Source organism: Rhipicephalus sanguineus, unplaced genomic scaffold (genome assembly GCF_013339695.2).
Source record: "Rhipicephalus sanguineus isolate Rsan-2018 unplaced genomic scaffold, BIME_Rsan_1.4 Seq171, whole genome shotgun sequence".
In the NCBI taxonomy this organism is placed as follows: domain Eukaryota; kingdom Metazoa; phylum Arthropoda; class Arachnida; order Ixodida; family Ixodidae; genus Rhipicephalus; species Rhipicephalus sanguineus.
The window spans coordinates 19474-91562 of NW_023614679.1; the positions used below are offsets into that span (position 1 = coordinate 19474).

General features: G+C 47.9%; 1 protein-coding gene across 1 annotated transcript; it reads left to right on the top strand.

The window, feature by feature from the left end:
- Window positions 1-10858: 10858 nt before the first annotated feature.
- LOC119376617 (uncharacterized) lies at window positions 10859-24173 on the top strand. Its single transcript, XM_037646397.1, has 7 exons — window positions 10859-11538; window positions 11665-11755; window positions 12038-12820; window positions 13818-13944; window positions 21608-21681; window positions 21746-21883; window positions 24168-24173. Exons 1-7 carry the CDS (start codon window positions 10859-10861, stop codon window positions 24171-24173), a joined length of 1899 nt encoding a protein of 632 aa, XP_037502325.1.
- The last annotated feature ends 47916 nt before the right edge of the window (window positions 24174-72089 follow it).

Consider the following 72089-nt stretch of genomic DNA (forward strand, 5'->3'; position numbering starts at 1 on the left):
CAATGAACGCCAGAGCAGACGACATGGGCGTCTCCCCATGGTCTCCCCTCTCTCTCCTGCGTTCTGTAGCATACGGTTGTCAAATGCGCCGCCCGGTCTCCGCCGGGCCAGACGGCTAAGGATTCCGCTGCCCATATAGGCCAGCCATAATTACCTACGCGCAATGGAACTCAATACGTCAAAACTGCAAAATTCAAACATCGGCTTCCTCAGATCACCTTGTTTAGGGGTGTTAGAGTTTAAGTCCTCCCAAGTCGCTCTTGCCATCTCTCTAAACAGGCGTGGAAACAGGGACAGCTGCTCAGAGCGCCCCATCACAAACTACAGCAAGCACTCGTCGCCTTGGGCGAAAGGGTCACTCTTCGATAAAGCTGTCACCACCACCGACGCTACCAGCACCCATTTCAGCAAGCCGCAACAGGCGAAGTCGGCTCCGGCGGTGGGGGAGCCTGGTACCACAAAAGACCGTTTCACGCTTGTGATCAATTAGGAACGCACCCCGACACGCGGGAGAGGTGGCTGAAAGCGCGACAAAGATAGCCATCTTCTAGTCACTTCCGCCGCGACAACGAGAACTGCTTTTCGAAGTGCCGCCGCTTTGAGAACTGAACGCACGCGAAGCATTGCAAAGCCTCTGGTCCAAGGCGGTATAGACCCTTTTCGAAAAAGGGCGCCCCTAGCGCCGCGCACGCAAACTACAGTCTGCCGCCATTGTGAGGGCACCGCGGCAGACGACGCAGGCTTCGGCAATGTGCCAGTGCGTGACATTTCAGCACCGCCGAATCGTGAACTGCCATCAACGTTTTTCGTAGAGACGGCGTGCTGCAATGCTGCAGAAGTGCAGCGTTCCCATGTGCCACCATCGAGGATATCGCGACGAGAACAGCGATAAGGTACACGATATAACTTGAACAACAAACTCACGTGCTCTCTCTCCGTACGTGATGTCAAACGAACGTGCAGAAGGGCGCCGTTTTCTAAACGCGCTACAGAAACGGACGTGCTTATTTCACAGCGCCATGTGTAGCCTTGCTTTTTACGAATGAATAGTCTTCTCCCGAGTGTCTGCATGCGGTGCATTGCGATAGATTGTTTGTGCAGAAATACTGCGAGGGTTCGTAAGGCCAGCCATAAAAATAAAAAAATGAAGTTGCGTACCGTTCATTTAGTACATACAAGCAGGGCCGTAGGCAGAAATTTTTTTCGGGAGGGGGGGGGGGGCAACTTGATCTGAAGTGAGGGCCGGGCAGGCAGATGTGGTAGAGTGTCATTTTGTGCTCTGTGTGCCATGGCAAAAAAAAAAAAACTTTCGGAGGGGGGCACGGGCCCGGTGTGCCCCCCCCCCCCCTCCCTGGCTACGCCACTGCATACAAATATACCCAACGCGTGGCGTCCGGAAAATAGTTGCGTGGTGTGGCTTGCGGCGGACAGGATTTTCACCGGTAGCGGCGGTCGCATAGTTCCGCGACAGTGACGTCCTTCCTTTCCTTCGGTGAGAAGTTTGTAGTTTGTAGCTTTCGGCGAGAAGTTTGTAGCTTCGGCGAGCCTTTTTTTCCCGGTCCGGGCGCGCACGCGAGTTGGCTGTGGTCACGGTCCCGCAACCGCGGCAGTCGAGCCAAACTGCTCGTCCAACCCGTTGAAGGGTACAAAATGTCGCTCATTGTGCATCGGAAGCACCTCAGAAAGACCAACGGAGAGTACTAAGAGCTCGTTCAAGCACGCAAACGGTGAGATTTCAGCGGATGACACGGAGAACTAGCCGCCAACACAAACATCATAGCACTCACGCATTTGACGGCTCGCTTTCCATGCCCTCACGATGGCGCGGGCTATCCCACGCTCCTTTGCGAAGCGAAACTGACGAAAAGCCCACCGTCAGGTGGCGTATTTATGAAAAGGGTCTATTCGCACGGGGTGTCACGAAGTAATCGCTTGCCACCCGAAAAAATTACGCGTGCTGCACTGGCCTTGAGAGACAGCGACTTTCATCCGCAGAGGCCGACAACACTGCCTCCGCGATTCTGCTGTCTGTGGCGTCGCGTGCTTTACCACATGGGCCATTCTGTGCACGAGGAGAAACCATCGCCACCCTTTCTGTCGGCGACCGGCGGCGCACCTTTGCTTGTCTTGGCACAGAAACAAAAGAAAAACCCTCATTACCTCCTTGGAAACACGCCTCAACTCATTTCCGACAAAAAAAAATGTAACGAGATGCTCGTGTCCGGCATAGTATCGCGATACAAACGATACATCGTAAATGTATTTGACTACTGAGATACAAATACATTTTTCAAATGTATCTCGATACAGAAATACAGATACTCAAAAGTATCTCTGAAATACTATCGCGATACTCTTGTATCGCGATACTGCCCAGCCCTGGTATACACACTATCCTTTTATTGAACTTTTCAAATTTGAATTACTGCATTGTGCTGCACGGAACACACAGTATATGTTGCTTCGTGGTGAGTGCCTGGAATCAGTATCTAAAGTTCAAGCATGTGTTATGCATTCAGTTTTTTCGCAGCTTTGCACTTAAAAAAATACAGGGTTATGTGCAGGGGGAGATGGAAGCTTGAAGAGATGAGAAATTTGTGCGCTTGGGGTGTTGCTGGCGCCAGCGTTTGGACTAGCGGACTTGTCTTCTTTAAAGGGACACTAAAAGGAATAAAGATTGTTCTTGTATAAGTAAATTAATTTTTCACAACACCAAAATCTGAACGCTTGCCACAAGAACACGCTTCATAAGCTAGCGAACGCGAAAAGAAAATGTGAGTGGTGATGCCACCTTGAACTTCTAGCACCAATCACAGTGACATCATAAGAGTTCAATGGCGTCTTCTTGGGAATACATCTTTTCTAATAGTTAAAAATGAAGATAAGGGTCGTCTGAGGGAGTTAAGGCTGCAGTTGCACCACGGACACCCTGTGTTAATGAATTTTTCATGTGTTGCTAAAGGGACTGATAACTAACTTTTATGGTACCTGTTTTCTTTTGCGTAGCGAAAAGGAAAGCTTCAGTCAATGCGTCTAATCATGGAATGGTAGTGTGGAAAAAATATTTTGTCACAATTCTTCATTCAGCAGTGCCGACTAAGTTTTAGTTCATGCAACGCATGCTGGAAACACTGGTAGGTGAGCACAATGGCGATTGCGCTGGCTAAAGCGAGGCCCTATCAGTCAAGCCTGGGTTGCAGACAGTTTGTGTTTGCGCGCTGCGGCACACTGCATGCATGCGCCAAGGCTCGACACTGTTTTTTGGCTCCACCAGTTGTTGTGAAGGTAAAACAGCCATTTGGGCTAGTTAGTAACGATTAATCTAAAATGCAAAAAAAAGAAAAATGGGGTGCAGTAGAAAACAGGGACAAAAGAAGAGAATGATGACACAGGCGCATACTCGCAACTGGAAGTTTATTGAAGAGGAAACACATGCTCATATGGACGAAGGAAAGAATTGGAATTCTTAAGGGCTCATTTTTCCTTGTTATACACATTATTAATGAGCGATAACATACAATAATGCCAAGGAAAGTATAGGTGATGTTATTACTTGTAAATGTAAGGTAAATGTGAAGAAAGAAAAGTGGATGAAAAGCAGAAGAATTGAGTAAACCCCTTTTTCCTGTCAAGAGCCATGTTCCGCGAGCTTCGCAGCTGAACTAACTTATTTGCAATATACAAAGCACATGAGAGAGGAGGTGCCTGTACACTGAGACGCGAAGCGGTAACTCCAGGAGGGTGATCCTCGCTCTCATTGGCTAGTTCGATGCAGACGTCACCGCTCCGTATAACATCGCTTTCTGGGGAATCCTAGGGACGGTGCAGCGTCAACCACGAGAGAAATCAAGAGCTCGATTATTCCCTATGAGGCGATGCCAAGTTTTCCCAGTTTAACTACAGTTCCTGCCGATCCCGCAACAAATGAGCCTCGCGTTCCCGTCTCCCGAGTTAGCGGAGAGCGATTCTTTTCTCCTGTCGGACGCTCTCGATGGACGGCAGCGAAAGCGCCGGGGCGCGCGCTAGCACCTCCACGAGACTTGACAAGATCTGCACTTTCTGCGACAAGGCTTTTTCAAATGCGAGCAATTTAAAAAGGCACATAAAAAATGTCCATGGAGAAGAGGCCTTGGCAACAGCAAAAACAAAGGCGTAAACAACCGGAGTAAACAACCGGTTAAACTGTGTCGGGAGCAAGGCGTAACGTATGAAGTCCTTCAAAGTAAACTGGTCATGAAGCACTTGTTATGTCTGTGCATCATCAGATGCACTACCTTAGACATTTTCTATTGCACTGCGCTACTAGTACTCACGTCTGCAAAATACATATATTGCACATGTCCGCATCTGCCAATAACTTAGACCTAGCACGAGCAAGCGGAATAGCACATACTGAGACAGCGACGGAGCAAGAAGACAACACATGCTCTCGTGTCGACTTGCTTACACCGGCCCTGCCTCGGTGTGAGCTATTCCGCTTGCGTTATGTATGTACACGAACAAGCCCAAGCTACTCTTCTTGCGTACAAGCATTTCTACGAGACACTTAAAATGTGTGCAGCTTCATGCAATACATGAAGGAAAAAAAAACGCAAAACACTTCTCAAACCATTCACGGAAACTACGTAGAGTCAGCACACATGACACCAATGAAAATGCCTCAACCTAGCTGTAGCCAGTACATTTGGTTCATAGGCGCTTTCTCAACATTTAGCACTTCACATTGCGTTTTCACACCTCACTTGCCTGTATTTCTTTTCCCAAGAGTCGGTTTCAGTGCTAATGAAGACGTGCTTGAAACGGCCTGCCACGTTTTAAGTGGTAACGAATTAACGCAACTTTACTAGCTCGGAAGCTGTGGACACACGCCCACCCCGTTCATGCCTCTCACACACACCCATCACGCACCACGCGATTGTACTACGTGTTCCGCGTGTTCGGTGGTTGTACCTAAACCGTCCCTAGACACACTCTCTGCTCCTAGGTGAAGATGTACCTAGATGAGCTATCGCTTTGATCACGTGACTTTATGCCCACGTGACCTGAGGATCGTTCTCCTGCATTTACCGCCTCGCCACTGAGACGAATGGCGCTACTTTAGTTATTTTCAGGGACTTTAGCGAGCTGGGCTGGCTGGGCGGAGCCAACGCGCTGCGACGTTGCTACAAGCGCCTTATTATATCGACGGCACCTACCCCGGTTTACAAACATGGAGTAGGTGTATAGCTTGCACATTAAGCACGTGGTACGGTTTCTCTCACCTAGAAGCAGAATTACTTTCCACATCAGACAAAAAAAATTTGTGAAGGTACATGTCTAATCCAGGCGCGTGTCAGTTCTTCAGCATAGACGTAGAAGACCTGTACACTGCATTTTGATGACCGTTTTGAAAATTGTTCAGTTATGTATACTTGAAGAAAATGACGAGATAAGTTCTGCAACTCGTGTGGTTTGTCGGTTGGCACTTTTACAACTATCTACCTTTGTGGAATGGAAAGAAACGCTCTACCTACAAAAAACTGGAGCATGTATAGACTCTAAAGTTGCCCCCGTCCTTAGCAGCATATTTATAGCCACGAGTGACAGACAAATGCAAATTTAACAGCGGTGGCAACAAAGATAGTTTGGTATGTGGACGACTTCTTCATGTTCATCAGGCCTGGTTGTTTGGAGATGGAGCGCAAGGTTTCTGATGTTTAAGTAGAAAGGTTGCAGGCTAAACTTTACATTAGAGCTACTGAAAGAAAAAGAACTACAATTTTTAGTTTTAAGGCTAATTGTTGCATATAACCACGTGTGCTGGTCGTACTGTCTATACTCTAAGGAACCAATGCTAAAATTTAATTCAGAACATTCATGTATTGTGAAATTTGGTATTGCCATATCTTTACATGCAGCGCTAACCAAATTGTGCACGGTAAACTACCTTGCAGTTTCATCAATAAACTACAAAGAGTAAATGGTGTGAGTTTTTCTCCGACGGTCATGCGCAAGGTAGCCCAGAAGTTATTACAGTGCGTGAAATAGATGGGGGGGGGGGCACGAGAAAAGTAAATGGAAAGGTGCACACATCATAACCTGCTGTTATTCCCCACATACATAAAATGTCCTGCGGGTTTAGAAATGTGGCCAATCGTATCGATATAAAAGTGCTTTTTTTTCGGCTCCGATTAAATTTGACTATGTATGTGGCAAACTAAACAGAAAGATAGCAGCCAGAGCCAGGTGCCTAGAAAATTAGGTGTCATGTTAAACACAGTTCGCTTTTTGTCCAATGTGCTGCTGCGTCGTGTACCTGTTGCCACTATCAAGTGGCCGTGTATACGTGAGCCAAACTGGCCAATGCATAAATGCTTGTTTACAGGAGCACAGAAGAACGGTAGCGTCAAAGAAAGGTGCTTGGCGCAGCATTGCACCACGTACAGCTGCTCACCTTTTTTCATTAACACAACCTAGGCAGGGGTGTAACCAGGGGAAGGGTGGGTGTCCACCCCCAACCCCCTTGGAATTCAGTTTTGCATCTGTATATACACACGCACACATACAAACATGCACGAACATGCTCAAGGTAGGGTTGAAATCCCCCAAAAATTTCTGGCTACGCCTCTGTATCTAGGCATCGCGATAAAGCCACTCGAATTAATCGACACCTTCCATATTAAGAGATGCGGGGATCAATGTGTCAGCCACCCATCTATTGCACTATCAGAGAAAACACTGTGCTAACTTTTGTTGGTTATCACCCCTTCTTCTATTTCCCCCCCCCCCTTTTTTTTTGACACATGTGCCTCCACAATATTTTTGTCTGATGTGGGGAACTCATTCCGTTTGTAGGAGAGAAAGACTGTACCACGTGCTTAATGTGTAAGCTATATATGTGTTTCCTCTTCAGTGAACTTCCAGTTGCGAGTGTGCACCTGTGTCATCTTTTTTTTTCTTTTGTCCCTGCTTTTACAGTGCCCCATTTTTGCAAAGGCAGCACCACTCCTTTGTGTCAGCTCTCTTTGCCTTGTATTTGTGATGTATACTTGATAATCTACCAATACAATTTCAAGCATAATATAAGTGTATCTAAATAACAGAAGACTGCTTACAGCACTATGAATGAGTTTCGTATTGTACCAGGCGCAATACCAGGCAGCACGATGTGTTTGTTTTTGTAACTTTCAAGTTCAAGATAATAATACAAATCTTTTTTTCAAGTTGTGAACGTGCTGCCACAAGAACTTTACGAATAAGTGGTGTAATTAGGAAGTTATGGTGTTTAGAACGACCCGCTTTGGCTGGTTTTGTCTTTCGCACCATTTTCTTGCTGCGGAGAGGGGTAGGCATAGCCCTTTGTCGCGACGATGCCCACTTCGTCACCGTAAAGCGACGTCATAGACTACGTGATCGGCGTGCAGCCAACAATCGAGCAAGGCTTCCCCCACGTGTCATAGCGGCGCAGGGAGACAGCGTGGTGTGAGAGTGGTGAGGCATGCAGCCTTCCCCTCGCGGTAAAGTAGTGATTCACCTCGGAGGCTTTCGTTTTGGCAATACCGCTTGTCCCGGTAGTCTCAGGCTCTACAAAATGGCAGAGGGCAGCACAGGAAAGTGAAAATGTGGACTGCCCGCCAAAACTGCATCACCGCAAGGCCAAGACGCAGTTTTGTAGTGCAAAGGACCAGTCGACAAGCTCAGTGCTACGTCAACTTGCACATGAGCAGGTTGACGTCACTGCGCGTACGAGGAGTGGACAGGCGAAGGAAAGAAGCGCGGGTATTGTTTCTCGAAATGGAGGCTCTGCGCGGCGCTGTAATATTCGGAAAATGGGATCGCCGCGGTCTACTGTACGAATTAGCGAGCTTGTTTGGATGGTGCAAAAAAAAGTCTGAACCTGTTTACTGGCCCTTTAAAGGCAATCCTTGTCAATCTGTTTAACTGTAGCCTTAATATATGGTGCACAGCCCTTGCATGTGCAATTACGAGGCTATATGTGAATACTAATCCTAAGTCAACTGTTGCGAGCGATGTGGGCCTTCTGGCTCTTCTTTTGGTATTATCGTTTGAGATTTTAACATTAATGAAGAAAGCTTCACCATCCAAGTCAAGTGGAATCTGCATATATCCTTACTACTGTTGCCACTACCCTATGCAGCGCTTTGATGTAGGCTTCCTATGATGGTTTGCTAATGCGTGCTGAATCGCAACTTACACTGCTATTTTCTCATTAGGTCTTTGCAGGCCCAAATGCCAAGGAGTATACAGTTAAACAAAAAGTATCGGAACATTATTATTTTTTTATTTATTATGTACCTGCTTCGCCACAAGGCATTACAGCAGGGAGGGTACAGTACATATAATCAAGCACAAACATACAGTCATAAAGTGGAAAAAATCGTCATTTGAACAAATGCAGACAATTTCCGGTGGCAGAGTGTTCCACTCTCTTATAGTGCGAAGAAAGAAAGAGTAGCGAAAAGCGTCACCCCTAAAAGGAATCTCGCATATTTTTAAGTGGTGATCTCGTTTTTGAGAAACATAGTTGGGCGGTTGAAAATACAATTGCCTGATGACGTGTTAACACTGATAAGTGTTAACATGGGCAATGTGGCGGCATCTTCAGGGGTTAAGTTACGGCTGCAGATGCAGGAATCCTGGCGTTGATTGCATAGTGTTTTCATAATAAATTATTGGATGGTATTTTCATCTTTAATGATATTTTCGTTAGCACACCGACTAATTGCACTTTAACATTCAGTTCTTGCAAAATTCTGGGATAGTTTTGAATATCGGGAGAGTTAGCCTTGCATATCCGCTCTTAAGAGGCATTTGTAGTCACTTAGCGGAATTTGTATTCACAGCTGTTTTCATCACACATATATTCAGGTCCTCTGTTTGCTCCCCTGAATTGCCTTTGACATATTGGCACTCATGCCAGGACAGCAGATTAGAGGCTGTTTTTCTAAGCAATCTTGCCATGTCCCCAGTGTGTGCTCCTCATGTTTCCTCAAGGCACATACACTTATGCCTTGTATTAAACATGGACAGTGAGGTTCTCTTATTACCATAATATGCAAGAGATGTTTGTTGGTGACTATCCCGAATAATGGTTTACATGCTCGTTTCAATTCTTCAAAGGTGTACAACAGTCGTTTTGATACGTATGTGGATATTGAGGATGACCACATTTTCTCCGATGGAGATAAAATCCAACTTGTGACTCAAGGCCACACAGTGTAAGTAGCTCAACTGCAGTATTTTAGTGTGCTTTATTTTATTTGGAGCACGTATTATATGGAGCTTATTTTGGTTCTTTATTTGTGTTTTAAGGGAAAAGGACTACGCCTCTCCTGAAGGACTCTCTAATGAAGCAGGCAGTGCAGAAGAAAATGCACTGGCTTCACGCTCAGCAGGCAGATACGTCAACCCTACTGGCCAGGCAGGCTGTATGTACAAACTGCCAAGCATGCCGTATGACATAAAGGTGGATATAGAACATTTGAAGCAGGGAGAGCTCTCTGCCACGACAAAAACTCGGATTGTCACGTGGCTGACAACTCATCTCCGCACAATAAGCTTGTGAGTAAGATTATTATTGTAAAGTTTTGATTGATTTTCTGTGTACAGAGTGTCCATTGTTAAAGAGGACACTTATGTGCAGTGAATGTCGATTTTTTTTCAGACAAAAGTACAATCATATTTTTTTATTCTAACTTGTTTTTCGTAGCGATGCATCCTTGTAAGTAACCTGTGCAGCACACTGTATCGCACACTATATTGCTTAAGTGTGCAGCACACTTATTGCTTTATAGTGCTATACGCTGCTACTAATGCCACATTTTGGTGAAATTGCTCTATAACTGCACAAGACGAATTCTTGGTGAGTAGGTAGGGGTGGAAGTTCTGTTGAGTAAGCAATGTGAAAACGAAACTGCAACTCCTGCTTTGCAAACATGCTCTCTATTCAAAAGTGCTCAATGCTGGTAGATTTGTCGCTTCTGAAGCAGCCTCAAAAGGTCCTTGGCAGCGCCCACCTCTGGGCCTCTTTGGGCTAGTTCGATTCGCCTGCACCAGTTTGAACCTGTTCACAGCGGTGCACAAGAAGTTTAGAATTGTGCAGGTCAAGTTTTGTGATGGCAGTACAGCATGACAATGGAAATGAATGGCGTGGTGTTGACACAGTGCAGGTCTTACTTTTGTCCACTTAATGTCTATAACATAGATAGGGGGGCATAATTCACATGCTTATTGTAGCATGTTGCGTAGAAAAGTTAGGCCTGTTTAAATTAGGTTGCAATGAAGCTTGCACCTAAATGTTTGACTGTGTGATCTGCTGCTCTGCTAGTACGCTTGCACATGTTTGCGACCCGCTGGCACCGTCAAGAGTGTGCACAAAAATTTTGGAATGCGGCACCTCCCCGGCATCTTTTGAAAGGAAGAGTGCGATTCAGGGGACGCCATTGCTGTACCACTGAACAAATGGCATGGTGCAATACCTTATAGACAGGTTCAAGTGTGCATGTGAGTCAAACAGACCCTTAATACATCTGACAGCTCTAGTTGTCCCACGTAGCAGTACATTCAGCCAATGAGTGCATATGCAGCATGAATTGTTCTTTCTTGAAGATTTGTACCACCTATACTGTATTTGTACCACCCTCGTTCGGGCGCCAATTGCGGAACTGCGGCTGAGCGCATCTGCACGGCGCGTGCACATATGTCTGAGTAGACTGAGGAAGACGACGACCGCAGGTCTTTGGAATAAACCTTGTTTTACTGGTGGTTCTGTCCTGTGTGAGCTACGTTACTTCAGTGGCGACGAAGATGGAACATTACTCCGGTATATTCTTCGGCTGAAGGCGGACGACCAGAAGACATGGGATCTCGCCCACCAGCTTTCGATGGAGCAGTGGGAAGCTGGGGTACGTACCGCATACGTCTTGAAGCCTTCTTCGAGGGACATGAAGTAACGGATCCCGGGAAGCGCCGCGCCTTGCTGATTTCTTCGCTGAGCGACAGCGTGGTACGGATATTACAAGGACGTAATCCAAGCACCCCGGTCAACACCTTAAGCTACGACCAGCTTGTGGAATGTTTGGAAGATCAGTACAACCCGCAAGCTAATGAAATTGCAGCCAGTTATGCGTTTTTCATGCGGAGGCAAAAGGAAGGCGAGAGTGTGCGAGATTTCATCGCGGAACTCAGGAGGCTAGCCGAAAGCTGCAACTTCGGTAGTATGATGGACCGTATGTTACGAGATCGCATCGTTTGCGGTATCCGGGACGAGGACACACGGCGTTCTTTGTTGACGCGAGCTACGCTGACCTTGAAAGAGGCCGAGGACTTCGCCAGGGCTTCCGAGAAGGCACAGGAAGACGTCCGTGACATGCAGGAGACTGGCGTGGGCAACGGAAGTGGTACCATGAACGCCCTGCTGCGACGACGTGAGTCCCGGGCGCCGAGCAGCAACCTGGAAAGCAGTCGCCCACTGTGCGAACGTTGCGACGGGCCGCATGATTCCAACGTGTGCCGCCATCGAAACGCCAAATGCCGTCTGTGAGGAAGGAAAGGTCACCTGGCCAGGGTATGCCGCAGGAGTCGTTCCCGGACGTCAGGTGCATATGTCGTGGAAGAAGATGAAAGTGAGAGCGAAGAATTTATGCTTGCCTTGGTGGCACACAGTGCGACCGACAGGGACGTCTCGCGGCCTCTCGAGAAGGTTTCGACGTGGGGAGGGCAGGAACTGAGCATGATAATCGACACGGGCTCGCCGGTGAGTGTGATTCCAGTGAGTGTATACGAGAGACACAGAAGGCGGTGGCCAGCTCTCGCAAAAACTGCCCTGCGGCTATCATGCTTTCTTGGACCCCTGCCCGTCATTGGCAAGTTAACCATGGACGTGAAGTCTGGGACTGTAACCGTGACCAGTACGTTAGTGGTGGTGGGCTGTCAAGGACCACTCCTCTGCGGGCGGCGTACAATCGAGGAATTTTGCAAGGCCGGCGTGTCTCTTTTGGACGCCAACAGCGCTGCGTGTGTAAACTTTGTTCAACAGAATGCGCAGTTGAAAGCCCTACTTGACGAGTTGTCGCAGCTCTTTGACAACAAACTGGGTTGCTGTGAAGGGCCTCCCGTTAAGCTACACATCAAGGAAGGCGCTCGGCCTCGTTTTTGCAAAGCACGGACCGTGCCTTATGCAATGCGTGCCCAAGTCTCAGCAGAGATTGATCGCCTGGTGGAAGAAGGAGTGCTTTCCCAGATCAGCGTCTCTGAACGGGCAACGCCGGTAGTCCCCGTGGCGAAAAAGAACGGTGACATAAGACTCTGCGGAGACTTCAAGTTAACGGTGAATCCGGCTACTTACTTGGAACAGTATCCTCTGCCGAAAGTTGACGATATCTTCGCAGCGCTTGCGGGAGGTGAAGTCTTTAGTACGTTGGACCTACGTAACGCATACAACCAGCTTCCTTTAGACGCCGAAGCTAAAAAGATCGCAGTGCTGAACACGCATAAGGGACTCTACTGTTACAATCGCCTCGCTTTTGGAATCGCTTCAGCCCCAGCTCTGTTCCAAAGGCGCATGGAATCAGTCCTCCGAGGTCTGCCAGGAGTGAAAGTCTACCTAGATGACATTATTGTCGCGGAAAAGAAGCACGATATGTCGGTATTGCGACAAGTGTTCCAACGACTGCAGGACAGCGGCCTGAAGCTGAATAAAACCAAATGTAGATTCCGAGAAAAGCAAGTGACATTTCTGGGCCACCGCATCGATGAAAAAGGCCTGCATCCTTTGCAAGACAATCTCGGCGCCATACTAGGTGCACCGTCGCCAACTTCGGTGAGCCAGTTGAAATCTTTTCTGGGCTTAATCACGTATTACTCCAAATTCTTGCCTAACCTCTCAACCATGCTAGCACCACTCTATGCACTGCTGACGAAGGGAGTTGCCTGGAAATGGGGACAGGCGCAAGAAAGCGCATTTCAAGAAGCGAAGAAGGCCATGAAAAAGGCAAACTTTCTAATTTATTATGATCCTTTTAAGCCACTTCGGCTTGAATGTGACGCTTCCATGTATGGTTTGGGTGCTGTGCTGTCTCATCGCATCAACGGCAAAGATTATCCGATAGGTTTTCGATCGAGAACATTGACTGCTGCAGAGAAAAACTACTCGCAGTTGGAAAAGGAAGGGCTTGCCTTAGTTTTCGGTGTGACCAAGTTTCGAGATTATCTTTTTGGCAACCGGTTTACGCTGGTCACTGATCACAAGCCATTGACCGGGCTTTTTCATCAGGACAAGCCCATTCCACAAATGGCAGCAGCAAGGATCCAACGCTGGGCATTACTTTTGTCAGCGTATCAGTATGAGCTCGAATATCGGAAAGGACAGCTGAATGGTAACGCCGATGCTTTGAGCCGCTTACCTCTGACTAATCAAGAAAGCGCAACAGAAAGCTCTTCGGTAGAATACGTGCTGCACGCGCAAGCTTTAAACGAGTTTGCTCTGTGTCCCCAGAAGCTAGCAGAGAACACCGCTGAAGATAAAGTGCTTCGTCAAGTAATGACATGGATTCTGCGGGGTTGGCCAGGAGAACCGAGTGCGGGACAACAGTGTTTCCGTCCTTTCTTCACTCGTAGGGATGAGCTGACAGTGAGCAACGGATGAGTTTATTGGGGCCATTTTGCCGGAGAGAGCGCGTTCTTTCATGTTGGAAGAATTGCACGAAAGCCATCCGGGCATCACGGCAATGAAGAGCCTCGCACGCGCGTTGTTTTGGTATCCGGCTCTGGACCACGATATAGAGACTCTGGTAAAAAGTTGTCCGCACTGTGTGCAGTGTATGCCACTACCTGCGGCTCAGGTTCCTTCAAGTTGGCCTCAAACTGACAAGCGCTGGTCTCGGCTGCATGTCGACTTTGCTGGTCCTGTGGAAGGTCACATGATCCTTGTGCTGGTGGATGCAGGTACGAAATGGATAGAGGCAGTCCCACTCAACACAGCGACGGCTGACACCACAGTGGAAAATCTTCGGAGTATTTTCGCTCGTTTCGGCCTGCCTCACACAGTGGTGTCCGATAATGGGCCCCAATTCACTAGTGTGGTGACAAAGACCTTCTTTCGGGATAACCATGTCCGTCACGTGACAACTGCCCCTTATTATCCGCAGTCGAACGGGGCAGCAGAGCGGGCAGTGCGCACTGTCAAGGAAGCACTAAAGAAGAACAAAGTAGGGTCACTGAACTGTCGACTTGCTAAATTCTTGCTTCGGTACAGGGTAACGCCGGTAAAGGACGGCAAATCGCCCGCAGAGATGTTGCTAGGTGCCCAACCAAGAACCAGACTAAGTGCTCATTTCCCGATGCGAGAGGACACAAAAGAGACGGTCAAGGCTGCAGCACCACCTTCCCGGTTGATTCTTCCTGGAACACGATTTTGGTCACGGCAGTATAACCGCAGTGGACAGAGATGGCTGCCTGGTACGGTGACGGCGGCCAGCGGGGGTCGGCTGCTTACTGTTGATACGGAAGAAGGAGAACAGCGACGACATGTCGACCAAGTGCGACTTCGGGAAGCTCAGCAAGCGCAGCAAGAAGCCTCCGTGACCCATTCAAGGAAGAGCGAAACGAACATCGGCGATGAAGGTTCGCTGCCACAACAACTACCCGCAAAAGAACTCGGCGCACAAACAGACGATGGGGCGGGTACAGACCAGCCTGCAAGCGCTGGGGAAGACCCTGTCCTACCCAGACGTTCAACTCGCAAAAGAAGAGTTCCGGACAGGTTTTAGAAAGAAGTGCAATTTCTCACCAGACACTCTAGGGGAAGGAAGTGCTGTATCGCGCCAATTGCGGAACTGCGGCTGAGCGCATCTGCACGGCGCGTGCACATAGGTCTGAGTAGACTGAGGAAGACGACGATCGCAGGTCTTTGGAATAAACCTTGTTTTACTGGTGGTTCTGTCCTGTGTGAGCTACGTTACTTCACTTTTAGGTGCATGCAGTTAGCAATAGTAAGGCCGGCAAGATCTGTCTGTTACCTAGAACTGTTGGGTTGGTGTGTGCTTCTTATAGAGGTGCTTCCATGCCATGCCTCTTGCAGTCTGATTTTCTTGCCGTTGAGTTTCTTGTGTTTGGGAGTTGTAATGCCCCATGCTATGAAAGAGAGCCAGAAGACTTCTGAGGATGTCCGTGTGCATTCCATCTCTTCCGTGCAAAAAGCTTTACTGCTGCCATCTTGAATTTTGGAGCAGTTCCAAGGAAGAAATTCTCTCTCCACAGTGCCGGTAGTTTTATGGCACCTATGTAGTGATGGAGATAAACTGTGTAGCTGTAATTGTGAATGGAAGCTGTCTATCGTTTGTCTGGCATTGAGATTTTCAGTATAAAAAAATCTTTCTTTACAGGACTCGTGGAAGGTGGCAATTCAATATAGGATGGGAAACCTACGCAAGTCTATGGGCAATGTACCATCCGTCCAGGATGCTACGAAAAAATACGGGCATAAAGGACCTGCCCAAGACTCGCCACGTTTTGCCAAGCAGTGCCGCATGGTTAGTCTGACACTCCTATATCCAATGCACTGAAGTGTCCCCTTGCAAGTCTTTAGTTCACAAAGGCACACTTCACCACACTTCTGTGTGTTGTGCAGAAGCAATCTGGGAAATAAATTTTCAGCATGCCATTTTATTTTTCTTCTGCAAGTATTGATGTGTCATGAATTTCATCTGGCATGATTGACGACTAATCAGCGGTAATTATTGATGATTACAGACTATTCCTGTCCCTTATGAGGTCGACAAAGTTTCAGTGGCTGGTCACGTGGCCTTTATGAAAGCGGAAATGAAAGAACGGATTCCAGATGTGTTAAAATTAAAAGACTCCATGCAAGAAACTCTGGGAGAGCGTCTAAACTGGATAAGGGATGAGAATCCTACAACTGCGCAGGTGCTGGAGCAGTACCCAGCGTTGGCAGTCGACAGCATTGTGAGCATAGTTTATTTGGTTTGTGTTTGAGCTAAAAAGTGTTTTAGCATTGAAGTGATGCTATTAATAACACATTGTGTTTAATTTACTTGTTCAGCTACACGTAGAGTTTGAAGCCCTGACAGGAGTCAACCTGGAGAAGGAACTGTTGGGCTTCGTTAACAGCCACGGCCAAAGATGCGTCCATTTGGCTAAATCCTGCAGGAAATCACGGGATGTCCTCCATAAAATGGAGGATGAAATGGATGTCCTTGAAGGAAACTCAAAGAAGCGCATGTTGCAAGTTATGTTTTATAGAGCTCGTGGCATAGCTGGTTTTACACAGCTTGTGGCAAATAGCATGTAACGAGAGTCATAAAAATGTGAGGTGTATATGTATATTCATTCTAGACTGGTGCAGAAAAATTTTAACAGCAATCAATTCGTGGGGAAATAAACACTGATACAAGGTCAATCGAGGATTACATGAAAAAGTGGTTCAGGACTCTTTTAAAGCGACTGACAACCAATTTTTCTTGAACCAGTTTTTCTACGGCATAGTGAAAAGCTCCCCTAAGTAGTGGTTGTTGATTTTAAAAGCACATGGATATTTTGTAAGCAGAATTTTTTGGTATGAAAAGCCCCTGAAAAAGTAAGTCTCTCCACCAGCAACGCTGGGAAGTGATAATATTCTGATATTCATCCTCGCAAACCGTTTTTTTTTTAATATAAATAGCTGGTAAGATAAGTTTTCCATACACTCGTCCTCATGGGAAATTTCTTTCCTTGCAAGCCAAGTGTTCGTGGTACTTCTCCAACTTGTCTACAGGTACCGCTAGTCCCTCAACTAACTTTCATGCTGCCTGTGGCCTCTGCGATTAGCTCCGGCAACGGTGCATTGCCGTAGCTAATCGTAAAGGCGATGTGCGACTGCTCGTGAGCATAAGATCACACGTCGAGCGAAGGTGACGCCACTGTACTGCTTACTACAATTTGCTACTACATTTCAAGTTTCAAAAAATTGTAATAGAAAAGGTAATGTATTCCAACACTGATATAAGGACTGTTAACTGTGTCCAGTAGTAGGGTCACGTGATTGGGTTCACATGCATCTTTACTTGTTACATGAGGTGCCAGCAGCGAGTTCAGTCAAGAAATAAGACTATAAATTCGCTTCTAATGAGAAAAATGGGGGTTGTGTTTTAGCCAGTACAATTACAATCTTTCCATTAGTGGGGTTGTCTAAATTCGAGTTCTGTCATTTAAATACAACACAATTTTCTGAAAATGCAACTAAATGTACCTTGTTGGTGGTACATATTATGATGTTTTTAAAGGCTGTTAGGTGTTATGGTTCTCTCTTAAACCTTTCATTGCTGGCCTTTCTTGGCACTGCTCCACACTCCCTGCTGGATTTCTTTTTTGCGTGTTATGTGGACATTTTTTTATAGCAATGCAGTAGTATGCTCTTCAGGACATGCAAACATTTTTATTAGAGATGATATCATCCAACAAAAAGTAGCACTAACAAATTAACGATTACGAGAGAATTCTAAGCAGTGAACTAATTAACGAAGCTATATCATTAGCCAATATTTCAGAGTGGCTGACTAATTCAAAGTCCGAATTGATCCAGCGCTCTCGAATTTCTTTAGTGAAATAGCGCTGACCCATGGCAAACTGCAGTTCTGTAGCTAAGGGGGTGGAGCCAAGGCCCCCCTCCTCCCTGAAATTCTGATGGAGCAAGGTGTTTTACAGAAAAATAAATTAAAATTGGTGTTTTCCAAGGCTTTCAGCAAGTGCCCCCCCACCTCCCTAAAAAAAGATTGCTTGCTACGTGCCTGGCACGCTGACTCACCATAGCTACGCTGCTGAGACGCAGGCACAGATGCTTGAGCAGACGCTGATGTGGAAGCATGTACTCCATTTGTTGTCAAAGATTTCACTACAAGTTATATTTGTTTATTGCTTCTCTCCATAGACTGCGGGACGTGCCCGCATTATTTTTTTTTACAAAAGTTGTCCCACAAGTGGCAGGGAGGCAAAACAGTGCACTGGCACGGCTTGTGCATGTGTTGTCACCTGAGTTATCTCGGGATTGGCAGCGAAAATGTTAAACGTAATTATTGTGCTTCATTAAGAAAAGTAATGTGAGTTATGTAATTATTGGTGTTCGAAACCCAGAATTCTTGAGTAGTGAGTCCTTAGGAGAACTTCAGGACAAATGAGTTCCCTGCAGCACCATTCACAAGGAACATATTTTTTATGGATTTTTGGTGTGGGCACATCACGCATTTTGTTCATTGCTGGCACTGACATATCCTTTGCGTGCTCACAGCTCTGTTTCTGCTGCCTTGCAGAAAATGAGCGTACTGTTGTCAATGATACCGTATATTGCTGTACTCTTTGCTTAGAAGATCTAGTTCCAAGTCCTCAGAAGTGTTGATGTGAAGGGTAGCAACATATTTTTTAATTTGAAGTGCCTTTGTCTGATTGCAGAAATTCTGTGGACGTGATATGCTGAAACTCTTTCCTTCAAACTGCTTGTGCTTCAGTGCAACAATTCTTTTGCAACCTTCCCTGCAGTTCCGTTCGCATAATAGATAGCACTTGGCTCATAATATGCATTAGGGCTAGCTGTTGGGCCAGTTGGTGCATTATGAACTTCAAAACGGGGTACCAGTGAAAACACAGAAACACGTACACAAGAAGGCTGCGGGTTTCCCTTTATCGGTCGTTAGGTATGTGGTGGAATTTGGGTTGAAAAAAGTGAAGGGGCTTAAAGTTAGGAAGCCTACAGGGAATATGAAGGATTTTGAAGTCATACCTTACATACATAAGGTTTCTCACAACATAAAGAAAGTGGCTGAAAAGCAAGGTGTCAGCGTGATTTTTTCCGCACCATGCAAATTGGCAGGCTTGTGTGCGAGGATAGATATCGAGGGGAAAAGGAAAGAGGCCTGTCAAGTCAAGCACATGAAAGCCTTTGTTGAGTGCAAGGCTGGTGTTATTTACTGCGTTCCACTAGCATGTGGCAAAGTTTATATTGGGCAAACGGGAAGGTGTATAAATAAGCGGTTGCAAGAACATAATACATCCTTGAGCGGGGACTTGGGAAGCAATCTGGCTGTTCATTGCTGCAGTTGCATGAAATGCAAATCTAGCGAGCCGATGCTCGATCTCACGACCAATTTGGGTAGGGGAAAGACAAGATATTCACGCGAGATTTCAGAAGCATTTCATATTGTGAATCATAAAGACAATTGTGTCAGCAATACGTCTTTGTCTCTGATGTCGAAAGAGCGTGCCTACTTAGCAGAAAAATAAGCTTGAAGTGTCACGTGTCGTGGGAAGTGACGGCAATGCGCATGCGTGAGAAGCCTTGTGCGCCAATGCGCAGTTGAAAGTCCAGTGTTCATCCGTGTGTAACGCCTTCTTCTTGTGTATGTGTTTCTGTGTTTTCGCTGGTACCCCGTTTTCAAGTTGGCTGATAAATTAGCTGTTAGTGTGCAAACTAGTGGCCGTTATGTCAGTGGTTCTAATATAATAGAAGCAACGTGGGGGAGTTCGCTAGTTGATATTCCGTACTTAAAGCTGCTCAATGTGAAAGTAGACACAGAGATGCAGCAGTGCTGCTTCTCCTAGTCTCGCCTGTACTGCTGTCTGCTTTTGCACTGAGCAGTTTTACATTCTAAGAGCTGGTTTCATATACAGTAATGGACATATTGTTTAAGTGAGAACAATGACCTAAAGTAGATTCACGGATTGTACCACTGCTCTCTTAGCATTCGTGCATGATGAAAAAGTGTATGTGTCTATGACGCTGCATTGTATGCCAAAGGGTAGGCTTTCGATACTTAAGTAAAAAAACGTGTTTGCTAAGTTTTCATAGCATTTGCAAATAAGTCAAGACATCCTTGCTTTTGCGCAGTTTTATGGAGCAGTACCTGCAGAGCCAAAAGCACCAGAAAAGAAAAAGGCCTAACAACTGCGAAACAATACCTAAAGAGACACTAAGCAGAGAAACTATTTTTCTCATTTTAGTAAATTACCTTTTCACGATACCCAACACATCAAGCTTGCAGCAAGAACACACTTAGTAGGCAAAAAAAAAATGCACAAACTCTGCTGCTGCAGTATAGCTCTATCTCATGTACTCTGTCGTGCATTGGGATTGTATACCAAAACTTGAATGAGAGTGCCATCATCATTGTATCTTCAGATCAATAACATTTTGTGGGAGATGTCTCCACACAATGAAGTTTCCTGGATGTTCTCAACAGACTCATTTATCGTCCAGGAGTTCAAGCACCTCATACTTGTAATGGTGCACAAGCATGCAATGCCTACTCTTTCTCCTTGCTGTCTTTTATGCACAAGATAGAACAACAGGGAAGATTGCTAAATATGTTCCACTGGTGCACAAACAGTTTATAGGAAAGTGATGCAGCACTTCATCTGCATGTTCTTGCATTTGTGAATCATGTATGTGTTGCCGAGGCTGCTTGCTAATGGTTGTATTGTATTGAGCACGATTGTCATGCTTTCATAGAATTCATGTGCTGCATTTTAACAGGGTGGTGTAAAGAGCTTGTTTCGCAGAAATTCCGATGTTGGCATCGTTGGTTCTTAGCGAAAAATCGGCATTGTTCGTGAGCTAAAATTAGATATATGCAAATAAATAATTCATAAAAATTTTCAGTGTGAGTGGGTGTCGGACCCATGACTTAGATGTGGCCACAGAGCCACGCCTGTGCTTGAAACTCTGGAAAAGCCCTATATAAATGTCCTGTAGTGCGAGGAGATTTCCTTCACACCTGCAATCTTTCATGCGAGAAACATGTAATCGCACCAGGTGTCGAAACGTGAATTAAGCAAATAGTGGTTGGTTTAAGGGCCCACCACTTACAAGTGCAGAGGCATTATTAACATTTTGACGGTTGAAGATGCACATGTACGTCATTGCATATATGCTCAAAAAGCGCACTTTTCGATCATTTCTCTTGCTTGGCATATGCTGCCACACTTTGGGAATACGTGGAAGTCTTTTTCATGTGCCGATGTCTCTCCGTGGTTCTTTTTATTTTCTTTCCACAGTGGCGCACCACCTTTCGCTTGCGTATCCGAGCATGCGCGGTGGTACAACTGGTTTTGGTTTCTCGCGCCCTTAAAACTGATGACTGTCTGGTTTCTAATCTATCTAAGGGTGTTTTCTTAAATAGATTCATCTGAAGAATTTAATTCAGCAGTAAAAAAATACAATTTTTGGGACGCATTTCACGAAAAAATACTGTCAAAGGGTTAATTATTATTATCGGCAAGAACATCAACAAAGCATGCAGCTGGCTCGTGTGCATGTTGTCTTACAGACTCGTATTGGGTACTTCACCAATTCGTAAGAGGAATAATTATGGCATAATGGGCAGCAGTAGGCATTCTAGGATAGTTTGAAATGGCCAATTTTATGAGCGCAGGCCAAGAAGCGAAGCAAGGCTAGCAGTTATGAAGGTGATGTGAACAGGGCCTTTTATGCTATTGCCACTGGCAAAGCTCAAACATCTTCCAAGTTTCTTGCTTTTCATGAGCCTTCTGTCATTTGTCTGGTTGCTCTGCCATGACTTTTTCTCGGAGCATCAGATTCCATTGTGCATTTCTTTCTTTGCAGACCGCTTTGCCATGGGTGTTGTGCACCTTCTGGCATTTCTTGTGAAAGAAAAGCCATACTTTTTAGAAGGGCCGGTAAGAAATAACTAATTGTTTATATTTTGCTCTTTGTGCTAACGTTTTGTGATCATTATTACAGGGCATCTACCCATCGCTCATCACAAAGGATGTTGATGACGCAACAATCCTTTGTGCTGTCTTTGAAAGGCTTCAGCTGGAAGTCTTGGACTTGATCGCTGGTTTTGTGTTAGTTATAGAGCTCTATTGGGTGTTCAATGTAAAATACGATCCTCGAAACAAGAACACTTTTGGTCTAGTCGAACATTTTTGCAACCTGCCAACATCCAAAGCCGCCCCCCGTCTTGGTCATCATGCGTGCAATTTCTGCAATCAAGAAGGGTGTCGCGTTACCTGAGGAACTATGAATAAAATTTCTGGATTCTTTGAATTCTCTCTTCTGTTCATGTACTGCATTGCATAAAACCACTTCGGGACTTTTCACTGAAGCATCACATTTTTTGTGCCTCTGTCAGAAGGTCTGATAGTTTTTTGGTGATGTTTACGAGCCTGAGGAGGTAAAATTGCATATTTAATAGGTAGCTTGTGAAATTCGTAGAGCTCACATGTCAGCATTTGGATTTTTCTCAAAGCTGGTTGGCATTTATTTTGGCAACCCAGAAATGCAGTGTTCTTGGAAGTACTTTTAACTGCTAAAAGAGGTAGTGCTTTTAACTACAAAGGTAGCTATTTTCACTATCCAAGGAGGTAGTACCTGTAACTAGCTATGTCATTCATACATTATACCACCCGACGAAGTAGTACATTAAACTACTGAGGTAGTAATTTAAACTAGACGTCGAGGTAGTGCTTTTAACTACAAAGGTTGTATTTTTACTACCCAAGGAAGTAGTACATTTAACTAGCGAGGTCGTACTTTCCACTACTCGACAAAGTAGTGCCTTTAACTAACTAGGTAGTACTTTTACTACCCAAGGAGGTAGTACATTTAAGTAGCGAGCTCGTACTATTCACTACCCGACGTAGTAGTGCCTTTAAGTAACTAGGTAGTACTTTTAACTGCCCAAGTATGTAGTACATTTAACTAGCGAGGTCGTACTTTCCACTACCCGACGAAATAGTGCCTTAACTAACTAGGTAGTACTTTTTACTACCCAAGGAGGTAGTACATTTAAGTAGCGAGGTCGTACTATTCACTACCCGACGTAGTAGTTCCTTTAACCAACTAGGTAGTACTTTTAACTGCCCAAGAATGTAGTACATTTAACTAGCGAGGTCGTACTTTCCACTACCCGACGAAATAGTGCCTTTAACTAACTAGGTAGTACTTTTTACTACCCAAGGAGGTAGTACATTTAAGTAGCGAGGTCGTACTTTTCACTACCAGACTAAGTAGTGCCTTTAACTAACTAGGTAGTACTTTTAACTACCCAAGGAGGTAGTACATCTAACTAGTGAGGTCGTACTTTCCACTACCCGACGAAGAAAAGCCTTTGACTAAATAGGTAGTACTTTTAACTAGCAAGGTCGTACTTTCCACTACCCGACGACGTAGTGCCTTTAACCAACTAGGTAGTATTCTTAACTACCCAACGACGTAGTGCTTTTACCCAGCCTGTTAGTATTTGGGCTAGTGTTTGTTACGAGCCCAACGAGCTAGTGCTTTTCACTAAGGTTACTTTTACTAGCTGCAGTTACTAGCTGGGTAGTGAATTCTGGGACAAGTAACGTGCTAGTGCTTAGTTAGTGAATATGCCAACCATTTTTTCTAAGAGTGTACCATTCTATGGTCACTGCATTGGATCTTGTTAACTACTTCTACATCTTGTACAATGCCCGGGTGGACACACATTATGAAGTCTATTTCATTTTAGCTTCTCCATTAGGACTCCTCCACGTCCACTTACGAGTAGCTCGTTTTCTGTAGAAGTTATTCAGGATCCGTGAATTGTTGCGTTCTGCGAACTCTACTAGTAACTCCCCTCTGGCGTTTCTAGAGCCGATGCCATATTCCCCAACTGCATAATCTCCAACCTGCTTCTTGCCTACCTTTGCATTAAAGTCACCCATCAGTACAGTATACTGTGTCTTTACTTTACTCATTGTTGATTCAACGTCTTTCGTAGAAGCGTTCAACCAGTTGATCATCATGGCTGGATGTAGGCGCGTAGGCCTGTACCACCTTCATCTTGTATCGTAATTAAATTTAATAACAGGTACATGTCACGCTCTCATTAATGCTATAGTATTCCTCTGTATTGTCAGCTATATTTTATGAATAATAACCCTACTCCTAGTTCTCTTCTGTCAGCTAAGCCACGATAGCATAGGACGTGTCCGTTCTTCAGCACTGTATAAGCGTCCTGTGGCCTCCTAACCTCACTGAGCCCTATTACATCCCCTTTAACACCCTCTAATTCCTCGAATAGTACAGCTGGACTCGCCTCACTAGATAAAGTTCTAGCATTATACGTTGCCAAGTTCAGATTCCAATGGCGGCTGTCCGGAGCCAGAGATTCTTAACACTCTCTGCTGCGTCGCAGGTCTGACCGCCGCCTTGGTCAGTTGCTTCGCAGCCGCTGGAGACTGAAGGCCGATGGTTAATTGGTGTATTCATGTGGGAGGTAATGGCCAAGTACTACACCAGGGTGGCCAATCCTGCTCTGGCGAGGGAGTGCATTGCTGGCTGTGGTCGCCAGTCAGGCTGCACCCCAGGCCTTGCCAGCTTTACATTGAGCCGCAGGCTCCACTTCTGGTGGTGCCCTTCCGTCAATTGCTTAGGAGCGCGCCAAAACCGTGACCGTCCCTCGCGGCGGCGGTAGCGAACGAATGTGACCCCTCCCTCGCTTGGGCTTGGTGTTGAGTCATTTAGCCCGCACCGAATTCCTTGCGGGCGATGAACTTGTCCCAGCCATAGAGTTTCCTACAATACTTACTAGAGGGAACTCGTCAGACCGGCGCGGCTGCCGCGTCGGTCTGACGGCCGCAGCCAATGGTAGCGCGGGAGACGCTGACGTCACTCCTCTGGTGGCGCGTTTGTTGCTTGTTTGTTTGTTTGCGCGTTTGTTGCACTACGTTCGGACGGCTCCGATCATAAAAAACGTTGGTTAAACTTTCTTTCTGACATCAAATAACCCATGACGTTGAAGTGTGTCATTTGTGCCAAGGCGGCGCCCGTTTCCGAACCACAAGCGAGATATCGAGCCGTGATGGAAGGCCACCTTAGCAGGGTAACAGCCGTACCGGCCGTCTCGGCGAACCGGCCCGCTTCGCTTGCACCATCATCATCATCATCATCATCATCACCAGCCTGTCCTACGCCCACTGCAGGGCAAAGGCCTCTCCCACACTGTTAGCAAAAATAAGCCGAGATGGGAGTAAATGGCTTGTCCTGTAGCGCACGCCCTGATGGGGGTTTTAAAAACGCCGTCCGGACGGAGTAAAAAGTTTACTCCCCAACAGGACGGGGTTTTTGGATGGACAGAGGGGAATTTTTGTTTACATCCATAGGGGAGCTTTTCCAGGTAAATATGGGAGTAAATTTTTATAACCATCAAAAAGAAAAAAAATGCTTTTCGCTCTTTAATTAAATTAGCATCGAAACACGCAAACTGGATCACACGTACACAAACATGCACACAACGTTCGCAAAGTAATACAACACTCACACTGACAACACCTCACCGCCAGCGCTTCACAACCAAACTTTGGTCACCGAGTATATATAGGCACCACATCTTGACCTCCAATGTGGCTTAGATGGGACACTTCTTTCCCCGAAATTAAGCAACAAACATTCATGGCGTACGTGTAAATTTGTGATGAGCTTATAGATACCACTGAGGCACACCTATCTTTTACTATAAACCCGCCTAACATTCAACGCCTTCTTAATTAGCGAATTTTGATTATCAGCTGGCACTCTGTCGCATGGGATGTATCCGCCTTAGCAGTACTGTGCGTGAGTCTGTAAAATGCACATAATCGTACACGAACCACGAGCGGCCGTGCACGAACGCTTCAGCGGCACACATTCACGAGCAACACCGGCGAAGAAATGCGTCGCCCCGCCGGTATTACCGCGTTGTGGCCGACGGCGTCGCTAGGCCTCTCCCAGGAGTACGGCCGCTATACGATGAACGACAGCTCGCGATCACAAAATACTTGCTGCTGTACAGTTTTCGTCGCCGTTTTTTTTACACACACACTGCCGCTATCCGAGTCCGCTGTCCGCGTTAAGCTACGGAGCGATGCACTTACAACGAACGAGACGGCTCGTAGTCCGCGGTTCCTGTTGCTCGCAGTACATCGGCGGTCGCACGTTGTTTCAATCTGTCTCGTATCGGCGCTCGCCTTCTCGCTAGACGTTTGACAGCGGTGGTTGCATGGCGCAAAAGAGACAATTTAGACTTATTCATTCCAGCAGCTTTTATTTTCTGTGAAACATATTCTTTGCTTCACCGGTGGCCGGTGCGAGCTCGTAGAACTCACCACGGCGACCGGTGTGGCGGTGCGAGTTCGCTAGTCGCCGGCTTGGTACCGACGACGTAGCGAAGCCTTCTTACCGCATTAGAAGTTGCAGCCGGTGAAACATCGGTTCGGTGACACTCCGAGAAGCAAGCGTTGCCGGTGGTCGGGGCGAGCGCGTCGCCGGCGCAGCTCTCACACCGGCCGCCGGCCGGCTTGATGCCGACGACGTAGCGAAGCCTACTTCTTACTGCTTCGAAGTTTTAGCCGGTGAAACTCCAGAAACAACCCGCTGACGATCGCAACAGCTTACTTTTGTTACCGATGAAATTATTCTTCGCACTTCTTCGTAACTCGGCACGTTGAAGCGAGGTATCCATGGCGTGTCGGAGGCTTGCACTCGTGTGCATGGGCATTGCCGCTTGACGGGAGAATAAACACGCGACAGCCAGCTCGATGTGTTCGCGGTCGGACGCTGGCGTTAGTTGAACTTGTCGCGGCCGGCCGTTGCAAATCCTCGCTGCACTGATAATTTTGTGTCTGTCGACAATGCTCAAACGGCGACTCACACAGGCACTGGAGCTTCACACCGGCGTGCTAAACAGATGCCCGTACACACACGCACATTCACACACGCACGCACGTCACGACCAAAAATGGTTTTTAAAACTCCCATAGGGAGTTTCTAACCAGGTGACACGCACGTCCACGACCCAAAATGCTTTTTAAACCTCCCATAGGGAGTTTCTAACCCGTGATCTAAAACTCCGTGGGGAGTTTAACAAGGTCATGTCGTTCATAAACTCCCTCATTAAGCAAGGGGCGTTTTTTTCGACGACATGTGCCGACTTCACTCCGCTACCACGGAGTTAATGATTGGGGCATGGGGGTTTTGGGGGGCTCATGTGCTGGAAAAGCTCCCATCTCGGCTAATTTTTGTTTACAGTGAGGGGTTCTACTTTTTCCACAAGCATGAACACAAGCCGCGCGTGCGAACCTGTCCCTCGTTTGGATCACACCGCGCACTAGAGGAGTCTAGTTACTCGCTACTAGTGCTACGCAGCAGCCCTAACAGTCAGAGCTGTGACCCCCTACTATCCCGCGGTTCGCGTGAGTTGCGACCGCGGCGGGTTTCAGACCAGTGGGGACGAGACAATTCTTTCACTGAAGGTGTTTATTCACCTCGAGCCATTGCAACAATAGATAGCAAGCACATCAAGTTAACACCTCAGAGGCGGAGTGTTCCGCACTACACTGTTAGCAAAAATAAGCCGAGATGGGAGTAATGGCTTGTCCTCTAGCGCACGCCCTGATGGGGGTTTTAAAAACACCGTCCGGACGGAGTAAAAAATTTACTCCCCTTAAGGACGGAGGTTTTGGATGGACATGAGGGAGTTTTTGTTTTACATCCATAGAGGAGCTTTGCCAGGTAAGTATGGAGTGAAATTTTTATAACCATCGAAAAAAAAAAAATGCTTTTCGCTGTCCTACGATCAGAGAATCTTTATTAATAGCATCGAAACACGCAAACTGGATCACACGTACACAAACATGCACACAACGTTCGCAAAGTAATACAACACTCACACTGACAACAACTCACCACCAGCGCTTCACAACCAAACTTTGGTCACCGAGTATATATAGGCACCACATCTTGACCTCCAATGTGGCTCAGATGGGACACTTCTTTCTCCGAAATTAAGCAACAAACATTCATGGCGTACGTGTAAATTTGTGATGAGCTTATAGATACCACTGAGGCACACCTATCTTTTACTATAAACCCGCCTAACATTAACGCCTTCTTAATTAGCGAATTTTGATTATCAGCGGGCACTCTGTCGCATGGGATGTATCCGCCTTAGCAGTACTGTGCGTGAGTCTGTAAAATGCACATAATCGTACACGAACCACGAGCGGCCGTGCACGAACGCTTCAGCGGCACACATTCACGAGCAACACCGGCGAAGAAATGTGCGTTGTGGCCGACGGCGTCGCTAGGCCTCTCCCAGGAGTACGGCACGGCTATACGATGAACGACAGCTGCTATCACAAAATGCTTGCTGCTGTACAGTTTTCATCGCCGTTATTTTACACACACACTGCCGCTATCCGAGTCCGCTATCCACGTTAAGCTACGGAGCGATGCACTTACAACGAACGAGACGGCTCGTAGCCGCGGTTCCTGTTGCTCGCAGTGCATCGGCGGTCGCATGTTGGTTCAATCTGTCTCGTATCGGCGCTCGCCTTCTCGCTAGACGTTTGACAGCGGTGGTTGCATGGCGCAAAAGAGACATTTAGACTTATTCATTCCAGCAGCTTTTATTTCTGTGAAACATATTCTTTGCTTCACCGGTGGCCGATGCGAGCTCGTAGAACTCACCACGGCGACCGGTGTGGCGGTGCGAGTTCGCTACGCCGCCGGCTTGGTACCGATGAAGTAGCGAAGCCTTCTTACCGTTTAGAAGTTGCAGCCGGTGAAACATCGGTTCGGTGACACTCCGAGAAGCAAGCGTTGCCGGTGGTCGGGGCGAGCGCGTCGCCGGCGCAGCTTTCACACCGGCCGCCGGCCGGCTTGATGCCGACGACGTAGCGAAGCCTACTTCTTTCTGCTTCGAAGTTTTAGCCGGTGAAACTCCAGAAACAACCCGCTGACGATCGCAACAGCTTACTTTTGTTACCGATGAAATTATTTTTCGCACTTCTTCGTAACTCGGCACGTTGAAGCGAGGTATCCATGGCGTGTCGGAGGCTTGCACTCGTGTGCATGGGCATTGCCGCTTGACGGGAGAATAAACACGCGACAGCCAGCTCGATGTGTTCGCGGTCGGACGCTGGCGTTAGTTGAACTTGTCGCGGCCGGCCGTTGCAAATCCTCGCTGCACTGATAATTTTGTTGTCTGTCGACAATGCTCAAACGGCGACTCACACAAGGCACTGGAGCTTCACACCGGCGTGCTAAACAGATGCCCGTACACACACGCACATTCACACACGCACGCACGTCACGACCAAAAATGGTTTTTAAAACTCCCATAGGGAGTTTCTAACCAGGTGACACGCACGTCACGACCAAAAATGCTTTTTAAACCTCCCATAGGGAGTTTCTAACCACGTGATCTAAAACTCCGTGGGGAGTTTAACTAGGTCATGTCGTTCATAAACTCCCTCATTAAGCAATGGGCGTTTTACGACGACATGTGCCGACATCACTCCGCTACCAGGGAGTAAATGATTGGGGCATGGGAGTTTTAGGAGCTCATATGCTGGAAAAGCTCCCATCTCGGCTAATTTTTGTTTACAGTGTAATGGGGGACACAACAACAACATAGCAAGCGCACGTCGAGGGAATGATAAAGGCTCATCTCACCTCGCGTGGCTGCTTTTGCACTCCGGTCCGGGGCGGTGGTTCGCACTCCATGGCCGGAGCGCTGCAGGGGTTGATGGCGGCGGTGGTGCTCACGGCTTGGGTCCGATGTGGTCAATCACACCCTTCAGCGACAAGACCGTGGGCCGCGCTTTTGCCTATCTGATTTTCCCTGCGGTCATTATGTGTGGAGGAGCGAAGGTGGTATGGGCCGAACAGGAAGAAAACGAACATTTCAAGCGACAACTTCAATGGCGAAGGCAGAAGGAGGTTTAAAGGAATTCAACCTGCCCCCCCCCCTCCCCGCCCCCACAACCACCGCCCCAAAATTATTGCATTTCGTATGTGTATTGTACGCGCGCGCATACAAACACGCGAAAGAACAGCGATAAAGGGAGGTAAGAGCCCCCAGAAAAAGGTTTCGGGATAGGTTCATGGTCAAAATCGTGCTCACGTGGGTTTACACCGGCCTCTTATCATTGATTGCTTTTAATAGGCTTGGCTAGGAGCAAGGAAAAACGGAGAGAACGAGACGCATATTCCTAGAGTCGTGGCGCTTAGACGTGCTCCTGCAAGAGCTGCAGAATAGAGTACCGGTCTTTACCTCCTCGAGAACCACTTCAGGACAGAAGATACGTTGAACCAGACGAAAACAGGCAGTGCTTTTTACGTAGAAAAATCACCGACAAATAGAGTGTCAGGTTCACAGGCTTCCAGAAGATTTTGTTTCGTTTGTTGAAGGAAGAGAGCACACTATAGCTAGTCAAAAGGGGTCTCTAGCCACACGGTTGGTACCAGGAGAAAAAACATGGCTGATCCCTCCGTCATAGGAATCGGTATAACACGAAAGTTAAACGTGTCTTCACAGAAGTAGTGCTTATTGTGTAGTGATGTATGAGAGCTTGTACAATGTCTATTCGTGTTTGGCAGCTATAGCACAGTTTGACGTGGATGCACCCATGTTGACAGCATGTCTCTATCGCGACGACTAACGCCCATGATCATTATTAAACCGTTCTGGTAGCTGACGATGTGATATTTGGACGCAGCGAATCGTGAATCCCGCGTAAGGATGATATCAACAAGCTCATGATCAACACTGGTACCCGGTATGCGCTTCTTCAAAGCGTTGTCAATTAAGGAGAGAAACGGCACGGTGTGCGCTTTCTAGTAATGGGTAGCCAACGCCTGTGCTCATGCATACATAACACACACTGCGCTTCAGCAACACGGGAGGTAGAGGTTCGTAGCCTGAGCCGCAAACGCGTGCGTCCCGCTGGCCTCTGTCTCGCAGGCGCGGCTCTCGCTCCACCAAGGCACGACATTCGCCCGTCGAAATCGCGTCCTTTCTGCAACGCATATTGCAGCCGTTTTGTTAGTCGGTGCTCTCGCAATTGAAGCAGTCGGCCGCGGAGAAATCCCGTTGGTGCACGTGGAAGCTGCACTACTCCGATGAGCCGACGCACGCTAACACGAATACAAAGGCAAAGAACGTAACTGCGTCAAGGGTGCCTCGGCGACGCAAGCGCGGCCAGTCTACCTCTCTGGTATCGAGACGCTTTAACCATTACCTCCGATATCGCGTGCAATCTCGGAGGAAGCGCTAGTAAGTGTCGATCGTTAAGCATTACTTCTTTTCACACCTCACAGACGGCGGCACCGCCCCGCTCCGCCCGCCGTGAAAGAGAATGTGTGAAAGATATAAGGCGCGTTCGCGCCGTGTCTAGCATCTCCCGAGTTAGCTTACTCGGTAGCGCGTCGGGCGCTTGCCGTCGCGGCCGCAACGTCGTGGGTTCGATTCCCAGCGGGGTATATTTTTCTTGGTTTTTTTTCTTTCTCACCCGTTGGCGTCCATTTTATCAACGTCATATCCGTGACGGATGTACTTGGTGGACCCCGGCATAAAACACTTTCGTGTTAAAAAAGGCGAGAGGGGGGAGGAGCAGGTTTGAGTGTGGGGGCATGCCCCCACTGGTTTTGAACCTGTGGGGGCGATGGCCCCCACTGCCCCCCCCCGGTTCCGGAGTCCCTGTGTGCTTGTTGCTGTCGTTTCCTGCGTCTTCTTCTCATCATCACCACGTATGGAATGTGAAAGCGTCTTTTGCATTCGTGGGGTGATCGCCATTGCACAGCTTGCATTTCGGCTCGCAATGATGCTCGGCGTCTTCCCGCAGCGTTTCTCCGCAGTTGTGGCATTTCTGGCTCGTTGCATTTGCGTTTCGACAAACATCGGCGCGATGACCGACGCCTCCGCATGTTCTGGAAACGTCGACTTGTCTCTTGTATAGCGAGCAGGGAACGATGGCGGTTCCGCACATCACTGTGCTCGGAACGCGCAACCCGTCGAATTGCAACGACTTAGGTGTTTTTATGCGTCTTGCCTCGATGGCTGTGGGATTTCGGTCGTGTACTATCAGGCGTTTGAGCGTTGCGTCGTCGAAGGAAATGTCAACGTTCTTGATTACGCCCTTGCACGTATTATTGGGCGCTGCTACGTAAGTGGCGACTTCGAACGCGCCTTAGTTCGTGTGAAATTTCTGCACCTTTACGTACTCTGCGGCGTTGCTTTGGTGCGGCGTAGAAATAACGATGATGTTTTGCATCCTGTTGGGGCAAATTGTGTCCTCCCGTGCTTGTTCGTCGGTGATCTTGGCGGTCATGATGACGGCTCTCGCCAGCAGAACGAGGTCGACCCTGGCTACGTCTAAACCTCCTCTCGGTCTGATGATCACACTGATCTGGTCTTTAGGAAGTCGGGGTAGCCTGGAAGCGGTTACCACCCGGTGCATTGTCGATTGACGTTTTGGGGCTCCTGGGGCCCTTCGGTTGGTTGTTGTGCTCGACCGGCCCGGCGGCCAGCTCCTCGCTCGGCGGAGTCTACTGTCTTCGGCTTCCCATGCGGTGGCCCATCCTGGTCCGTCGAAAATCTCCGCGCTTATTTCCATTCCCTCCACGGTGACGGTGGAAGGCATTTCCAGTGCTTAGTTGTCGGCTGCGGGGTACAGAAGATCCACCAGGTGCCGCTCCTGGTCGTGCTCGTCGCTAGGCCTAGTGGCCGTACTCCTCGCTAACCCTAGGCCTGGTTAGAGTTAGCGGGGCCGCTCGCCGCCTTGCAACTTTAAAGTCAACTAGGGTGTCGAAGAGTCACTCATCGCCAAAATTGGCGTCTTCACTGAAAGTGCAGAGCTTGCTTGTTCGAAGAAGCACAAAGTCAGGTGATCTTAGAGCAGAAAAACGAACGAAAACATTTAGGAAACCGGGAGCCGGAAACCGGGAGCCGACGTTTATACGTCCGCGCTCCTCGACGCCACCTAGCGGTCCCAACAAGCCCAAAACGCCACGTTACGGAGTCCCTGCGCGCGGAGTATTGCGTCGTACGCACATAGATGCTCGCAACGCTGGTATCCGTACCTCTAATGCGCACCGTGAGGACCACCGCCCGTCACACAGGATGCCCTCGATGTCGACCGCAGCATGAGGAAGGTCAGCGCGCACGTAAACAGACGCACGGGACTGACCGGGAGGATGAGAGGCGACGCTGCATCGAACTGCACAAGACGCAGCGAGTTCACATTTGGTGGTGCTGTGGTATGCCACGAAGCCAGGCAAGTCGAGAGTTCCGGCATGGGTATAAATCTCCTGAAGTAGCAGAACATCATACTCGCGCGTGAGCAGAAGTAGAGCAAGTTCGGCTCGACGGCAGCGTATTCAGCGGACATTCCACTGTAGAATCCGCGGCCGAAAAAGCTTTTTACTCGGCATGGTTGGTTAGTGCTTGTTGAGCGGCCAGCACTGCGACACAGAGCGGGTGGACGGGACAATCAAGCGGCAGAAAGTCCAATGCGGCTCTGACGGCTGCCGCGAGAACGGTGATGGCAGAGCCGTTCTCGTGAGCAGAGTAGGGGCCAGCTTGACGCTCTTTGCTGCTGGTGGGACGTGTGTTTACATCACAGGAACCGCCGGCGGCCGCACCGTATACGACTGTCCCTCACGGGCAGCGGAGTGCTGGGTTGCTCGTGTTGCGGACGATCGTGGGGGCCTCACGACGCGAAATCGTGGTAGTCGGTTCGGCGCGCTCCTCCAAGAGGCGTCGTTCTTCTTGCCAGCGAGGGCAGCGGGCTTCTGTGTCCGGGTGTGCGGCACCGCAGAAGAGGTTCGCGTCACACTCGGAGTGCGGGTGCGCCCTGCCACAGCGTACACAATGATGATGATGAATCAACTTTTATTAGGCCCAACTGTGTTGGTAGTGCACGCAAGCACCAGACGGGGTGGTTCCCCAGTTTCGGGACCCGTATGTATCCAGCAGCTCCTGGCCCCTGTCCGTCAGTGCAAGCTGAGTCGGTAGGGCGGGGCTGGATAAAAGATGGTTGATCCCTCCGTCATAAGAATCGAAATAACACGAAAGGAAATCGTGCCCTTACAGAAGTAACTGCGTGTTTATTGTACATTGATATAAGAGAGTTTGCACAATGTATATTGATGTGTGGCAGCTATAGCACCGTTTAACGCGGATGCACCCACTTTGATGATTGGTGGTACATCTCCATCACGACGACTAACGTCCATGTTAAATGATTACACAAAACCTTGTGGTAGCTGTAGTAGTTAACGTGGAAAGCGTAATCAGACAACGAGGTGTGATAGCCGGAACAGCGTCGCATATTGGACGCAGAACTTGGTCGCCAACCCGCGGCATGTGAAAATGTGATTGAACACCACGGCCGAACTAGAGGGAAACGCAAAGCGCGTCGTGCCGCCCCCCGGCCGCGATTTTTCTCGGGGCGAGTGCGTGAGCGGGCAACGCGGTGTAGCAGCCAGGTGAGGCAAGCGCGTCGCAGAGCTTTGTATTAGCGTGATGATATGAGCGAGGCCGACGCTTTTACGACGCTTGGGTTAAGATCGCCACCTCGCGGTGTGTTCAGGCATTGACAAAATTGAACTTCTATTGAAAACGCGCCGAATTGGACGGACGTGTAACGCGTTGCAGGTGCTAGTCGCGTTGGCCCCAGTAGTGACGAATTACTTTACCGCTCCCAGAGGGCAACACCACCCCGCCGACCGGGAGAGTGGCACATATAAAAGGCGCGTTTGTAAACCCTCTAGAGTCTGTGACCGTGGCGCAGTGGATAGTGTGCCCGGCATCTGTTGTTGCGGACTGAGCGGTCGTGGGTTCGATGCCCGTTAACGGAACATTTTTTCTTTGCCTTCTGATCGTGTAAACTTTTTAGACGTCATTTCCGTGACGGAAATACGTCACTGAAGAAGTTGCAAAGAAATTGCAAACCTATTCAATGAACATTTCAAATCTGTATTTACTCGAGATAATGGCATTTTACCAGTTTACGACGTCGTCCTGCCTCCTATACCTGACGTTCAGATCACTGAAGAGGGCATTTTTAATATATTACTAAATCTAGACATCAGAAAATCCTCTGGCCCAGATGACATTCCGAATTGTTTTCTTAAACGCTATGCGGAATGGGTATCCAAATATTTAAAGGTCTTGTTTGAGAAATCCTTAAAATTTGGCCAGGTGCCGGGCGACTGGAGCATCGCCAGAGTTAAGCCACTCCACGAAACCGGGAATAAGCAGCACATCAAAAATTACCGTCCTGTTTCATTAACTTCAACTGCATGCAAAATCTTGGAACACATCATTCACAAACACGTTTTGGAATTCCTTGAGAAACATAAATTTCTAACAGTCAATCAGCATGGATTCCGTAAAGGCTATTCGACAATAACCCAATTGGTACAAACCGTGCATGACTTTGCAAACAACATAAACAATGGAAAACAGACAGACGCTATATTCATAGATTTTTCGAAAGCTTTCGATAAAGTCTCTCATCAGAAACTACTGTATAAATTAGACATAATTCTTAGAAATCTTAGGCTAATTAATTGGATTTCAAATTACCTTATTGGACGTAGACAATTCGTTACCTTTCAGAATCACGACTCTGATAACCTTTCCGTTGACTGGCGTTCCCCAAGGTTCGGTTCTTGGGCCTCTCTTGTGTTTGCTGTATATAAATAATCTTGCAAGAGATCTACCTGTTAAGATTAAATTTTATGCCGACGACTGTGTTTTATACTCCCAAATAGGTAGTCCTTGCGATCAAATATTACTAATAATGCATTTCAGAAGGTTGTTGCCTGGTGCGAAGATTGGCAGATGTCGGTGAATTTCGAGAAAACTGTTTTCATGTGCATTACTCACAAAAAAAAAAAGCACAGATTTGCTTACTCGGCTAACAATGTTTTTCTATCTGAGCTAACAGAATATAAGTACCTGGGCCTGTGGATTACTAACAACCTAAAATGGAACCTACACATCGATAAAGTAACCGCCAACGCCTGCCGCAAATTGTTTTTTCTTAGGAGGGCATTAAAACAGTCTACATTTTCCGTACGCTCATTAGCATATAAAACAATTATACTTCCAGTCCTTGACTATGCCGCCATCATTTGGGACCCCTATACGCAAACTAACATTAAAAAACTCGAGCGGGTGCAGCGGAAGGCAGTTCGCTTAATTTACAATAACTACACCCGTACCTCTGCAACTTAACTCCTAAAACAAGCCAACTTGCCTGCACTTACAGAACGCAATCGTGTTTCCCGACTAAAATTCTTATTTCAACTTATCAATAAACATTAGAACATTAACATATATGATATAATTACTTTTTCTTCTGGCTATGCCACAAGACAGAGGCATCACCTAACAATTACCCCATTGAGCGTAAAAAGCAATTGTTTCAAATATTCCTTTTTTCCAAGGACTGTGACTGAATGGAATAACCTGACTAATACCCAAGTTACTCAACCTTCACTGTCTTTATTTGCTGCAAACATCTGTTAATTACCTTCCAATATGACCTCCTTCATAATATGTATTTCTTTTTGCCGAGTTTTGTTTATTTAGTTGTTGTTTTGTATAAGGGCTGTATTTGTATGCGCTATAGCCTAAAACAATGTATTCGTTCGCATACGATGTACTTGTTGTATTTGTATTTTTGAAGCAATGTATTGTACCCTGTTTTGTTTTCTTGCCTACATTGTTCCATAATATGTTGTATTTACACCCTGCTAAAATCCCCTATGGGGGTTGCAGTATCTGTAAATGAAAAATAAAAATAAATAAATAAAGTCTTGGTGGACCCCGGCATAAAACACTTTCGTGTTAACAAGGTCTCCCATCGCTCAAGGGGTTGGGGATTGGGGGTGTTGGGGGGAAAGGAAGGAGGGGGGTTCTTGAGTTCTCTGCACTCGGTCAAGATGTGCGGCAGGGTGCCATTCTCTCTCAAAACGGACAGAGCGTGTCGTGTACCGCAGGGTACATGCGGTTCATCAGTACGGAATGCGCAGGCGATCCCGCCTGCGCTCGACGCAGTATCGTCTGTTGTTGCCTGGTCACTTCGGGGTGCGGTCCTGGCAGTCTGCACCTTTTCTCTCGATACATCCGGGTAATGTCCCGAAAACCGGGTGCGGTAGCTCTTCCGGCTCATGCTCGGCCCAGATTGACATTTCTCGGGCATGATTAGTCGGCAATGGTGTTGCCTGCTACCTGCGAGTGAGCCGGGACCCACACGAGCTCTACGGCTGTTCCCGGAGGCTTGAATAGAATGGCTCGGGCCGCGGATGAGATTACCCCCCTGCGGAAGCTTCCGTAGGCTGTCTTCGAGTCGGTGACCACAGTGTCCACGCTCGGCTGTGCGAGTGCGAGGGCCACGGCCGCTCCCTCGGTAACTGCGGGGTTTGTTGTCCTCAGGGACGCGCTGACAATCAGCCTGTCTTTGGTCGTAACCACCACTGCCGCACTGTCACTGTGTTTTCGGAGCGAGGCGTCCGTGTACAGGACCCTCGGGTTCTCTTACAGCTTCCGGGCCATGGCTCTGGCCCGCGCAGTGCGCCTTTCGTCGTCCTTGCCCGGCGTCGTGTTCCGGCGAAGGGGTTTGGTTTGAATGGTCGTCTTCCAGTCTTTCGGAAGGGCCGCCTTGATGGGTACTGGCTCGATCTGCCATCCTATCTTGCGTAGGACGGCTCGTCCGTGCTCCGTGTGACTGAGCCGGATTCTCTGATTAAGAGAGGTGGGCTTCGATTATCTCCTCCACCGAGTTGTGGGCGCCCATGTCTAGCAGTCTTTGCGTGGACGAGTATATTGGCACGCCCAGTGCTTGCTTCGTTCCCTTGCGAAGCATCGTGTTTAGGCTGTCCCTATTCGCCTTCTTCAGCTGGAGATACGGGGCGGAGTAGGTAACCCGCGACACGACGAACGCGCGTACCAAGCGCATGGCATCGTCCACTTTCAGGTCTCGGTTTCTGTTAGATACCCTCCAAATCATACGAAGTATCTGTTCGGTTGTAGCCTTGATCTTTGTGACGGAGGCTTGTGCCTTCCCGTCGCTCTGAAGCAGTAGCCCGAGAATCCTAATCTGCTGTGTTGGCTTGATGGCCATTCCGTCGATGGTGATAGTCACGTTAGGCGGCGGCTCCTTCTTGGGTTTTCCCGTACTATACAAGACAGCACAATACGATTAGAGAGCTTCTAAAGTGAGCCATTTGATGCAACTTCAGCATATACGCTTGTGTAACGTGTTTATTTTCCTTGCATCTCCTCAAGGTTCAGACCCGTAATATGCTTGATGTGCTAGTAAAATAAAAAGTAAGCACTTTTTTTTCATGATGCACGTACTGGTTCTGAGAAGCATATAAAGCATTCCATGGCATAACGTCACAACATAGAAACTTGCAGATTCGAACCCTGCTGCAGCAAGTTGCTTTTTCGTGCACTGAAATGACATGTGTATCACAATTATTACGGTACACTTAAAACAGTACAATTAACGTTCCCTACTACTGGTTTTCACTGAGCTTGTGGCAAACAAAGAAGCGAACCCGCAAAAATGTTTTGCTTCACTATGGCACCAAGGAAAAGGGGCAGTCATCGAAAACAACTTCAGCATAATAAATGGCCTGAGAAGTTCAATTCCGCAACACTCGCGATTTTGCAGTACAAAAAATAAAATGCTTTTTCATGACAAATGCACTTGTGTACAAAAGCATGTTATGCGCTTGGTCGAGTGCATAGAGAATCGGGCGCGTTATTCAAAGGTTGCCATTTGAGCCCCTGCCGGCGGCAAGTTGTTTTCGTGCACTTTAATTTCAGCACATTGATGTCATAATTACTCAAAAAAAAAAGATCTATTTTTTTCCTTTTCTTCATTGTCTGCGAGTTCTCATTAACGCTAAAGAACGAGCCATCAAATACCCCCCTCTGTCGTTCATCTTGCAACACAGTAGCACAAGAACAAGGCAAAGAAACAGTCATGGGAAAAAACTGCCGTACTCACTGGCCTCTGAAGTGCGTTAGCTTGGTGTTTCTTTGGCGCACTCTTTGAAGCGTAAACGTTGTGTTGTGTTTTTGGAAATGTAGTGCATTCTGGCATTGAGATACTTTTCTAGAATGGCGTTCATGAGATGATTTGAGTGACATTCCAATTGTCATCCAAACAGCTAAAAAATTTCCTCCCCATAAAACCTGTCATCATACTCAGAGCAACCTTATCTACAAAACCCTTAGATTGGAACACAGTGCCTACAGATTTCCAGCACATCTTTTGATGGAAAACTGAGTCCTCCTAATGTCTTTCTATGTATTAAAGAATAAGAAGGTTGTCTTGGTGGGGAAGTTACAGTTAATGCTGAAGCACATTCAGAACATTTCAGGCAAAGCCTCAGTCTGTGGACCACAAACCCTGCTATATATGCAATTATTGTATCTTGGAAGTCTGACAGCTTGCCAGGGTCTGCACAATAGATGTGATCGTGGCAGGTGGCACTGTCATCTCTAGACTCTGTGTCGACAAGCATCTTACGCTGGCTGGTGAGGTTAATTATTTCGACTGAAGATGGCCTGACAGATGAACTTGCAAAAAGAATAGAATAGTGACGTGTTCCAGTTGGAGGAAGTTGCTATTCGTTACATCTGCAACTGAATTTTTAATCATCAGTCGCTTAAAGGCTGCGGCAAATTATCTTGCTGTTGGGTTGTCATTACAACTTTCAAACGATCTGATTGCACCAAAAAATAATAACTCGAGGTGATCTTGACTAAGCTTAGATGTACGAAGGTACACCACTAAGTTGTTTGCAGTCAGGTAATTGAAAAGTTTGGTGATGTTATCTGAGCAAACTATGAAGCCAAGAAATCCAGTTTTTCTGTTTGTGTCTGTGACCAACTTACCATCTGTATAATCCTTTAATGAACAGAAGTATGCCTTGAGCATACTTCTCATACAACATAGCAATGTAACAGCAACATAAGCAATGACCGCAGCCGCATTTTGAGGCACAGTGGCTTCTTTCATTCTCGTTGGCCCAAATGACGAGAATTTAAAATGTTGAATGCATTGTTAACATGCCTAATGAACTGTTCAGTGCGCAAAGAATTTAAAAATTCTGGTATTTTTCGGCTTCTGCATTCAGCTAGCGCATCTGCGACTGAGCTGCTCAATGTCTGAGCTGCTAATGAAACCTTCATCGGTTGGCTCTTCCAATTGATGTGGGATTGCCTAAGCTTCTTCGCACAATGCAAGCCCTCTCTGTACTGAAGCTCATGCCGGTTGTCTGTAAACTTCCATTGTATCATTTGGCCTTTGGCATCGAGCAAGGCCTTCTTATCGTACAGAGTACTGCGTATAAGCTTCAGCCTGTGACAGGCATCCAATACCTCACATAACCATCGCTCACACTCGCTGTAATGTCATCATGAACATCTAGCTCAAGATCACTGTTAAGAGTCATCTCTCAAAACCTTGTGGCTGGCGCATCATAGCCTGAGTTGCTTTTGCGCCAAAAAACCCGACTTAACAACAATAGAGCAAATACAGGTTCTTAAGTCACTGGATGTTGAAAAATTGCATTAAGGTTTGCTAAGTCAAGTTCACAAGCGTAACAGACAAATTTGACGCAGCGCCATCGCAAGGCAAACTGACAATATGTGCTCTTTTGTCATGACAGAAAGTGCCTGTCGGACCAAATTCGCCCTTTGCTCACCTGAAAGGCAATCAACTAAAAAGTAACCCAAAGGGAACTTCCATCTGCTGTTGATGCCAACTGCCATTAGTACAAAGGCATCCTTTGCAACATCTTGACTGTCATCCACAATGTTTGTTCCCACATCTACATAGCCAAGCATTTTTTACTATCCCATTCCACATGCCTTCGAATGGCAATTTCATCAAGGAGCAGACTGCACAAGTAGAGTAACCTTTTAGTGAATTTTCTTCAACTTTTAATTCCAGTGCCAGTAACGCCTCTTTTGATAAACCTGCACTTCCGTCAACAGACGGGTACCACTTGTCTAGCGTCTTGGAGTGAGGTAGACGTTTCAGATACTGATCGTACATACTTGTACGCCTTTGGCGAGTAAAAATGCAAAGTGAGCGCAAAGGCTCTCAGTTCTGGAGAATAAACAGGAGGAAGTGGTGCACCTGACTTGCGCGAAAGCTGACGCTTCAGCAGCTCCTTCTGTGATAGGCCAAGGCTTTCTAATACCGCTGCATTTTCTTCGGTGATGATGCGGTGCTTCAACAGATGGTTCATGACTTCTTTCATGGTAGCGAGTTTCCGTACGAGGCGACGTTTTGATTGCTGCAGAACGTTGATCCTTTTCTTGGCGGCGGTGAGCAACGTTGCGTAACGTGTCACTTCGTTTCGTAGATAGGCTCTCCGTGGGGAATCTTCAGCAGCAGTCTGCTGTTGTTAAAGGCACAGCAAGCGAAAGTGATGCAGCCGAACACCATTATCTTTGAAGACAGCAAAACATACAATCTAAATGACATGGGTGCTAATGCGCAAATTGCGCAGCAGTTAAGTATATTTAGTTCACATGTCCATAACAGCTACAGCTAAGCCGTGTAACAATCGCACTTTTCAAGCATTTCATGAAGTGATGCTTTCATAGATTTCAGGAGACAAACAAACAAGTTTACACATGCTTCAGCTAAAAGGCAGCTCCCACACTATCCTTCATGTTCAAAATTGCTTCTCGCTTTGTCTTTCCGTTATTGAATAATATTTTGAAGAAGGTATGGCACATTGGGATGGTGAAATTTTCCAGCACAATTTAAAAGAGTCCTGACACGAAAAGTCCAGCACATTTTCGATGTTACGTCACACGGATGTGAAGAAAAAAAAACGGTAGGAAGAGAAAATGAAAGCTTGCGATGAAACATTCGTAAACAGCGGTTGTGTGCTCAAGCCAACTTTCCGACAAGTGGACATGTCTTCTTCAAGCTACAATTGATTTCCTTAGCGCTACACAGGCAATGTCATACATAACACAGGCACAGGCAACGTCACACGCAACGTGAACACTACTTATACATTTACGTTGTTTAACCTGCACAACGACTACCTAGGGATCCAAAAATTAGTGCCTTGTGAAGATGAATACATACTCGGAAGGTTAAAGGAACCGCAATCTCCCACAAATCACTAGTGTCTCTAACAGAGCACAGCTGCTTAGGGTGTATCCACACGACGGACCGAATCCGTCTTTTCCGCGGCGGACGGCGCATCACGTGACCCCGCGTCACGGATTTGTGCCATACGTGCCGCGTCCGCGGACGTCGCGGACGGAAAATGCCAAGCTCTTTTTCGCATTCGGATTCGCGCGGAATAACACAACAGATTTAGCCGAAGGTGCCATTATCGGTCTGGGCCCGTATTCTCAAACGATCGCAAAAGGCGATAGTATCGCGTTTGGTGACGTAGAATTTGATGCGTTCAATAAGTAAAAAAAAAAGACTTGCCTGTGACGTCATTGTTGCAACAGGCCGTTGGTACTACGAATGTCTCACAACGCGGGAGCGAGCGCACTGTACCGCACTGTACGAGCGCAGAGCAACCCGAGTACGGCGTTTTCGAGCGTGTGCTGCTGCTTCTACGCAGTGGCCAGGCTTGGCTGGCTTGGCTGTGGCTACTTGAAGTGTAAGACGTGTTGAAAGTGCTTTCAACGTTTTTTTGTTCGATTATTTAATGCACAGTATAATATTTAAAGAATGCAACTTTGCGTGAAACGTATTTTCGTTGAGAGTTTAACACGGCGTGCTCGGAGGGTTCAGCTGTAGCGTGCAGCCGCAGCGACATCGTCTCAAGATCTCAACATGTTGCCGGCTCGCGATAAGCCACGCGAGCAACGCACGGTTCATGCTCCTGGGACGTTCAAACCACGAACAAACACGCGCTGGCAAAGAACGAGTGCTGATAACACCCCAAGGTAATGCTCGATGAAAGCTTCAGCGTAAAAAATGCTGCGTATATCCACCGAGGATTGAATACTAGAAGCTACCGCCTACGTCACTGAAATGCTAGACTTCACCACGAACCGACGGTTAACGGTGCCTTCGCTTATTGCAAATATGTCGAGAGCACCGTCGAGCACCATGACGCAAAATTGACGTCGGCGGAACTACCAGATGGCGCCCTAACTTTTCCGGTTTGCTCAATAGCCAATCAGCGCGCACCAAAGGCGATACTTTTGCGATTGTCGCCTTTTGGGAATACGGGCCCTGGCAACAAGCGCTGCTTTTTCTTTTTCTCGTATGGAACTCCATTTTCAACTTAAAAGAAACTCTGCGCCATAGACGGAAACATAAAAACCTTCAATAATTTTGCTAGCGATGAATGTGTTTTCGACTTTCAGATTGCTCGCGCCATCTAGAGAAAAAAAGAACAAGCAAGCATTTGCACATTATTATGACCTCTGGGATTTGGTAGCACTCGCGCTACCGCAGATCACCGAGCTCATGTTCTGTTAATAGAGGCACTCGCTAAGCCTACAGCTCTCAGAAAACGAGTACGGCGCTCGGAAACAGTACCAAATTGTCATGAATACGTTGCCGGCGAAGCTTGAGGACACAAACCTAAAGCCGACACAATCGTCAGTTTGGGACTAACAGACCGCGCAATGCGCGACGAAGAGCTTAAAGATTCGAAGCGGGCAGCTCTAGCTTCAGACAGTGCCGCCATGTTTTTTTGCTGCGGCGCGTCCGTCTACTCGCTTCGTCCGTCGTCTGGATGTGCTTTGCAGCCGGACGGGCGGCGGAACGATCGTCCGCGGACGAGATTTCCGCGGAGAAGTCCGCCGTGTGGATACACGCTTACGGTGGGTACAGTCCAAGTAATGCGTATCAGCATTACGCATGACTGTGAACGCCGACTAAAATGAGGCAGTGTACATGAAATCCTGGGATCTATACGGCGAAGTCATATTTGTGTACCATGATCAAAATAACATTTAGGGCGCGTTCACACTGAGACATTCGGCGGCGAGAGCGCGCGGAGTCCGCTTCGGCGGCAGCGAGATCCGCCGGAAAATCCCTTTCCGCGTCGATCGGTCCTGGACCGATTTTTGCGGCAGCTGCCGCCGGATTCCCTCACCGCGAACCAATCGGAACGCGAGTAGAACGTTCGAAAAATGGCGGCGTGCTTGTGATATTGGAGTCGTTGAAGCCAGCAGCAACAGCAAAGTCTTTCGTAATCATCCTGTAGCTCTCGACAAGTGCCAAGTGTTGTCGCGATTATCATCTTTGCAATACACCATCGCGATCTCGCAAAACGGCTAGCATTATCTCGGCTTGACCAAGTTTCTCGCGTCTTGCAAATCAGGGCGAACCAACCACGACTGGTTGCGTCGTTTCTTGTTCGGCTAACGCATGTTTCTCCTCGTCAGACATCGCCAGAAAGTTCCTTTCCAGCAGGCCCAGCAGTTCCACGACCCTGCTCCTGCTTATGCGCTTCGCCATAACGAAACGCGTACACAACGCAGAGCGCGTCGATGCCAGGGTACCTTCGCGCGAAGGGACGATGACAACTAGGCGCCCTAGTTTCGGCGGTGCGGTTGCTAAGCGGTGTGAACAATGTTGAATTTCGGCGGCGCGCGAATTCCGGTCGCTGTGGCCGGCGGATTCCCCAGTGTGAATGAGCCCTTAGTGCAACACCACAGCACAACCTACACGACAGGGCACAGCGCTCTCCTTGACTGGTCAGTTCACAGTAGCGCCTGTCTCTATCTCGTGCCGCCGTGTAGGGAAAGTTACGGACTCTAAGCACGAGCTTTGTGATGTACAATCGAATAATGAAGTATTTACAAAGACTGACCATATAAAATATCAAGTACAACACGAGCTTGTGGAAACATAGGACGGCTGCCCGTTAAATAACATCCCAAGGTGGTGCTGTTGCGAGGGGCGCTGTCAGGTAGGATCAGGTGACACACGCGTGCAGCTTTGTTCCGTCTCTCCCAGCTACCCCACCCTACGGGCGAGCCGTTTGCGCCTTGTGGGCCCTCTTGCTTTTGCAAAGACCTGCAGAGAAGCGCTTTGTTCAATAACATAACGCGATACAAACAACGCAGGCACAGCAAGTGCATAAAATATGTTGAGACTGACGCGTGCACACAGCTCTCTAAATTCTACTGGCACTTATATAAATAAGGAGGCGCACACAATGTTAACTCACCTCTTAATCGTCATACATTTCTTTCGTCATCCTTTTCAAGTGGGATGGAGTGATGTTGAAACCACGTCATCCTTTTCAAGTGGGATGGAGTGATGTTGAAACCATAACAGCTATTTTAGCCAGTGTTCTTCTTGCGTGCAGCAAGCCACACAACGCGTCAGTCAACAACCTGTGTCGTTGCTTTGTTTTTAGTAGGTTCACTTGGGAAAACGCACGTTCAACGGCGGCGCTGGAGCGTGGCAGACACAAAATGTTCCTCATAAACGTTGACAAAAGAGGGTACTCTTGCATTCCGTCGCCTCTTCTCATTTGGTGAATGGTGTGCCAAACTGGCTCGCAGTTAAGCCAGCGTATTCACTCAACTCCATCTTACGGAGGGGTCGCCACTCCCTGTCAATATCATTTATTTCCAGTGGCGTACCAACTCGTTCGCGAGTGGGGGGCTGGCGTCGCTCACTATGTCCGCCGTATATATATATATAATGAATTCTCTGACGAAGGCCGTGCCACGGCTGAAACGTTAGGCATACAGTATTGCTTCCTCGTACGTGCACCGTCTTGTTTTCCTATACGTACCGGACCCACTGAACTTTCCCACTGTATATATATATATATATATATCCCGATCATCGGAGGATTCCATGAGCAAACTTCCCAGTCTTAGTTTGGCGTTGTAGATACGATGAGTATGAAGAACCTGCTATGACTCTAGTACCTTAAATTCTCACTTATTAAACAAAACATGTGGCTGACAAAGCAAGGTACTTCGCTGAAGTCTTCAGCTGAGTGCCAATTTCTTTGCTGTTAGAGACCTCTAATATAAAGTCTTTCTTAAGAAGAAGACTAAGTTCAGTCGATTAATACTTAAGCAATCCACATTGAGCTGGTTGTGTGAAATTATAACATTATAAATTACTGCGAATTTATATACTACGTGTCGTTCCTTGCCCTCGTACTTTTCTCAGCTTGGGTGGGGGTGGACGGAAAAGCGGTGAAGTGGCCCTTTACTCCTCCCCTCCGGTTCCTCCAATTAAATAGCCTCCAAAAACTGTGTAAGCTCAAACTTTCAAACTTGGGCGATTTATAACGTTAAGGTAGGTCACCACCGTCAAAAACGCATTTTTTAAATTATTTTTTGGATGTGACATTTTCAAGCTCCTTGTCTATTCAAGAATATTTAGCAAAAAGGATTATGTAGTTATCTTGAGCCGTTCGAAAGTTATGACCATTTTTCCAACCCCTCTTAGACGCATTCGAAACCGAAACTGAAGGTTTCTGATTCCGCAACACCTGCCATGTCGTCATAAATGTTTTTCCTTATACATATTACTTAATGCTAAGTTGTCTAAGTACATTCTAAAGCTTGTGGGGCATGATGTTTAAGATTGATCTTAAAATTTCCACTACACGGCTTCGGCACTCTGTTGTTGCGCGCGTTTTCGCTCGGCTGTCAGTGGTTTTTCGTACACCACTTCGAGCTCTTGGACTTAGTTCTGGCCTTTCATGGAATAAGTTATTTTGCTCCATGAAATATGGCAATGTATAGGACGAAAAGGAAGCATCAACGCAAGTTATGGAGTCAATAAACCAAGCGTGGAGCTGCTGTGGCGAACGTAGATGAGAGTCAGCTGGAGACTCAAAACGAGCTAGAAAAAGTATATGTGCGTCAGCTCGCTCAAAAGGAGAATGCGCCGCTTCAGAAGAGGTCCCCAGCTATAAACCTAGAGAATTTCAGACGTATGGAATGTTTCTTTATTATATGGACATTCAATTCAAATCTTTAAAGCCATTTTTCTCGAAACATTATTTTTTGCACCCTACACTTACGCAAACAGCGATAACTTTCCTTCTGATAAAGATTTTCACATATAATTTTGCGTACTATTTTTCTATAGGTTGAGCTGTGCATTCAAGGAGAAATATTGAAAATGAGCAGTAACCTTTTGTAATATGGCCAATTTTGTGCAAAACAAAGCTGTCAAATATAAACTTTTTCAGTCTTTTCACGATAACGCGCCTTAGTGTAGGGATGGGTAGATCGTGGAGGTTAGATCCACAGGATAGTCTCCTCACTACGTACCTGCAAAGTTGCCCTTCCATCGCACCAACCATTTTGTAGTTATTACTGTTGGCGCAACATGCATATTTTGGCACATTTTGATTTTTATAAATTTTGTTTTTTACATTTTTAGCAGTTTCGATCATCATTCTAAAGTTTAAATTTACATTAGCCCTACAGGCCAAAATTTTAATTATAACTTTTCGACTGCAACTGTAAAATTTTTTTCTGGAAGGTGGTGACCTACCTTAAAGGGACCGACGACTGCCCAGAATATGAAATGAGTTGACTCCACTGATGTAAAGATTGTCCGTCGGATTGACTGAAACCAACCCTGTTTTTTTCGTGAGAGACGTATTCATATTTTTATTTCTTAATTGAAAGTCGCGAAAAATGACCTGTGGCGCCTCTGGCGGCAAAAACATGAATGATCCGATGAAGACGGCCACTTGACCGTCGATTGCTGTACGCGGTCTACGATTTTTTTTTGTTAGTATTGAAATATTGTTCGTTTCTTTATATTAAAGGCACTGCTCCATAATGTACATATAGGCCTGCGTTAGTAGCATGCATTAAAGTGGCGCTGCCTGCGCGTAACGTAATGATCCCATGCTCGTCAACGCGTCTTGAGCAACTTTTCAGCGTGCTCATGCAACCGTGCACGCAGGTTCCAGGTCGCTAAGATTTTGGAGTGACATAGTTTGGCTACCTACACCTTGTCTCAGAAATGACGCGCGCTGCTACTCGGCGCGGCCGTGCATATGCGTAGTGACGTTTTCGATGACTTGGCTTGGCTCGTGCATCGAGAGAGTAACGACGCCGCGATAAGCCACCCATGACATAGGGGCAGGCAACCTTGGACGCATGCGCACACAACGCGGTACAAATACAGGGAAGGTGTATAATGCCACATCATCTCATTGTAACAGCTTGTTTAATAGTATATGTTGCTGGGCTAGTTGGTTCATAATCTTCACAATTGGGTAGCGCGAAATTGACAACTGTACAGGACAGGCGCTAAAGCGCCTGTCCTGTACATCGGTGTTCCTTTGTAGTCCTTGTCGATTTCGCGCTATCCAGTTTTGAAAATAACAGCTTGTTATTTTCAAAAATAGTTGAAAAGCTCTAAATAAAGGTGGTTAAGCATAGTTACAGGAACTCCTGGGAAAGCAGAACAACGATAGCTTTCACAAATCGCGAAAAGGGCTGGTGGCATCGCTATCAATTCTCAGCGTTGCTGGATGAAAGCTGCATCCGTGTTTAGAGCCTTTCAGATCGAAAAATAGCTGCTTGTAAAATAACTACGTGCTTTCGGGTTTAACTACTGCAGCTACAAACACTGCGAAGGGTGAGCTTTCTGTCGCGTCGTAAAAAAATGGGTCGAGAAAAATCGGTTGTCGGTCCCTTTAAACTACCCCGCATTGTTTCGTTCCGTATAGGTCGTTAGCTGTTAATGATTCGTCGAAATTTTCTGGGTCATGCTCACAGCACCTCCTCGTAAAACGACGCAACAAATGACGCGTAAGTGATCCACCGCGTAATTACCACGTACGCATGACTGCGTAAAAAATAACAATAATGAACTATTTCAATACGGCGTATTGTTTGACATTGGTTCTTCGCTATTCGTCAAAAATTTCCAATGTGCCCTCAAATCGCATGCAATGTGCAAATTAAGCAGCAGATTACTGCGCTGAACAGTAACTCTTTTTTTTTTCGGAATAGCCAGACAGTGTCTCTTTCTGAACGTTATTTAAAAGGCTGCCCGCCAATCACATTGGTAGCGGCTGCTTATAGCAGCGGCGAGATGCATTCATATGTATGTAATAGATACTTTCAGTTGCAGCATAACGATGCTAAGCTGTTTTTGCGCGTGTACAACTCTCTGTGAATTCATCGTTGCTGACAAAGAGGTAGAGAGAGAAATAAACATTATTAGGAACAGACACAATCCTTTGCAGGTAGGCAGCCTTATTCTTAGTCCAGAAAACCGTGGACGCTGATCACCTCCCTGGTGAGGTAGGTCAAGTAACGGGGCAAACTTGAAAGCTGGGCTTCTCAATGTACTCGAGTCCACTGCCTTGTTAGAAGCCGCCATGATCGCTACAGACTACCATATGATAAGCCGAGGGAAGCAGGCCAATCGGAGACTAAAGTGAGAATCTGTTTTAGCTGTCCTGGCTAGGCACAACTAAAATACTGGACACTTCTGCACACTCATCAACTCACAGCAGCTTGGATATGGAGCAGTGGCGATGCTATTCATTTTCAAAGAAAGAAACTGAATTTCCTGAAAAAGGAGAGCGTTTGATCGGGCTATAAAGCGTTTACTAGTTCCCGCTTATGTTTGCGTCGCGGATTACATAAATTTCAGACCAGGCAGGACAAACTGAAATCACGACAGATTGCTGTAATGTTATAGAGCCCCTGCTGAGCGATATAGCGTCCTCTGCAATGCTCGAGCGCAAGACGCACACGCGTGGAATAGGCAGCCCGCACCGCAGGTAGCCTAAAGTGCGTGGTCATGACACACGGAGGATAGTCGTCACCGCAGAATCGTAGGACAAATTTTATTACAGAATTAGGTTATTGCTGTGTTCAAGTAAAACTTTGCCTGATGTTGTTAGTTTCCCTGTCTGCAGCCGAGAATAACCACTGTAGAAAGTGGGGGGGGGGCTCTGCCGCCAACATTTCTCAGTGGGGGGGCTAGCGCCCCCCTTGCCCCCTCCCCCGGTAGACCTGTCTATGTTTATTTCGCTTTCTTTGACGATCAGACTGAGTGAGTGAAACAACTTTATTGACGACCTGGCATAAAGGGGGGAAGGGATAGGGGAATTAAAGCAAGACACTAGCGTGCTCGAACGTCCCGGAGCATCAACCTACTCGCGTCCAACTCGTGGGGGCGCCGCGTTGGGTCGCTGGCGTTCCAGGATGCTAAGCACGTGCTGGACCACGTCACTTTGGTTGTCTGGCTTTCAGCTGGTGATCTTGCTGCTGATGGCAGTTGGCATTACTTCTTAGTTATTCAGCGGTGGCGCACAGTTCCAGAGGAGGTGTCTCTGGGTGGCTCGCGCCTTCTTGCAGTGTTGGCATATATCCGTGGTGTATACCTCTGGGCAAACGCGCTTTGCCCAGACGGGGGTCCATATGGCTTGTACTTGCAACTGCCGTAGTGTGGCTGCTTCGCTGCGTTGCAGGTCTCGGTGAGGCGGTGGGTAGAGGCGTCTGCTCGTTCTGTACCACTGCAGAACGTCGCCGTAGGGTGTGATGGAATACTCTTCGTCTTCGGCATCGGGTCGTTGCGGCTCCCAGGAACGCGGAGACCCGCGGCTAGTTAGCGCGTGTGCCTCCGTATCTGCCTTCTCGTTCCGGTTCGGGCCCGCGTCTAGCTCCCCGGCGTGCGCAGGGAACCACTTGACGGTAACGTTGATTTCCGGTCTTGCTATCGTTGAACATACTCTTGCAGTGCTTCCATGGACGTTGTTCCCCGCAGGGGCGTCTGCGAATGCAGAAGTTTGGTGTGTAGCGACACCACGGACCCGAGCTAACAGGGGGGTTTCGACCCCCTCCCACGCCTAGCCGTGCGTGGCTTTGCCGTGTCCGGGGAAAAGGGGATCCTGGGGGTTGAGCCGACGCCGGGTGTTTGGACCGTTAAGGCCCCCCGGCAGAGGCAACACACCCCTTTGGCCCCGGCTTCACGTAGACGGCACCCCTGGGCTGACCCACCCAGGGGAAATCGGCAGTCGCCTTTTCCTATCTCTCTCTCCCACGTCTTCGTCTTTCTCTCCCACTTTTAGCCTTTCCTGTCCTCTCGTGTCTGCTATTCCGTTTTTCTTGGCGGCGAGGGTTAACCTTGTGTATGTGCCCTCTCTTGGGCACATTATATTTGGTTATAGTAGCTATGTACAGCTGGCGTTGGCTCGCCTTATAACAATATAAGTGCGGTCGCGTCCCCATGTAGGGCTCCATGGTGGGCGGCTGGCATGGCTGCCGAATCCATCCATTATCTATGGCCTCAACCTCCTTTCCCAAACTTAACAATCGTCCTCTCACAAAGAGGGGACACACCGAGGACACTGTCAACATTTTCATGAAACCTCAAGAAATGTTTCCACGATTCCATGTGATCCACTGTGAAACAGCTGACAAGAATGCCCGAACCATATCCCCTTTTGTTGTGTCCAAATGCCTCACTGAAACACTCGGCAGTGGCTATCAGGCATCGATAATGGCTAGCGGAGATCTTCTCCTGGAAGTTCAAAACAAAGCACAATATGAAAAACTGTCCAAACTTGTTTCGTTCGGAAACACACCTGTCTCTGTCACACCACATCGTTCCCTGAACAGCTCGCGAGGTATAGTCTCAGACCAAGACCTGCTTGAATTGAAAGTGAGCTCCTGGAGGGCTGGAGTGAACAGCATGTGACAAATGTACAGAGAATCAAAATTAGGCGCGATGATAAGGAAATCCTGACTAAACACCTAATCGTCACATTTGGTACAAGCACACTGCCAGAACATATCCAAACAGGCTATTGGAAATTGAAGGTTAGACCATACATCCCTAACCCACGCCGTTGCTTCAAGTGCCAGCGTTTCGGTCACGGCTCTCAGAGCTGCCGTGGCCGGCAAACCTGTGCAATGTGCAGTTCACATGAACACCCTGCAGACAACTGTGTTGAAGCTCACCACTGTGCGAACTGCGAGGGTGGGCACCCTGCCTACTCTCGCAGTTGTCCCTCATGGAAAAAAAGAAAAAGAAATCATAACACTCAAGGTAACTGAAAATATCTCATTTAAGGAGGCGCGCAGACGCCTTTCCTTTCCGCAGGGTCCTACTTTTGCGGACGTGCCACGTCAGGGGGCAGTGCCACAAATGTTCGCGGTGGCCGCACGTACCACACACAGTGGACGGGCGGCAGCGCCATACTGCTCCGCAACCAAACGGCATGCAGGCCTCCGGATCTGCAGGCCCAGGGCCTTCTGTGCCGTCAGAGGGCCCCAAAACTCTGACACCCGTGCGCGTAACCCGCGAGCGGGCATCCAGCGTCTCTGCCGAGGCGATGGACACAACGGCAAGTCTAGCGGCGTTACAGGCGCCGAAAGAACGGCGCAGCTCTTTGGAGCGCGCCAGAAAAGAAAAAGCCCGCATCACGGGGCCTGGAAAGGGCTCCGTGACGTAAGCCTACAGTTCTCTCCATACACACAGCACTAATTTAAACTCAAAATGGATACACAAATCTTACAAAGGAATGTGAGAGGTCTTCTCAGAAACCTTGATGATATCCAAGAACTCATACACGAACACTCGCCAAAAGTGCTGTGTGTACAGGAAACACACCTGAAAACTAAACACACGAACTTCCTTAGACACCACGTCATCTTCCGTAAAGACCGAGATGAAGCCACCGCATCATCTGGTGGCGTCGCCATCATAATAGATAAGAGCGTAGCATGTCAAGGTTTGCAGATACAAACGCCGCTCGAAGCAGTGGCCGTTCGTGCTGTTATTTTAAACGAGTTACCATTTGCTCAGTGTACATCGCCCCTCATCATCAGCTGCACAAACACGAATTTCAGTCCTTAATCGATCAATTACCTGAACCCTATATCGTCCTTGGAGATTTTAATGCCCACAGCCCTTTGTGGGGCGACTCTCGTTTGATCGAGAGTTTTATCTTTTCCACTGACACATGCCTATTAAATAAGAAAGAACCCACGTTTTTTAGCCTGGCGAACAAAACATACTCGTGCATTGATCTTAGCATCGCTTCGCCCACCCTTTTATCCGATCTTAAATAGGATGTAATTAAAAACCCTTATGGAACTGATCACTTTCCCATACTGCTAAGAACGCCAAAATAAAACGAATATACACCCCAGGCTCCAACTTGGAAGGTAGACGGAGCAGATTGGGAAAAGTACCAGAGTCTTAGTAGTATCTCGTGGGCCGAGATTTCCCCCTTAGGAATTAATTCTGCTGCTAGTTATTTTACCGCTTTTATTATTGACGCAGCTTCAAAATGTATTCCCCAAACAAGTTGTGGTGCCTGCAGACGTCGTGTCCCGTAGTGGAACGACGACTGCAGGAACGCTCGTAAAAAGCAGAACAAAGCGTGGGGTTTACTACGCGATTACCCCACTGCAGAGAATCTGATCAATTTCAAACAAATAAAATCCCAAGGAAGAAGAACGCGCCGACAGGCAAGAAGATACAGTTGGGTGAAGTTTCTATCAGGAATCAATTCCTACACAGATTAAGCCGAGGTCTGGAACAGGGTAAATAGAGTAAGAGGCCGACAGACACACTCACTCCCTTTAGTAGACACAGAGGGCAACAGCCTTGAAGACCAAGCAAACTTCCTGGGCGCTCACTTTGAGCATGTATCCAGCTCATCGCACTATTCAGATACGTTCAAACGGTACAAAGAGAGAATAGAAAGACGAAAACTAGAAAGGAAATGTGCAAAACAAGAGCCATACAACGAACCATTCCACTTAGCTGAGCTGCAGGCAGCGCTAAGCTGCTGCAGCAAATCTGCGCCAGGCTCTGACCGTCTTATATATGAAATGCTGAATCACTTACCCCATGAAACACAAAAAAACTCCTGTGCCTGTACAACACTGTATGGTCCTCCGGCGGGATTCCCTCTGCGTGGAAAGAGGCCATAGTAATACCTATCCTGAAACAGGGCAAGGATCCATCCTGTGTTTCAAGTTACAGGCCTATAGCCCTGACTAGCTGCCTCTGCAAACTATTTGAAAAGATGATAAACTGCCGACTACTACATTTCCTAGAATCAAACAAACTCCTCGACCCATACCAGTGCGGATTCCGAGAGGGTCGGTCCACCACCGACCATCTCATTCGCATAGAGGCACAAATACGCGAGGCTTTTTTTCATAAGCAGTTTTTCCTATCTCTCTTCCTTGACATGGAAAATGCATACGATACCACGTGGCGCTTCGGAATATTGAGAGACCTCTCACACTTGGGTATACGTGGTAATATGTTAAATGTGATCGAGAGCTACCTGTCCAATCGCACATTCCGTGTTCGAGTGGGCAATGTATTGTCTCGACCGTTTGTGCAAGAAACTGGAGTGCCACAGGCGGTGTCCTCAGTTGCACACTTTTTATTATAAAAATGAATACCCTGCGTTCGTACATACCACGTAATATGTCTTATTCAACATGCGTTGACGATTTACAAATAGGTTTTAAATTTTGTAATCTCTCATCATGCGAGCGACAGGTTCAGCTCTGTGTCAACAAGGTCTGCAAATGGGCAGACGAGAACGGTTTCCGTCTAAGTCCGCAAAAGAGCTCCTGCGTTCTGTTCTCTAGGAAGAGAGGCCTCCACCCCGATCCCCATATAGAGTTGCAGGGTGAGCTTGTAGCTGTTAAAAAAGAACAGAAATTTTTCGGCATAATTCTAGACACGAAGCTCACGTTTGTACCACACATTAAGTACATTAAGGAGAAGTGCATGAAGACAATGAACGTCCTAAAGGTGCTGTCCCGCACAACTTGGGGCAGCGACAGAAAATGTCTTATGAGTCTCTCTATAAAAGCCTGATACGCACGCGTCTAGACTATGGGGCGGTAGCTTTCCAGTCTGCAACACCAACTGCCTTGAAAATGCTGGACCCTGTCCACCATTTAGGCATTCGCCTTTCTACGGGTGCCTTTCGAACAAGCCCCGTGGAAAGCCTTTACGCGGAATCGGACGAATGGTCGCTAAATATACAAAGGTCGTACCTATCTTTTCCGTATTTTTTGAAGATAAATGCAAGCACGGACCATCCCGCACATCATGCCGTAAATGACATGTCCAACTGCCAGCTCTTTCAAAACCGCCCCACTGTGAAAAAGCCCTTCTCGCTGCATGTGCGAGCACTAGCTGAGGAAACAGGCGTCCCGTTACTCGATCACCGCTTAATGGCCCCACCTTCACACGCCCCGCCATGGAAATGGCAGGTTATAGACTGTGACACATCTTTCGTAGATATCATAAAGCATGCCCCACCTCTACATATTCAGATGTACTTCCGTGAACTGACACACAAATACACCTGTCCCGAATTTTTCACTGACGCGTCCAAGTCTCACGCAGGTGTGTCCTACGCAGCGATAGGCCCATCTTTTTCGGATGCTGGTGTTCTTCACCCAAGCACGAGTATCTTCACAGCGGAGGCTTACGCAATACTGGCGGCAGCAAAGCACATTAAAGAATTAGGAATAAGTAATGCAGTCATATACACGGATTCGCTAAGCGTCGTGAAAACCTTAAAAAGTACTAGAAAGTACAATAACGCAGTCATTGTCTCGCTATACCCCTCCTGTGCGACATATACATTTCCAAACAGCATGTAGTATGCTGGGTGCCAGGACACCGTGAAATCGAGGGAAACGAACAGGCAGATGCGCTTGCAACATCAGTCCATGCAAACGCTCCGCAATCATCTCTAGCTGTCCCCGCAATGGACCTGAAACCCCTCCTAAGACAGAAGCTGAGGGATTACTGGCAGCGTACGTGGGACCAACAGCTGCATAATAAATTACATGTAATCAAGCCTTACCTCGGTGACTGGCCAAACACATCAAAAACACGCCGCACAGATGTAACACTGTCGGCTACGTATCGGTCACACACAGAGCACACATGCACATCTTTTGTCCGGTGGTGATCCGCCCAAGTGTGAGAGATGTGGAGAAGCACTTACGGTGCTTCACATCCTCATTCAATGCAAAGAGTTAGACGTTATGAGCAAGAAGTACTTTTTACTACCCTACCGACAGCAATTTCCACTGCATCCTTCCATGTTCGTCGGTAGGGATCCGCTCTTTAAATATGATTCATTGCTCGCGTTTTTTAACGACGTGCATAGTTTTCATGTGATCTACCCACGCAATCCGCAGCACGACCTCTGAATAGAGGTCGCAGCTGCGGTAGCTACACGCAAAAGCACCTGCCTCGCGGCCCTTGGACTCAAGGGCGTTGACGAGGCACTCGTGCTTATGCCATATATCTTCACCATAGTTTGATCACTACGAGCAGAGCCATGCATTCCATTTACACACATTTCACGTCGCCCCCATGATCTTAATACTTGTATGTTTTACCCACCTTAGAGTGTGGAATTTTAGGCCTCTATACAGTCACGAAACACTATCATAGCTCACATCCCTTATGTAACGTAAAACACGGGTCATTGTGACTTTCACCACTGTTCATGGCGCTCTTTGGCGAAGCATGGCCCTTGCGCCATTAAAACCCACATATCATCATCATCCATGGACGTTGTTTGTAGGAAAGTTGACTATTGCCGGCTTCGAGTCGCTGAGGACCGCGTGGCAATCTGGGATCGCTAGTGCCAGTGCGATTGCAAACTCATCGACTTGCGTGGGCGACTTGCACCGTATGCTTCCCGACGTTGTGAGTACTCCGGTGTCTGCAGCGATGACTGCTGCTGCGTACGTGTTTGGCCGGTGGGGATACTTCGCCACGTCCACGCAGTACGCGCGCAGATCGTTGGCGTGACTCTTCGTGAGGGCCGTGGCTCTCGCCATTCTTCTTTCTTGGTGTGCTTGCGGATGCATGTGCTTCGGTAAGAGTGGTACCCTCAGTCTTTGGAGAACGTCCCGGGGTAGTTGCTTTGCTACCTCCGGGGTCGTCGCTGGCGCGTTGATTCCGATGCGTTGTAGTATCGTTGTTCCCGTCCTGGTCTGGGACAGGCGGTGATACTGCGCCGTCGGCTTCTTGACACACCGCGTACCACTGCTGTCTGCAGAGGACTGCGCTGTGATGCTCGATGTCTCTGTTGAGTAGTGCTATACGTTTGCGCAGTTTTCTGTTGCGTTGACGTTTCCAGCGCTGTCTCAGCGAGTTGCAGGCTTCCATGAGGTGGGCTAGTCTGCTGTCCAGCATCGTAGCCTCCGGCTCCGCTTCTACCGTCTGAGCGGCGTCTTTGGTCGCGGCGTTCAACATGTTGGTCCATGCTTCAATGTCTTCAATGGTTTCCGTAACGTTGTCTTCTTATTTCTTTCTGTACTCGTGCCAGTCGACGATTTGCTGTTGCTGTGCTCTTTGCGTGCTCTCTGCTATGAGTATTGTAATTTCGAGTATACAGTGGTCACTTCCCAACTTCTCCCCGGTGTTCCGCCACGTGACGCCACGCAGTGCCCAGGCCGTGCTTATGAAGGCGAGGTCCGGGTTTGTGTCTCGCTGCGACGACGTTCCGTTTCTCGTAGGTGCGTTGGGGTCGTTTAGCAGTTGGTAGCCTGCGTCCATTGTTTTGTCGTAGAGGCTGTGGCCCTTCGCCGTCGTGTGTGGATACTCCCATGCCGTATGCTGAGCGTTGAAGTCTCCGCACAGTAGTGTTACGTTGGAGCCCGCGAGCTGTTGCGCTTTGTGCACAAGAGTGCGGCATTTTTGCTGGAAGTGCTTCGGATTGCTGTACGCGTTGATTATAAAAGTGCTTTCACGACGCTTGCGCTTCCCGGTGACGATTTCGACCGTGGTGTCCTCGATGGCGCCGTTGGGTAGCAGCTCGTGATCTATTGAGGTTAGATTCTTCTTTACCAAGGTGCAGATGCTCTGCCCTGCGCCTTTCCCAACTGTTCGTGCGCTGGGGGACTTCGCAAAGGATCTGTACCCCGGTAACGTCGGTGGGGTTTCACTGTGCGTTTCTTGTAGTATTGTAACGTCGGGTCTCGTGGGGCTTTGCTGTATGTACTGTTGTAACGATGCTTTTCTCCCCTGTATGCCGTTGGGATTCCATTGCCATATGAGGAGATGATGCTGTTGTGTCCGCGCTCTGTTTCTGTGGTTAGCGGTGCCTGTTGCCGTTGTCCCGTCCATTATTGCGGTTAGGTGAAGGCCTGTTGTGTGATTAGTCCTGACGCCGTAAGCGCGTGTATTAATGCATCCAACTTGGTCTGTATTCCTTGTATGGTAGACTACATGCCATGTATGGGTGTCACCAACGTGTCGAGGCGTGCGTTGGTAGCATCGAGGCGATTGTTAGTAGCCTTGATGGCTTGGCTCAGGGTTTCGTAGTTGGCTTTCATGGTCTGTTCCAGTCGATCTTGACGTTCTTCTAGGCTTTCCAGCCTAGCGTTGACGCTTTGTTCACGTGCGTGTTCGAGCGCTCGCTTCTTGGGTGCCGGTTCGCTTGTCCTAGCAACGTCGATCGTTTCGGGTTCTGCGCTGTTAGCTTCCGTGGTAACTGGGGCTTGTACCTCCATGGCTGAGTTTGTGTTGTTTTCCGTTGGCGTTGGGGATCTTGGTTGAATCTGCGACGGCGGCGGTGTCGGAGTCGCCTGTTGCTGCTGCTGCTGCTGCTGCGCGTTGATGAGTTGGTTCAACTTGGCGTTCATCTCTTGCATTTGAGCTCTCTGTTCGGCGATGCATCGCTTGAGCTGGTCGTTTTCGTTGCATAGTGAATAGACGGTGTTGTCCTTCGCTTAAGCTACGTGCATGTCCTCGCTGCGCTTGCCGTCGGTGCTTCTGCCGCGGCTCGCCGAGCGTCCCCTGCTTTTGTCCCGCTTCCTCGAGCGGCTGCGTCTTTTCTTTTATAGATGTGTTTCGTTCTGTTGTTGCTGTTGTTGCGGTGGCAGCTGCGGGAAGGCTTGCGACGAAAACGTTGACCCCGCGTTTCTGCGCTCCCATCTGCGCTGAGTAACTACGAAGGGCACCTCGTACTTGTTCGTACTAGAGCACTGCGCGGGCTCGGGCCTACCCGAAAACCCGGGCCCGGCCCGGCCCGTGGGCCGGGCCGGGCCGGGTAAAGTAGTTTTCACGGCGGGCCCGGGCCGGGCTCGGGCCTGAAGCTCCGGGCTTAGGGCCGGGCCCGGGCTTGAGGTGGAGGGCTCGGTTCGGGCCGGGCTTGAACTTCGCTCCGTTCTTAAAGGGTCAATAAAGTGAAACACTGAATCGGTTGAGACCGATAAAGTGTACTCTGAGAACCCGAACGTCATCGATTCCACTATCAATGAGTTTATTATTAAAGTAGAAAATCAAGGTCAAAGTTTCATTTTGAAATTTCGCGCTGAAATCTCCGCACGTGACGTCGCGGATTTCAAACTGTATTCGTCGTATTTTGGGGACATTGGCTCAACGAAATTTCCAGAAACTTGGTATGTTAAGTCTATGACCCCCTCAGAGGTCAATGTATTTCATTTTTACCCACTATAAACTACGTAGGGCCCAGTAGATGCCGTCAGGATGTATGACGTCACGGTGTTTGCTGCGTAAATTTCAAGTTGGCGTCGTTACCTGCATTTTCCTGCGAGTTCTGTCTTACCGAGAGTCTTGTCGCGGCGAGCGTGGTGCTTTTGGAATGGTAAAAGAGTAATTTACTGATAATAGAAAAATCATTTTTCTCTTTAATGTGCCTTGCTCCGCATACTCGGTGCATACATATATGTCCCACATTTTATCTCGAAAAAGCGCTTCTCTTTATGTGGGGTAAGCTATTTGGAGAAGTTTTATGAGGGATAAGTACTGAACTTCTTTTGCTTCTTGCATATGAGCTGCTTGACTTATCTGAAACGGGCAAGCCAAAAGTAAATAGACCAGACGCTTATATGTTACATCTCGCTATTCCGGGCTTTATTTGCTTTCGTTATTATTTTATATCCCAAATGTTACTCTCTAATCGCAGTAATAAATGTAATATAATAAAATTATACCTATGAGATGCCATCGCAAGAGCGATCACAGAGCTACAAAGCGGGGAAACGTTGTTGAAAGTGAGAGACCCCTCTAAAACTAAAGGACTGCACGGAGTCTTGATACATAGAATCCCTATAAAGGCACATTCTTTTTCTGTGACTCTGTGACGGCTCCCAGTGGTCATGTGGCGCGAGATAGACATGCACAGCCTGCTTTGTGTGCCCACATTCTTAAAGGGGCCCTGCAACACTTTTCGAGCATGCTCAAAAAGCGCTGACGATCGCTAGTCGAGGCTCCCGAGAACACGCGAGCCAAATATTATAGCGATGCGCACGGCCTGGAATTTACTATAAATTCTCAAAGTCAGCTGAAAATCGCTCCCTCTTCTCTCGACAAATGATGTATTAGTCCGCAAAATATGACGCGATTGTCGGCAGTTCGACCATTGGCTGATGTTATAATCACGATAACACCCTCATTATTACTTTCGTTGTTAATTTTGAGTTCAATAAGTAGATAATATGTATGTTTATATTATGTTATCGCGTTAAAAACACCGAACAAGCATTAATATTAGCACTTCCGGTCTCACCGACAGCTCGTCTGCTCGTAGTTGCGTGGTTCCGTTTTCTTCGCCATGCGCAGTGCCGAAAACGTGAATATTTCTGTGCTTTTGACCATCGCCGGTTGCCGTTGAGAGTGGCAGCCGTTCGAGTGTTGCCTCGTCAGCTGAGAACTGCATCGTCGGCACGTTCTCACGACCGACCGAGGCACGGGCGCAGCGTGTCTCCGATAACAATGCTGGCGTCCGGTAATGGCGGCGCTTCGGGGTCGTCTGCCAGTGCCGTCTTACGAGGCGGTGTATCGGAGTATGGGCCGAAACCGATCTCAGCTGTCATTCGTTCCAAACGAGCGCGCACGTTTGCTTCCATGGTTGGCAGAGCGATGAAAACACTACGGCGTTCGAGGTGCACACCCAACATTACCAAACCGACGCGCAGTTTTCAAGCACGCGCGATACACAGCGCGATCGACTCCGCTCGACGAGAACGACGCAAGCCGACCGGAAGTGGCGGCACAGACCACGTGGTTGCGCCGAGACGCCAGAGAGAAAAAAACATGGCTGATCCCTCCGTCATAGGAATCGGTATAACACGAAAGTTAAACGTGTCTTCACAGAAGTAGTGCTTATTGTGTAGCGATATATGAGAGCTGTGCAATGTCTATTCGTGTTTGGCAGCTATAGCACCGTTTGACGTGGATGCACCCATGTTGACAGCATGTCTCTATCGCGACGGACTAACGCCCATGATCATATTAAACCGTTGTGGTAGCTGACGATGTGATATTTGGGACACAGCGAATCGTGAATCCCGCGTAAAGATGATATCAACAAGCTCATAATCAACACTGGTACCCGGTATGCGCTTCTTCAAAGCGTCGTCAATTAAGGAGAGAAACGGCACGGTGTGCGCTTTCTAGTAACGGGTAGCCGACGCCTGTGCTCATGCATACATAACACACACTGCGCTTCAGCAACACGGAGGTAGAGGTTCGTAGCCTGAGCCGCAAACGCGTGCGTCCCGCTGGCCTCTGTCTCGCAGGGCGCTGCTCTTCGCTCCACCAAGGCACGACATTCGCCCGTCGAAATCGCGTCCTTTCTGCAACGCATATTGCAGCAGTTTTGTTAGTCGGTGCTCTCAGCAATTGAGGCAGTCGGCCGCGGAGAAATCCCGTTGGTGCACGTGGAAGCTACTCCGTGAGCCGACGCACGCTAACACGAAGCCAAGGCAAAGAACGTAACTGCGTCAAAGCATGCCTCGGCGACGGCAGCGCGGCCAGTCTACCTCTGTGGTATCGAGACGCTTAACCATTACCTCCGATATCGCGTGCACTCTCGGAGGAAGCGCTAGTAAGTGTCGATCGTGAAGCATTACTTCTTTTCACACCTCACAGACGGCGGCACCGCCCCGCTCCGCCCGCCGCGAAAGAGAATGTGCGAAAGATATAAGGCGCGTTCGCGCTGTGTCCAGCATCTCCCGAGTTAGCTTACTCGGTAGCGCGTCGGGCGCTTGCCGGTCGCGGCCGCAACGTCGTGGGTTCAATTCCAGAGCCTCCTCGCTAGAGTCACTGGAAAATTTCAGAGTACCGCAAAGGTAGGCTGCACGCGGGCAACATTGGGCGGCGGCAGCCGTTTCCCTTCCGGACCGTCCGGCGCGTTGGTAGCGTGTGTTGAGAAGGTGCACCAATCTTTTCGCCTCGATGCCGTGTTACGTTCGGCGTAACTGCAATATGTGTGTGTGTGTTTCTTGAAGAGGATATCAGAAGTGATTTCAAGTCATCGACAGTCATGAATTGACTGCGCGGTAAGCGGTGTAGCTAATGAAACGTGCGGCGAATGTTGCCATGTGCTCGCGAACTCTCTTCGTGGCTTCATCGGTCTCTTTTTGTTTCACGGCCGGGTGTGTTCGCAAGGTCCGGAGCTGTAGACATAGTTGCATTAGCGTAATGACCGTTCGAGATGCCATTTACTTCGACACTTGGTGAATGTTGACTGTTTGCTCTAGCTTTGCAGTCGGTGTTCAGGTTCACTTCATAGCGCATTCGAGAACATTATCGAACATCGAGAACATTCAGCATTGCGTCCTTCGACTGATCGATGACGCATACCTGACTTGCGCACCATGCTTGCTGTTCAGCTGGGTGTTATCTGTAATAGAAGTGGTGTGTGTACGGTAAGTGGAAGTTGTGCGTGAAGTATTTGTCTCGGTTCGGAACGCCAGCAGCCGAACGCACGGGCGAATCGGCGGGCGGTAGCTAATTGGTGCACCTTATTTTGTGAATACGTTGTTTAATTTCCTAACAGATACGTAGAAAATACGCCATCAAAAATGATTCACGTCACTACTCAGTTGTTTCGTTTCCTATCTTTTGTCTCCATAATATTCCCAACGTTGCAGTGCATTTGCAAATATTTTGCTGTGTTCCGACAATTTTTTTTTTGGCGTTGCCAGCACGTAAACAGCCGGGGTTCGGTTTCTGCATTGCTTTTAATTTCAACTTTTTTTTTGTAATGCACTCTTGTTAAAACTTCCTCGGCGCAGTGCTTTATGTTATTTTGATCAGAAATAGCACATCCAGAAAATTTTTAACGCGCATGCTACTACAACACAGTATGTATATATATCTAGGGCTCGCATGAAATCGATTCCCTCAATGCGTGGTAGAATAAGCAGATTTGTTTTTTTTTGTTCTGAGGCCTTTTCTTACCCACTAAACAGTATTGTAAGTGTACGCTCGGCACAATGCAGCATTAGTCAAATTTTTTTTTTTGAAAAAAAAAATACGCTTAATAACATTGCCGTATACCAAGTTTATCAACAGAGTTCCACGCTTCAGTTTCGCGCAGTGGCAAATGATCGTGCGACAATTGCCTTCAAGGTATGCAGTAAACAGTTATTATTTTAATAGATCTTCGATTTTCCTCTCGTGCGTGACACGCTTATAACTCGAAATGCATGCACAATCTGTTCAACAGATCGAGATATAAACAGCCGAGCAAATAGAAAGGTATGTAGTATGTAGTTTTCAATATCGCTGAATATAGCGAACCGAAAAGCCGAAGTATCATGTTGCTTGAGAGCTTTTCCAGCAAATTTTGTGTAGTTCACTGCAGAAAGGAGTGTTCTTCGAGGGGGGGCGAATTCATTCCGCGGCCAACTATGCAGCCACGTACAACGACGCTCTTTGACGTTAATGTTTCCCACACGGAATGGAAAAATATACGCAATTCCCGGAGTAGCTCACCAGCAACGTTCGGTTACCGGTGAGCTATTCTCTGGCATCTGCATGACGCGTTTAAAAAAGCGACGAAGTACTTCTAGGGACCGTGGTACTGCTAAATGTCCGGCCGCGCTCTGCATTCAACGCGCCTGCACCCAAAGCGCTTGGAAGGGATATGGCGGCGAGAGGTCACGTAATGCGAGTAAGCCAATCGCGTCGGCGGCGGCGCGCGGAAAACAGATGCGATACTCTGAAATTTTTCTAGTGACTCTACTCCTCGCACCTCCGCCCTCCCTCCCTCCCCTCACGCCGCGCGCAGCTTTCCGCGCGCTCGCTGCGTTGAGTTGAGAGAGAAAGCTGCGGAACGTGATCTCTATAATTTGGTAACACCACTTAGACTTGACGGATTCGAAAAATTTTTGCGGCATATGGCTCGTGAAGAGTCATACGTCAATAATGGGACTATTCCAATATAACAAAGAAAGGTGTTGCAGGGCCCCTTTAACATCTGAGCTTTCATCTTGTTGCGCCATATCAGGGGTCTCAAGCTCACCTCAGCTAACGGGCCGCATTCACGAAAATTTACTTTCGCAATGGCTAGGGCAATGACGAAGTGAGTGTGGGAGGAGGGACAGGTTTTAAAACTACCGCCATTTCACAGCAGACCTTTCCCATATCTCATATACGGGATCATTTCTGAAGGGGAATTGGCGGCAGGATTCCAACAACGTATCGATACTCATTGTTGCAAAAAAGTGCGGAACGGAGCAACTTAATTGGAGCGCGCAGGCTCTATCGAAGAAGAGGAAACCGAGAGGCATCGAGGGCGCATGCACGTGGCCGGCGCAGCAGTTCGCCTTAAGTATTGCCATTAAACGGACGTCTCTCTTTAACGTCTGGGGAACCAGTCATTACGTATCACCCATAATGACTAAAATCTCGACGCCTATCCTGAAATATAGCTTTTGTTTCACGGTGATGTATCAACACACTGTGACCGCAGGGGGTGCCTCACGAAAAATATGCTTTCGATCTGTCATGCCTGTGTATCTCAAGAATATACTTATAAAGAAAAAAAAATGGGATGAAGACAGTCATGTCCGGGCGGAGCGCCGCTAGCGAGAGGTCCGCGAGCCGCGTGTTTGAGGCCCTAAGCTACATGATGCTGCCGCAACAGCGTTTGAATGTGCAGGAATATGGCCATTAAACAAAGCGTGGGGTGAAGTATATTCGCTTGACGAAATATCTGGCTTGATAAAGGACAATGACAGATTCCGTGCCGGGTGATGTCCCCTTACCTCGAACCATATGCATCCAATGAGTAAGCTTCGAGAAGCTTAGTCGCGCCTTTATTACCAAACTCGAGCGAACCGCGAAAATATATCGAAATCGCTTCGCCCACCTCTTGGCACTCGTAACTGCGTAGTCCAATGACCACCTTCTACCGGTACAACATCGCTGGGAAGGCATAAACCATTATAACATGGAAAAAACGAGCACGGTGCAAACCGTGCATAACGTATACTGCTGAAAACTGCAAGGCGAAGCCCTCAAATAGGAGTTTTGTAGATGACATTGAAGAGTGGCACGACGTTCGAGAAGGAGAGAAATTAAGGGATGAGCTGGGCAGCTATGGTCATTCTGAAGAGGTCCACAAAGACATCCAGTGATTCCACTCCTGCGCCAATTGCGCCAAAGTGCGCCAAATTGTATTTACTGCGCCATCCTGATAATATCGACGAAATTTGCGCCAAACTGCGCCAAAGTCTCGGGCTTGGGGGCGTCATCACCGGCAATCGCACCGCCGGCGCGTCAGAACATGTGCAGCTCGATCTTGGGGCTGCCAATGAAGTCGCAATCATGGACCAAGAATTATTCCGCTGAATAAATAGCGCTCGCGCGTGCGTTCCGAGTAAGCCACGATGCCATGCACGGTGCCGACGCAGCTTCTGTTCTGCAAGTCGGCTCGACAGCAAAACGTGCTCTCCGCAGAGGCTAGTGACGTCTAGGCCTATCGGTAGCGAGAAAGTGCGACGGCGACTCATCGGCGGACATCGTCTGTTCCAGAAACGCTGCTGATAGCTCGTTTCAAGCGTCGCACGGCACGTAAGGAAAGCAATTTTCAGTAATAACTACATGCGTGCCGCTCAGGTCCAGCTCGGACTAAACAAGGTGTCCAGTGGGCAGACAACAACGGGTTCAGGTTAAACCCACAAAAGAGCACCTGTGTTCTCTTCTCTAGAAAGAAAGGCATCCATCCAAATCCAGAAATTGACCTGCATGGCCAGCGGTTGCCAGTAGAGGTGGAGCATAAGTTTCTAGGCGTAATTATGGACTCTAAACTCACCTTCATATCACACATTAAGTATACAAAAGACAAGTGCATGAAGGCTATGAATATCCTAAAACTGCTGTCACGTACCTCCTGGGGCAGTGACAGGAAATGCCTGATGAACCTGTATAAAGCCTCATTAGAACACGCCTAGATTACGGTGCCGTTGTCTATCAGTCTGCGACACCAAGCGCCTTGAAGATGCTTGACCCTGTCCACCATTTAGGCATTCGCCTTTCTACGGGCGCTTTTCGCACGAGCCCCGTGGAAAGCCTCGACGCTGAATCGAACGAGTGGTCGCTCCACCTGCAGAGATCCTACATGTCCTTCACATATTTTTTAAAGGTGAACGCAAACAATGAACACCCCCTCATACTCAACTGTCAATGACCTATCCAGTTCAGCCTTCTTTAACAATCGTCCTACGCTGAGACAGCCCTACTCACTTCGTGTGAGAGGCCTAGCTGAGGACATGGATATTCCACTTCTTGAACACCACGTGACTGCTCCTGCTGCACAGCTACCGCCGTGGCAGTGGCAGCTTATACACTGTGATTTGTCCTTTGTAGAAGTCACGAAACGTGCCCCTGCTGCACACATTCACATGCATTTCCGTGAGCTACAGCACAAATACAGTTATCCTGAATTCTTTACAGATGCTTCAAAGTCCCAGTTTGGTGTGTCCTACGCAGCGATCGGTCCATCCTTTTCGGATGCCGGTGTTCTGAACCCTAACACAAGCATCTTCACAGCAGAGGCTCATGCGGTATTGGCGGCTGTTAACCACATTAATAAATTGAAAATTTGTCGCGCAGGTTATATACACAGATTCTGTAAGCGTCGTTAAAGCCCTTAAATACTTGAAGAAGAACAAAAATCCTGTTATCGCGTCGATCTACACAGTCCTATGTACCATCTATGCATTGAAACAGCACGTTGTTGTATGCTGGGTGCCAGGGCACCGCGAGATAGAAGGAAATGTACAGGCAGATAGACTGGCTGCATGTGTCCATACAAACGTAGCCGATGCAGCCATGGCTGTTCCTGTAATGGACTTAAAGCCTCTCCTAAGAAGAAGCCTCAGAGCATACTGCAGCGCTTATGGGACACAAGAACACACAACAAACTTCACACTATCAAACCGCAGCTTGGAAACTGGCCACCCATAGGAAAGTCTCGTCAGACCGAAGTAATATTTGTCGCCTGCGCATAGGACACACATACAACACACACTCATACCTGTTAACCGGCGGGGACCCGCCAGCGTGTGTTAAGTGTGGTGATCCTTTGACAGTGCTTCATGTCCTGATTGAATGTCGTGAACTAGAAGGCCACCGGAAAAAGCATTTTCATTTGCCATCGCGACAGCATATTCCACTTCATCCTGCGATGTTTCTTGGTAACGAGCCGCTTTTTAACAACCAATCAGTTTTACAGTTTTGAAGGATGTCCAGTTACTTATCATATACCCAGGTCAGCCATAGCACTGCCTCTCGTGGGAGAGGCCGCTGCTGCGGCAGAAATCTCTCAAAGCACTTGCCTCCCAGACCTTGAGTGTAAGGAGACGGGTGAGGCAGTAGTGCGTGATGACCTGACCGATGATCACGATGTCCATTAGCATTGTCGATCTCTTGCATCATTGCCATAGTTTAGCCTTCGTATATTTTACGCAATTCACAGCGACTTATTTTAGGCCACTTTACAGCCACGTTACATTAATCATGTGCATCCCGTTTGTCACTGCTACCTAACACTCATAGTCATGGCGCTCTTTGGCCAACCATGGCCCTTGCGCCAATAAACTCCATCATCAATCAATACATGCGTGCCGCTAAAATGCCTGTCACTTCTGTTTCCGGACATCGCGGAATGAAATCTGGGAACGCTCGCAGTAGATATATGGGAGAATATCGAATTTTAATTGCTTAGCGTTTATGGAAGAGCACGCGAACGGTTGAAACGCGTTGACACTTTTCCTCAGATATACTTTATCCATGGATCTTCATCCAGAACAGATTTTTCGTAATTCTTTCCGCCAGCACGTCTGAGTTTGTAATCACTCTGCGGTAAATATCCCCTAAAAGGCCCTGCCCTTTCGAGCTCACTTGCTAGGGTTCCAATTCGAATTTTTGCTTGCTTTCTTAAAAATTTCATCTCATTAGTAAAATCATATCTCCTGGTCGGAGCAGCCGCAAATGCGCAGCTGTCAGTAGAGAGCCCGCCGCTGACGGCCCACAGTGAAGCGGCTACGCCATGTTACACGTCCGCCCTTTCGGGGGACGTGTAACGTGTAACTCATTTTCGCTTAAGAGCGAAGCAATGAATGCGATACCAAAAAATTGTATTGTTAAACGAAGTAAGGCTAGCAGCTAACTCTTTTGGATCCGATCTCGCGTAACTCAACAAAACGCTGGTTTAAGGGAATATGCCCCGCTCCAGGAACCGAAGCGTTTTCTTGCTCTGAGTTCTCTAAACGCGAAGTAAGCGTTGAGAGCACAGCAAGTTTACGAACCGTCTCCTGATGCCTCGAGACAGCGCGCAAGTGACTGCGCCCTTCAAACTGCGCCCCCCCCCCTCCGCTCCCCTGGCGTCCCTTCGTGCTCCTTACGAAAGACGGGCGGGCCGTTTCCTCTCTGTTTGATGAGCAATCGACGGCAGGCCCGCACGCGGGAAGATGTTATCTCATGCGCTGTCCGTGCGACGGAGACTGACGGCCGGCTAGTTTAATCTCCGCTTCAGTCGCGTTCGTCGCCAGCGCTCGCGAGCTTTTACCCGCGGCTAGAATGCGCGTGGTGATGTTATTAATTTGGACTTTATACGGAAAATTACGGCGACGGCAAATATCCGCCGAGAGTGTCCATATAATTGCTATCGCAGTAAAAATTTTTAAAAAGTTGAGGAGCCATTTCCAGTGATTCCACTCCTGCGCCAACTGCGCCAAAGTGCGCCAAATTGTATTTACTGCGCCATCCTGATAATATCGACGAAAATTGCGCCAAACTGCGCCAAAGTCTCGGGTTTGGGGGTGTCTATCACCGGCAATAGCACCGCCGGCGCGTCAGAACATGTGCAGCTTGATCTTGGGGCTGCCAAAGTCGCAACCATGGACCAAGAATTATTCCGCTGAATAAATAGCGCTCGCGCGTCCGTCCCGAGTAAGCCACGATGCCATGCACGGTGTCGACGCAGCTTCTGTTCTGCAAGTCGGCTCGACAGCAAAACGCGCTCTCCGCAGAGGCTCGTGACGTCTATAGGCCTATCGGTAGCAGGAAAGTGCGACGGGAATTCATCGGCGGACGTCGTCTGTTCCAGAAACACTGCTCATAGCTCGTTTCAAGCGTCACACGGCACGCAAGGAAAGCAATGTTCAGTAATAACTACATGCGTGCCGCTGAAATGTCTCGCTTCTGTTTCTGGACATCGCGGAATGAAATCTGGTATTGCTAGCAGTAGATATACGGAACAATATCGAATTTTCCTTGCTTCGCGCTTATGGAAGAGCACGCGAACGGTGGGAACGCGTTGACACTTTTCCTCAGATACACTTTATCCATGGATCTTCATCCAGAAGAGCCTTTTCGTAATTCCTTCCACCAGCACATCCGAGTTTGTAATCATTCTGCTGTAAATATCCCCTAAAAGGCCCTGCCCTTTCGAGCTCACGTGCTAGGGTTCCAATTCTAATTTTTGCTTGCTTTTTTTTAAAATGTAATCTCATTAATAAAAGCATATCTCCTGGTCGGAGCAGCCGCAAATGCGCATCTGTCAGTAGCAGGCCCGTCGCTGATGGCCCACAGTGAAGCGGCTACGCCATGTTACACGTCCGCCTCTCGCTTTCGAGGGTCAATAGCTGACGGTTAAAAAAACTCAGTTTCGCTTAAGGGCGGAATGCGATACCAACAAATTGTATTGTTAAACGAAGTAAGGCTAGCAGCTAACTCTTTTGGATCCGATCTCACGTAGCTCAACAAAAAGCTGGTTTAAGGGAATGTGGCCGCCCCAGGAACCGAAGCGTTTTTGTGCTCTGAGTTCTCTAAACGCGAAGTAAGCGTTGAGAGCACAGCAAGTTTACGAACCGACTCTTGATGCCTCGAGATAGCGCGCGCGCAAGCGACTGCGCCCTCCGAACGATCCGGTCCCCTCTCCCCCCCCCACCCCCTCAGCTCCCCTGACGTCCGTTCGTGCTCCTTACGAAAGACGGGCGGAGCGTTTCCTCTCTGTTTGGTGAGCAGTCGACAGCAGGCCCGCATGCGGGAAGGTGTTATCTCATGCGCTTTCCGTGCGATGGAGACAGACGGCCGCTTCAGCCGCGTTCGTCGCCAGTGCTCGCGAGCTTTTACCCGCGGCTAGAATGCGCGTGGTGATGTTATTAATTTGGACTTTATACGGAAAATTACGGCGATGGCAACGGCAAAAATCCGCCGAGAGTGTCCATATAATCGCTATCACAATAAAAATTTTAAAAAATGAGCCATTTCACTCTGTGAAGTGGATGATAAGCGAAGCTGTTTCGCGCATGGCACAGAGGTGACATGGTGGGGGATAGTTTGGTATGTAAGGCCAGGTTGTTAACGGCCAGGCTGTTAACGTTCAATACGCAATAATAATGCGAAAGCCTTAGATGCTTTCTCAAACACGAAAATTGACCGTCGACGGCGTCAATCGATTGATGCAAAAAATAATCATGTGATGGCGTCATAGATCGTCAAAATTTTTGACGTCATCATGGGATCATATATCGTGATGTCACGTGATGACGTCATCACATGGCATTGTCGCTTTACACTGCTTCCGTGATCGGTGCGTCGATCATGGAGCTAGCGCAAAACCAGGTGAGGTACAGAAAGCTTGCAGAGAGGGAGGGGGACGATCAACCCGTCGATCGAGAAGAAAAAGAACGTGGCTTTGGCGTTGGAGTTTTCTGAGGGGAATGCATTAGGGACAGTGTGGCTCTTTGGCATTGAGGCACTGCTGTAGGTCACGGCGTTTGTCTACCACGTCTGCTGATAACCACATAGATGTACTTAGAGTCTTATTTAATAAAATGTAATTTTATTGATCCGGCATTCTGTTCATTTGTTAGTGTAGAAAATGATCGCCGAAGAGGTTAATCCAAAACACTCAACTGCATGAGCCCTTATTTTTTCATTAGCGAGTGACGTATGGAGTTCTCCTGCGATGATTTTTTCCATGAGATTTGCAATGAATCGAATTATTGCTAGCTGTTCATAAGAGCCCCATAATAATATTCAGGGGCTTGAATGTTATTGCAATATGCTTCTGTATTGCACTCCAGGATGTAAAGTTTGCTGCTCCAGAGTGCTCCCAGGTGCAAAATTATCTGCTCCAAAGTGCTCTAAGATGAAAATTTTTGCTGCTCCAAGTGCTCCAAAACGGAAATTTTGCTGCTCCAAAAATTGCTCCAAATCAGAAGCCCTCGGTAGCATCACTGCATTTCACTCTTGAAGTGGATGATAAGCAAAGCTGTTTCGCGCATGGCACACAGGTGACATGGTGGAGGACAGTTTGGTATGTAGGGCCAGGCTGTTAACGTTCAATACGCAATATTAATGCGAAAGCCTTAGATGCTTTATCAAACACGAAAATTGACCGTCGGCGGCGTCAGTCGATTGATGCTAAAAATAATCATCATGTGATGGCGTCATCATTGCGTTATAGATCGTCAAAACTTGTGACGTCATCATGGCGTAATATATCGTCATGTCACGTGATGACGCCATCACATGACATCGTCACTTTACACTGCTTCCGTGATCGGTGCGCTGATCATGGAGCTAGCGCAAAACCAGCTGAGGTGCAGAAAGCTTGCAGAGAGAGAGGGGAGGATTACCCCATCGATCGAGAAGAAAAAGAACCTGGCTTTCGCCTTGGGGTTGTCTTAGGGGAATGCATCAGGGACAGTGTGGCTCTTTGGCATTGAGGCACTGCTGTACATCACGGCGTTTGTCTGCCATGTCTGCTGATAACCACATAGATGTATTTAGAGTGTTATTTCGTAAAGTGCAATTATCTTGATCCGATATTTTGTTTATTTGCTAGTGTCGAAAATAATCGCCGAAGAGGTTAATCCAGAACACTCAACTGCATGAGCCCTTATTTTTTCATTAGCGAGTGAAATATGGTGTTCTCCTGAGCATAGGCGTGCGCAGGGTTCCCCATCAGGGGGGGGGGCGAAGCTTCATCGCAGCGCCCCCCCACCCTACTAAGTCAATGTATGGGG

Excerpts from the sequence above, each read along its gene's own strand:
- LOC119376617 (XM_037646397.1), top strand. The coding sequence starts at position 10,859 with ATGGGATCTCGCCCACCAGCTTTCGATGGAGCAGTGGGAAGCTGGGGT. Across the intron at positions 11,539-11,664 it reads CGAAACGCCAAATGCCGTCT|TGCGACCGACAGGGACGTCT; the intron begins GTGAGGAAGGAA and ends GGTGGCACACAG. Across the intron at positions 13,945-21,607 it reads CCTTGTGCTGGTGGATGCAG|ACCGCTTTGCCATGGGTGTT; the intron begins GTACGAAATGGA and ends CTTTCTTTGCAG.